Source organism: Aricia agestis, chromosome 5 (genome assembly GCF_905147365.1).
Source record: "Aricia agestis chromosome 5, ilAriAges1.1, whole genome shotgun sequence".
NCBI classification, from domain to species: domain Eukaryota; kingdom Metazoa; phylum Arthropoda; class Insecta; order Lepidoptera; family Lycaenidae; genus Aricia; species Aricia agestis.
The window spans coordinates 638,895-710,983 of NC_056410.1; the positions used below are offsets into that span (position 1 = coordinate 638,895).

General features: G+C 38.3%; 2 protein-coding genes and 1 non-coding gene across 7 annotated transcripts; all 3 read right to left on the reverse strand.

The window, feature by feature from the left end:
* Nucleotides 1-450: 450 nt before the first annotated feature.
* Nucleotides 451-27,404, reverse strand: LOC121727428 (protein bric-a-brac 2-like). Of its 4 annotated transcripts, XM_042115281.1 has the most exons (11): nt 27,283-27,404; nt 22,223-22,483; nt 15,268-15,440; nt 14,828-14,937; nt 13,969-14,073; nt 13,542-13,729; nt 13,304-13,349; nt 2,782-2,945; nt 1,927-2,156; nt 1,562-1,619; nt 451-1,021 (listed from the first exon to the last, which is right to left on the reverse strand). In XM_042115281.1, exons 2-11 carry the CDS (start codon nt 22,280-22,282, stop codon nt 920-922), a joined length of 1,236 nt encoding a protein of 411 aa, XP_041971215.1. In that variant the 5' UTR covers nt 22,283-22,483; nt 27,283-27,404; the 3' UTR covers nt 451-919. The 4 variants fall into 4 exon arrangements, with proteins under 4 accessions (XP_041971215.1, XP_041971212.1, XP_041971213.1 ...); XM_042115278.1 differs by lacking the exons at nt 451-1,021; nt 1,562-1,619; nt 1,927-2,156; nt 2,782-2,945 and adding exons at nt 10,853-11,686; nt 11,794-12,379; XM_042115279.1 differs by lacking the exons at nt 451-1,021; nt 1,562-1,619; nt 1,927-2,156; nt 2,782-2,945; nt 27,283-27,404 and adding exons at nt 10,853-11,686; nt 11,794-12,379; nt 26,951-27,164.
* Trnat-agu lies at nt 3,471-3,544 on the reverse strand. Its single transcript has one exon. It is a non-coding gene; the product is annotated as a tRNA-Thr (tRNA).
* A 6,114-nt stretch (nt 27,405-33,518) lies between the features above and the next one.
* LOC121727434 (26S proteasome non-ATPase regulatory subunit 13) lies at nt 33,519-42,820 on the reverse strand. Of its 2 annotated transcripts, none has more exons than XM_042115291.1 (10): nt 42,662-42,820; nt 42,473-42,586; nt 42,182-42,317; nt 41,702-41,850; nt 39,532-39,691; nt 39,057-39,163; nt 37,781-37,859; nt 37,170-37,310; nt 33,834-34,014; nt 33,519-33,592 (listed from the first exon to the last, which is right to left on the reverse strand). In XM_042115291.1, exons 1-9 carry the CDS (start codon nt 42,775-42,777, stop codon nt 33,859-33,861), a joined length of 1,158 nt encoding a protein of 385 aa, XP_041971225.1. In that variant the 5' UTR covers nt 42,778-42,820; the 3' UTR covers nt 33,519-33,592; nt 33,834-33,858. The 2 variants fall into 2 exon arrangements, with proteins under 2 accessions (XP_041971225.1, XP_041971223.1); XM_042115289.1 differs by having other exon boundaries at nt 33,858-34,014; nt 42,662-42,819.
* Nucleotides 42,821-72,089: the final 29,269 nt, after the last annotated feature.

Here is a 72,089-nt window from a genome sequence, read left to right on the forward strand (position 1 = left end):
CTTAGGGTGGGTTGCACCAGAGGCGTGGTTATAGTTACAGTTATGGTCAAAGTTATGGTTATGGTTTAGTCTAAATTTAACTTTAACCTTAACTTTGACCACAGAATTTGACAGATGACAGCTGGTCCGACAAGGCTTTAAATTAACGTGGGCGGGGGCACTGCTGGTAAAGGAGAACTGTCAAAATTGGCGTTTTTGTATGATGAAAGCGTTAGTTCCTTTTTTCGTCACGTTCATTTAAAGCCTTGTCGAGTTCAATGTTATCGTCAAAATATATGGCGTCCATTACCTATTGACTTTAACCAAAAAAAGTAAGTTGGTGCAACCCACCTTTAATCTATGTCTGTGGTTACATTCCTTGTTAAAAAGCTATTTTAATTAATTAAAAATAAAACTTTATTGCACTAAGGAACTTATTAAATGGCAAACAAATGATTTTAAGAGGCTCTGCTGTCCAATTTAATTAAAATAATACTGAATTAAATTCATAGCATAGCTGCTAACCGCAATACAGTCTACAATATATTGTATACATAGTACAAAGTTGTATAATAGATGATACAATTATTTTATATAGCTGCCACGAGTTAAAAAAAAACTCAAAATGATTTATAGATGGCGTTGCCTCAAAAGTAAAAAACTTAACTAAAAAAGTCATCAACAGATGGCGTTACATTTAGACTTAGCTTAGTTGTACACGCGCATTGCGCCATTTTGTTTAGAACATTAGAGGAGCTTCATACACAATACCTAATTCGACTCGGATTAGAGTTCACCGCACGGCAGCCAATAAGCGCTAGCTACTTGTAGCTTCAACCAATAACGTCGCAGTAATTTTTCGAATCCGAGACAAACGGGAGTTGTACTCAATCACCCTACTGAACTGTGCAGGATCAGACGTTCAGGATACAAGGTAGGCCTAGGTGTTGGAGGCCTCGTCGTCGGAGCGCAGCGCCAGCATCTCGGGCAGCTTGAAGTGCTGCATCTGGAACGGCGGCTCGGGGCTGCTGCACGCCCGCACCTGGACAGGAAGGACGTTACCTGACTACGGCGAAAAAAATGCGAAAAACCCAGAAGTGAGAAGAGGTTGTCATTTTGGCAGTCTTCGTAGCTTGTCAGAGTACCTATTCAAAATTCCAAGTTCGAAATGAGGTAAATACTTATATAATAAAATATACCTACAGTACTATCAGAGATTTGATTGATTCCTAGGCAGATGGGGCCTGGGGGACCTACGTAGTTTGGTCGTGTTATGTCAAACCCAACCGACAGATCACAATTATTAACATTGAATTGACATGATCCGATTAAATGACGTTGGTCTGTCAACTGCCTAGGAATCAATTTCCTCGATGTACCTAACGGCTACAATGTCGGTCTTTACGCGGTCTGATGAAATTTGGAAACGATATTTTATTAGAACCAAATTCGTAAGCAATCAAAGTGACAATAGTGTTAAACCGTTTTCAGAGTGTATACAGAGTGTTCGTTGACTTAAGTGTACTTGAAATTATAATTAAAGCGGAAGGGAACGTGATAGACTTACGTATTACAAACCGACCTGTGTGCTCCGGCCGCGACGCCGCCGAGGCAATATCCCTTTTCTCGCCATGAAGAAACTGAAACAGGGATCGCTTATAGGATTTATCTAAAAAACACAATATCTTCCTAATATCTAGGCAGGAAAATATGATCTGTAACGATATATAACAGGGTCAGGGACAGGTCCAGGTTTAGTCACACCAAAAAGAGACGAGGTGCGACGTCGCAATTTCAAACGGTGCCATATTATTAGATACTATAATTTTGTATTGCTTTTATACATACATCGCTTAGTAGCGCATAATCTCCTAAACCTATTCTTGTTTGGTACCGTGCGGTGGTTACCCGTTTAAGTAGCAAATACACTGACACTGAGTAACATACCGTATAGTGGAGATGGGTATGTTGAACTGCTCGGAGACGGTCTGGAAGGTGGACCCTCGCGACACGGCGTCGGCGGCCTGGCGCAGCACCACCTCGCTGCGCCGCACGCGCTTGCCTCCCTCCGGCTCGCCCACGTGGATCACGTTCACCGCCCCCGCCCCCGCCCCGCCCACCGCACCGCCGCCCAGCGCGCCCGGACGGACCTCCACGAACGGACCGGACGTCGCCATCTGACATCGCAGCTTATTAGAACAATGTAGTACAAACAATACCTAATATAATACAATTTTTGCGAGTTTCTTAGGCGCCGGTTCTTCTCGCTGGGTTAGTTTCCAAACCGGTGGTAGGCACCATTGTTTCGACGTTCAGAAAAGAAATTTGTAACAAAATACTGCCCCCATACACTTTGTATGGGGCAAGTGGGAACCATCCTCTATCTATATTCTATAGGCATTAAGTACGTATAAGGCAAATGAGCGAATCTTTCGAATCGAGATTTCTGAGGCTCAAAATCAGACAGGCTATCCTGTCTCGTCATATATGAAAAAAAAAGTGTGGCACGCGGAGAGTACCGCGAGTGTTTTTATCAACTTATGCAATTATAAAATTGCATACGTCTAGTCGCACGCACACGAACACCGTGCCGAAGTCTACGCCGCACCGCTGTCCAACGGGACAGGCCCCACTCTAACCGCGGAGTGGGGCGTGTTAGGTTTTTTCGTTACTTGATTCGTTCGTCGCGCTCAAAGCCCACTATGAAAGCTATGCAATCTTAAGATTTTCGAAACAAGTACCTAGGTGCCAACAGTATCAGACCTCCTCCCTTCCTTTAGGAGTCACTAGCGGTATACTCACGGGCGGCAGCTGGTGTATGATGAAGGCGGGCGGCTCATCGCGCAGGTCGTAGGTGTGGTCCCCCGCCAGCGCCCCCGCCAGCGCCCCCGCCCCCGCCGCCGCCCTCGCGTCCGCCTCCGAGTCGCTGCCCTCGTACTGACACTGCACGTTGGCGATCGCGAACTCTGCAATACACGGGCACGGGCAAGGTCATCAAGGCCATTTTAGGTCAGATTCCTGTTGTTTGAATTCAACCGTAAGGGCCAGGACACAAAAACACGATACGACGTCGTGTCGTGTTTTTGTGTCCCGGCCCTAAGTCGTAACAAATAGCTTATCTGAGGTTTATTTGCTGCTAATTTTATGTTTAATCCCGTATCAGTATATCCTGGCATTCAGTAAGCGACTGCGAAAGTAGTTAACTTAAATCAGTTAAAATAAACGATTTGGACGTTTAATATCAAAGTTCGTCTCTGTTTCTCTTAACTTCAAAGAGGAGGTCACTTTCAGCAGTAGGTATAAGACAACAGTAAAAATTCTTATTTTGAAGGTGGTATTTCAGTAACAACTTACTAAATTATTAAATTTGAATACGGTACCTATACAAATCAGGCACTAGGTAAGAATAATTTATCAAAATTGACATTGGTAGATTGATCCCTTTATGAAACAGAATCTTAGTGAAAAATAAAACAAAAAGTTTAAATCGCAGGCCCCGGCGAGATTCGAACTCGCGATCTCCTGTTTACTAGACAGGCGCTTTAACCAACTAAGCCACGGCGCCTCTCGACCACGCGGGCGAAATTACTGATCCTATAAATCAGAAATTGGTTACACATATTTCTATTTTTAACTGGCTTAGCAAGAGTTCGAAAAAACACCATTTCTATTTTATAAAGCAAAAACGTTCAGTAACGATTTATTTCAATAAATTTATATTTTTTTAAGTTATTTATTTCGAAGTACGTGGCAACTGGTCACCCACACTTTATCAATTTGTTATCTTTCAAGATTTTATATACAATATAGCTTATCCATGATCACTTTTACACGTGGGAGAGCCATGCTTCGGCACGAATGGGCCGGCTCGACCGGATAAATACCACGTTCTCACAGAAAACCGGCGTGAAACAGCGCTTGCGCTGTGTTTCGCCGAGTGAGTGAGTTTACCGGAGGCCCAATCCCCTAACCCCTACCCTATTCCTTTCCCTACCCTCAACTATTCCCTTCCCTTCCCTACCCTCCCCTATTACCCTATTCCCTCTTAAAAGGCCGGCAACGCACCTGCAGGCTGCAGCTCTTCTGATGCTGCTAGTGTCCATGGGCGACGGAAGTTGCTTTCCATCATTTACGGTGCTCGCTTGATAAACGAACTAGCGAGCAACATGAAAAATAATTATTTTAATTTTGTTACTACATTGTGTTGTGTACATTGTACTATCGGTGCGGCGACCAGAGATAAACATCATATTTTGTGAAATGGCCATTCCAACAGGTTTTTTTTTTTTATGAAATAAGGGGGCAAACGAGCAAACGGGTCACCTGATGGAAAGCAACTTCCGTCGCCCATGGACACTCGCAGCATCAGAAGAGCTGCAAGTGCGTTGCCGACCTTTTAAGAGGGAATAGGGTAATAGGGGAGGATAGGGAAGGGAATAGTTGAGGGTAGGGAAAGGAATAGGGTAGGGGTTAGGGGATTCGGCCTCCGGTAAACTCACTCACTCGGCGAAACACAGCGCAAGTGCTGTTACACGCCGATTTTCTGTGAGAACGTGGTATTTATCCGGGCAGGCCGGCCCATTCGTGCCGAAGCATGGCTCTCCCACGTTTTGAATGATTTATGAATAGGTAACTCATACTTAAAAGGGTTAATTTTCAACCCTTGTTAAGTACTTTATTAGTACCGTAGGTATAGGTATTAGACATATTTAAACTGCGCAAGTTTAAATATATCTAATATTTGTGTGTTGGAGACAAAATATATTTTCAGCCAGATTTGAGTAATAAAAGTCAATTTTCATGATTTTTTGTTTTAATATACCTACCAGACCGTCCATTTTCTCGAAATAGGTACCTATCCCTAGCTGAAATCCTGGGTTCGCCCTTGATGATTTGCCTGAATTAAAATAGATGCCCCGGCTTTATCAATATGTTATTTGTCTATATTTTGAAGAAAGAACGGTGGTAGCTGGTCATAGGAAGTACTTCTTCTACCTGTTGGTAACAGTCAGACTCGGTTTCATTGCTAAAGTGTTCAGGCCTCATAAAGGTGAATAAAGTAGCAGAGAAATGTTACAAACATTTATTTTCCCATAAGAAACGTTACAATACACAAACCACTATCATAATATAATGTGTTATAAATAATTATAATTAAGTAACAAAATAAATACGTGGCATCTGTCTGCTTTGGTTCGATAGGAACTAAAAATAATACAGGATCTTTACAGTGGTCTTATAGCTAGTAAGAAGTGATTAAAATATTTGTTACCGATAAAAATGTTTAAATCCAGCTATAGTGTAGACGTTTGCCTATTCAACAAGATGTAAATTAAATTAAAACTTAAAAATAAAATCTATTGCACTCATTTTACTTGTATAAAAATATATAAGTTTACTATAACTAAAACATATGAGACAATAAGTTATAACACGCAAGTAATACGTCTGAGTTCTGACTCATGAAGTCATGACTCTCTAGTCACGTTTTCGGTTTTCAAAGTATTTCAAAATGTTTTGGTTAGATACAGATTTTTTCTTTGTGAGATAAATTTTTCATTAAAGTTAATGCCACTTTTTGGGGTTCCGTACCCATAGGGTAAAAACAGGACCCTATTACTGAGACTTCGATGTCTGTCCGTCTGTCTGTCTCCAGGCTGTAACTCAGAAGGGTAATAGGTAGAGAGTTGAAATTTTCACAGATTGTGTATACCTGTTGCCGCTATAACAGTAAATACTAAAAACAAAATAAAATTAATATTGAAGGGGAGCTCCCATACAACAAACGTTATTTTTTTGGCCTTTTTTGCTCTATATCAATAATGGCAACAGGCAAGTACCTACCGTACTTGAATTTTACTCAAAGTCCTTAATTATATGTGTACTTTAATACTTAATAATAATATTTAAATAAAATAAAAAATAAAGGTGGAGAGCCCACCTTAATTTTAAAAAAAAACACAATTTTTGGCCTAATTTTGCTCTATAATAATACGGAACCCTTCGTGCGCGAGTCCGACTCGCACTTGGCCGATTATTGTAGTTAAATGCACACAAACATAATTTAGTTTAAAGTTTAGATTGAAAATTGCAATTGGATATTCCTGTTTTTGGACGACCGACTCTTACAAACAGCGCCATCTAGTGATTATGAACTTTAACTTTATAAAAATTTAATCGTCGTTTTCATTAGTCACTAGATGCACTGGTACCACCGCCCATTTTACACGCAAGTTTTTATTAGGGGTATTTCATAGACTTGTGACAATTCAACTCGCTTAATATTGAAAAAATATTCTCTATTCTATATTTGACACCCGTTCTCTTATATCTATTGTCGTTAGGACTAGACATCACTTAATATAACTTAATTAACACATATAATATAAATCACTATAGATTGTTATATTTGGCAAATATCGTGTGTAGATAATATTTTAAGTCACGTTACACCTACGCGTTGTAAAAATAAATAAAATTTAAAACCTAAGCATTAAGTACAAGATGGTACAAGTTTCAAAGCACAGGTTAAAATCAGACAAAATATAAAAATAATTACTTATTTAGGTTAAGACACGTCCTAAACGAACGTACTTTATACAATTAGATGCTATCATATCACACTGATTTTCGTTACATTGCGTTGCACAAATAAAATTAAATTCTAGCCTGCGACCTGCGTCGTGTTCCTACTTCCTAGCCGTCTATGAAGGTAAATAAAATGTAGGAAATACTAAAAAGGGCCGTACTTTCTTGAAATAGTAGTAAAAATATTTTCCTAAGCATATTTGTGCTTCTTAAATACTGTTAGATAAGATTCACAAAAAAAGTAGCTCACTACGATTGATCCTTACAAAAACGCTGCAGACTCGTGTAAAGATAAGAACGAAGTCGCCCCGGGGCAGTCGCCAGTCGCCCGTTACATGGGCTCGATCTTGCCGCCGAAGGTGTCCCCCCCGGTCTCGGCGAGCAGGTTGAGGGGGTCGTGGATCTGGGGTGTCCGGGCGCCGCGTCGTCCCTTCGAGAACTGGCTCTTGATGTCGTACTTCTCCATCCAGTTGCGCAGCGTCTTGCGCGGCACGCCGTACTTGTTGGAGGCGGCGTACACGCTGTAGCCCTTCTTGACGGCGATGAGCGCGTCGCGGAGGTGCTGCGACGAGTACTGCTTGTAGGACTTCTCCTGGAAGACGTCCGTCTCGATGTTCACGATGGCGCTGGGCCGGCGGCCGACGAGGCGCGGTCGCGCGTGGATGTTGTAGGGGATGCCGTGGTCCATGTCTATGAAGTGGCGGGTCACGATCTCCGTGGAGGTCCGCACGCCTGCAACAAGCGAGGAGAAGAACCGCCCTCAGTGTGTGTGCTACATGGTGGCGACGTCGCGCGGTCAGGGCGTTTCTTTTCCTGGCTTCCTACAGGAGGGGACGGGGCGCGTCTGTAAAAAGCGAGGAAAAGCCGCATTCCGTCTACCGCGCGATCGACGACGACGGTCCGACGACCGACTTTGTCTACTTTACGGGAATATCTCGTAGCGACGTATTCGATAACGTGTTCAGCCGCTTTAGAATGTTTATTGAAAAAATTGCTTTCCTTATTAACTACAGATAAATACTGCTTAGATACTTGGAGCGAGAAGTGTCAAGCAAACGGGAGGGTGAAAAGCAGAGTGAATGCAATAAAAGGCAAATATTGGTTGTAATTTATTTATTTGACCTTCAAAGTAGAGAATTGATACAGAACATCGGGCGGAAGTGAAGAAATATATTTCAAATATACCGCAGTACTCAGTAGGTACCGCGTGTATTGAGCGAGATACCACTTTATCGACCGACAGTGAGAACCACTGACCTCCATTAAATATGTACGCTGGACGATACCCTTTGAAATAACAGCTATTTTTTGTGCCTACTTGAAGCGGAATCAGCGCCTCCAATGCGGGGGAAGAAAACTAAATCTGACGTAAAAATGACGTTTGAAAGTCACCATATTGGCGCTGATAGCAGTAGCGAGAGTACTTGGAACTAATACTAGTGATGACAACCAATAACGATTAAGCAGCAATTTGCAATTTACGTCAGATTTAGTTCTCTTTCCCCGCATTGGGGGCGCTGATTCCGCTTCGAATAGGCACAAAAAGCAGGTGGGTATCATAAGTCCAGCGTACTTGTATAACTGAGGTCAGTGGTGAGAACTGATTAAACGCCACCTAGCGATTTGTAATAACAGTTAGATTTCATTTGATACAGTACAATTTTTTTCCTGTTTGAAATATGTATTAAGTATGTTAAATAGGAGGTAAATTTAAAAAAATACTTGAAATTCAATCTGATAAAAATACGTCAGTATTGATGTGATTTCGGTGTTTAGTTAACATAGTAGCGCTATCTAGCGGAAAATCAGTCATAATTAATTAATATCGGTCGGTAAAGCAGTCTCACAGTTTTGTAATCGACGCAGATATAAAAGCTAAGACGTTCAAGCAATCAAAGGTTCATTACCATGTGGAAAAGCTTATAAGGAATATCTTTGGGTATTTATAGTATTAGAATGAGTTTATTTTGTATCGTGTTAGGACATCACATCGACAGAAAAATAACCGTTCTGGCGCTTTCGGATAGTAAAAGTACCATAATGTTCCACATATGACATATATATTTAACGTAGCGGGTCTCAGAACATTAATTACATACCTAATACAAAACGTAGACGATCACATCATCATTAAGTACATATAGATTTAAACGCAAATATGTATATAATACTGAATACACTAGTTATGTATATATATCTACAGACAGACTTACACGCTATGTATATAGTTATACACTAGTAGGCACTTTATGGATTGGAGGCGCGTAAGATATTTCACATGTTTAGCGCTCGTACTTTCAGCATCTCGGACAATATAATTTTTGAACACGATACCTTCATGTCGTAATATTTCTTGTCGTAATAGCTGAAAGTACCGAGTCTTTAGCCGAGTTTCCATCGCTTAAATAACAATAAGTTTCGAAATTTGAAAAGAGATTCGACATTGGACATCAAAGTAGCATATCACTCAAACGATACAATGTCAAAATTTTATCAATACAGATTTTGAAAATCCATTGCAATTATCTGCTATGGTAGCTCGGCTAAGGGCTCCGTTCAACTACAACGGCTCGACTAATATCACAAGTCCGGCAGCATCAGTAATGTAGAAATGTCTTACTCTTACACAAGATCCCAAGTTAGAGAAACGAAACGAGAACCTAAACTATAAATAAAACATAGGAACATACTGTATAGTGCCGCCGCCTGCGGCTGACGACCGACCTACGTCATAACACGGACGAAATTTGACGAATATTATTATTTCATCATCCAAATAGAATATATTATATTAAAATTAGAACTAAACAAATATTGTAATAATAACTAACATATTGTCTATACTCTATCGTATAATTGATTTGTCAGTCAGCAACAGCTTATGTTGTCTATGGGCGATGTGGGTAGTGAAGAAGATCGGTCGCCACCTGGCGGCGAAACTGCGCTACATTACGAACAGATTCGATGAACAGAACACCTCTAATTAAGTACAATATTAACGTTATTTAAATATAAATAATTTATGTCTATTATAATAATAATTATAACTAGAGTACAGCTGCCATTTTGTAAAATTATAAAGAATCATGGCCAAATTTGTATAGGAGCTGGACTCGACTTTTATTTTTGATGTCCCAAAATAAACTATAGTTAGATTTGGTAGTTATTATGCTCTAAACATAATTCCGTTTAAGAATTATGTCTAAATAGCCACGATTTTTTTATAATAATTAATAACGTTTACAATTATTTTGGGGTTAGACTTAAGAACTACCTTTTTCCCGACTGCGGTGTAGCCTACAAGTGTATATTCGGCGATCTCGTTTCTAATTATTTCAATTTTTCCTAGAGTATTACCCAAATAATAGAACGAATGCGAATGATCGCCGGCTGTCTGAACATAACGAAACTAAAATATATTCTTTTTTTTGTGGCTATTTATAGACACATTTCTAATGATTTTCGATGCCTTAAAATATTAGGGAATTTTTGCTACTAATGGCATGTCGGGACGCCACCGCCTACCTGGTACGATTTGGCCATTGTTCTTTATCCTTAACGACAATAATGGCGTTACTTTTATAGCAAAAGAATTCTAGTATAAAATATCTACATATTATAATAACTATAACTTTTTGGCAAATCTTAGTTTAGACGAGGCTTTAGAAAGAACTGCGTTTGCAAGCAAATAATTCATATGTAATTCCAAATTTTACTAGCAAAGACTAACTTTGGGACGGCAACTGTAAAGATGCGCAATTCAAGCAATTTGCTGTGCGCATGACACTGCACAAGAATATACATTTAAATTGTATTATATATGTGCATGCATCATTTATTATAATTAACATATCTTACAAAGTCATTAAAAACTTAAAAGGCAGCTGTACCGATTTGACGAATATTCTTAGCTTAGAAATTTCATTTTAAGTCTTTTATTTATCAAAGGACGAAGTCCATACAAGCACACGAATTTTCATAAAGGCCAATTTCGCTCCTACAGTAACTTACTAGTAGTATACATTAACTTATACAACAAATAAATATAGCCGACCTAACCGATAACAAATTAACGTAGAACGATCTCGTACATAAAATCAAATCTTTGGAAAATATTGCGAGAAAGATAAAATAAATTTTTCATGTAAATAAAACCGAAATTTATCTTTGATTATCTTTGGCAGTAATTGCGTATTTGGCGTGTAGCCGCATGATTAAGAAACTTAAACGAGTCACACTCTGATTTTTATTGCACTTTGTAAAAAAAGGAAACGCGATATAAACAAATAATAACTTCTCAGGGGGACCGTACATGTCGAGGCGAATTTCCCGAAACGTTAAACATAGTAGTAAAAAATACGTTTCGTAAGTCGTAAGTCGATTTGTGTAACCGTAATATTTATAATTCTTAATTATAAATTAAAATATACTTTTTGCGTATCATTAAATTTTGTCTTAAGTTTAAAAATGAATACTTTAGTCGTAGAAAGCACTTACTTGCAAAACTGCACGTTACCTAATATTAAATATATAATAATTTATAAGCTTAAATTTTTGGACGATTCATACTCTAACCTAGCACTCCAGTCGTCGGCGGCCTGCGGTTGGCCGCCGACGACTCCGATAGTCGCGTCGGCACTTTCGTGTTTTGTTCCCTCGTACACCAGCAACGATTCAAGACGAAGAAATATTTAACTATAATAGGACAACGTCATAGCCGGAACGACCGATCGAGCCAGTCGAAGACGTTTACATCTAGGGCTGATCGATGAGTCAGAGTCGCCAGCTCGCTCACTGATGCAGAGACATATCTAGCGCGGCGGGCGGGCCGGCGGGGGGCGCGGCCGGGGGCTCCCCGTCGCCCTGGCAGTCGGCGACGCCCTCGCCCCCCGCCTCGTCCTCGCTGGAGCCGTGCGCGGCGAACAGGAAGTGTTTGCCGAAGTCCTCGCCGTAGTCCGTCCGGTCCGGCGCGGGGTCCGGCTCCGGCACCTCCCGCTGCCGCTTGCTGTTCTCCACGAACTGCTTGAGCTGCTGCGGCATGGGGAACGATGACTTGATGTGGCACCTCTTCATCCAGTTGCGGAGAGACTTGCGCGGCACCTTGTGCGTCTGCGCCGCCCTGAAAACAATCGTAACATTTTTAAATTGGCCATTAGACAAACTTTTCTGAAATTTTCCAAATAAGTAATATGAGCTAAAGAGCTCAATCGCATTAAAAACCTATACCTGTAGATGCTGCCGCCCTTCTTGACGTCCATGAGCGCGGCCCACATGGCCTCGTTGGAGTAGCGGCGGTTAGGGTTGAACTTGCCCATCATGACGCGCTCCAAGTCCTTGCGCGACAGCCCCGAAGAGCTCACCTCCTTCCCCTCCAGGAACTGGTCCAGGTCTGCCTTTAGGACCGTCTCACCGATGTCTACGTTCTTGTCCTTGAATATGGGGGGTCGGCCGCGTCGGCGCGTTTTTTCCCCGATTTTGGGGAAAATGTCTTTGGTAGGGTCTTTGGGGCGGGGGATGAGCTCGACTTCCGATCTTTGGCTCTTGATGTCTTTTGCTTTTTTGGCTTGGCCGCCCTTGAGGAGGGAGACCTCCAGCTCGCCGTTCTGCTCGAGCCAGGACTTGTAGTAGTCGTTCTCGTTCTTGATGTCGTCGGCCATGTCGGTGAGGCCGTACTTGGAGAACTCGTGCTGGATCTCGGCGGCGTTCATGCCGGCCAGCCGGCTCATGTACTCCGAGTTCGCGAGGCTCTGCAGCTTGTTCTGGAAGAAGAGCTCGCTCTCGGGTTTCACGCGGAGAAATGCCGCTCTCCGACCTAAAATATTAGAAAGAGGTTTACTCCAAATGGCCCAGCTAGGAACATTCATGATACAGCATAGAATAAACTAGCAATTTATTTCGAAGCGTCGCTACTCTCAAATAAAACTACTTTTACTTTTATAGAATTAAGAAACACTTTTGGGGTAATTTACATCAGCTACGGCAACACTCAAACTTCCACAGCTTACAAGCAGTACGTTCGATGTGCATGCTCGGTGAAAAGCAGTGAACCATGAATGTGTTAGCTGGCCACGAGAAAACAAAAACAAAAAAAACGACAAATGACATGTCTGTAAGATAAACCTTGCAAATAAATAAAAAAATAAAAAACTACATTCATGGTTCAATTTTCTACCAAAAATTGTAAATTTCTACCAATTATCCGAAAATGGCCTACCTTACAGACATTCATTTGTATCCCACTCTTCTTCAAGCACTTTTAACCGACTTTCGAACAAGGAGGAGGTTATACATTCAACGTGTGGATATTTTTTTACTAAACAACAAAGAAGATATCGTCATTTTAAGACGTTATGAAGCTAGTTTCTTAAACCTATTTTTGTATAAGAATCCATGTCATAATACACCAAATATGAATATTAAATAATTTTTGGAAGGCACGGTTTAAGAAATGGAATGTTACATCAACAAATTAATTATTTTATGAGCGCCAAGGAACTAAATAAAAATATCAAACAATTTAATGACTACCGTACGAAGCTAATTGATATTTTAATATTAATCACTTTATTAGCCAGAACATGGTCTTCAATATATTTTTATATAACCGCCGAGAAAATATGACAACGATTGTTTAGAGAACGTTATCTGAATCATCAAAAAGATAAATGTCAGTTTGAAGGGCGGCTACCTAAAGTCGCGTACGCGGTATGAACATAATAACGTCAAATCGACTTACCCGAAGTCTGTCCTAAACTGCTGCCGGGTTTGCCGTTCTCCTCGTCCTGTAACGTTAAAAATAGTATGTTAATTAACTTTATTCGATTTAATACATTAAAAGGAGCCATTATGAGACCACCCAAACCACATCGCAGTATAGGCTACAGCCTGCACACACTTCTGTCTTCTCCTTCACCTCGTGCGCTCGCTCCATCTCCCTCCCTCTCTCCCCGTCCCACTCGCACCCCCACACTCACCTCGTGGTACTCCAGCTGGTCGTGGTCGAGCTCGCCGTAGTACAGCCCGTCCTCCTCCACCGTCTCCTCCTTCACCTCGTGCGCTCGCTCCCTCTCTCTCTCCCTGTCCCGCTCCTCCGACTTGCGCTTCTTGGGTCCGTTCGTCACTGTGCTTGTCGTTATCGGTTTCGGCTGGCTTTGGTTTTGTACTGAAATTACAAGGACATTTTATAAATAAAATAAAATAGATTATGCGCATGCGTAAATGCGTCAAAATTACGTAAGCGGATCCACAGGAGCGTGCGCTAGGTAGTATGCTTGTGGGTGAATACGTTGCGTATGGTGTGAGTGTACGCGTGTGCGTGCATTTGTTATTCTTGTACGTAAGTATACGCGTTGCGTATGCCAGTGTCCGTGTTACGCATGTGTATTATAGCACGCTACTCACCGTCGTTGTGTGCGTGCGCGACGAGCGCGTCGCTGGCGAGGGCAAAGTCCTTCTGCTCCGTCTTCACCTCGGACGGCAGACCGCCGGGCTCGCTCGAGCATAGACCTGCAATAATTGTGTTGGATGCTTTATAATATTATTATTGTTACTCTAACTCGAGTTAAACTAAGAAATAAACTTGTTATGTATCTATATATTAATACGTGAGAGAAAAACTTTGTAACCCTTTTTACGAAAAATGGGGAAACGTAAGTGCATGAAATTTTGCACAGTTATAGTTTATATGGTGAAGGAATGCATCGAGCTAATATTATTTTAAAATAATGCTTTTATCATATATATTTTTAACAAATAAAACGTTACACACACTACGACACTACTACTAGGAAAAATGACAGATTTTTTGAGTGACAAGCCTATACGTCATATTACATACGAATTATACTCTTTTATTTATGGTTGAAGTCTGTTGACAACAAGTTGACAAATTGAAAATGGATTATTGTTTTTTATTTATTTAATTTAAGATACTATTAGACAATGCTTAAACGGCCAGTCTGAGATCAGCTGAGTCCCAGAGACAAGAATTGAAAAAAACTATGATAAAGTCAATATTTTTCACAAAATATAGGTAGTAGTCCTAATTTCGTTGCAAGTAAGGTCGAATTTCGACCATTGGGCGATCTCTAGTAGTTATAGTTCTACAATAATAATTACAGTGTGAACGAAAAACGCTATGAAATATAGAATCAACATCCAACATACTGTAATGTCAAAACTAATTATAATTTTATGGCTGACAGAGGTCGTCTGGGTTATGTAATATATTTAAGGCACTAGTTTAAATAAGGGTCCATACCTCTGATCTGCAGCGCCTCGGCGGACTTGAGCAGGCTGGGTAGCTCCTCCTGCGTCACGTTCACCTCGCCCTTGTACATGAAGTCCACCAGCGCCTGCATCTCGCTAAACCTGGAACACCGGTAAACTTACATTGTAGCTAGATATACTTGAATGTAGAACGTGATATGTACCAGAATAATCTATTTTTTTTTATTAACAATGGAGTTAAAAATCCTACACGAGATACAAGATACGACTACACGATCTGTCGTCTACCAACTGCTGTTATACAACTGTCATACAACTACATAGTCCCATGCTTAGGACATTGGACTGCCTTCGTCATTCAATGGAATTGGCCATCTGTCAATGTATAATGAAAACGGAACAGTGCGCACTCTAAGCAGGACGGCCGCGCCGGCTGTACCTACAGTGTACATCGGAGCACTAGTCACTGACCTCATGTCCCGCATGAGTACGATGGGGTGGTCGCAGGGGTTGTTCAGCAACAGGCGCTCGAGGTAGGCGGAGCAGGCGGACAGCACCAGCTTGTGGCACCGCAGCTGCCGCGCCTCGCACGCCAGCGTCACGTCCGCGAACTGCTCCGTCAGCAGCAGGCGCGGGAACACCGCCTACGCACACACACATACACACACACCTTGATTATTAGTTATTACACACACATACAGACAACGACAAACCACTGACTCAACTTTCTAACACATTCACATTTTCTATGTTCTATGTCTATAGTCTAATATAACATACTAGACGTTCCGCGCGGCTTCACCCGCGTAAATTAGATATTTCACAGAAAAATTAGTCCACAAAAAAGCCTATGATCCTTCACGTGGCCTACTTCTTATCTGATCCAAATAACAGAAAAAATGTAATTTTACCCGTTTTTTACACATTTACCTCTATTTCTTCGCTCTTATTAGTCTTAGCGTGATAAAATATAGCTTACTAGCTGTTGCCCGCTACTTCGTCCGCGTGGACAGTTTATAGCGCGCGATGTCAACAAAATTGGTGTCAAAAGCTTTTATAAAAAAACCCTGGTACCCCTTAAATCAATACAGCTGTGCAGTGTGCACACAATAAGTACTTCATTTTTTTTATATTAAACTTTATATTTTATGCCAAATTTTAAAGCTTATTTAGCCCTCCAATTACACAACTTTACCCATAAACTATTTATCATTGATAGGTTTAGCCCCAATTTCACCAACGTCTGTTAGTGTTAACAGCTTGTTAAAATGTCCTCTCTTTCATTCATATGAAAAACGAAACAGCTAACGTGATACTAATTCGAGCATTAAATTTAACAGTCGTTGGTGAAATTTGGTCTTAAGGTTACGTCACTGCCTGCACAGTTAAAGTACTGAGTTATTTAATACCGTAGAATAGATATAACAATCGAAAAAAATCGAGACTTATATGTAAGATGATACCACCTCTTATAGAAAGTCTTTTGAGCAAGCGTCAGCGCGATGTAGCAGACGCACGGCGCCATCTATTATGAATTTTTTGAACAAATTTACGACCCTTACAACCCTTTTTTCCAGTAAAAAAGTAGCCTATGTCCTTTCTCAGACTCTAGAATAACTGTGTACAAAATTTCATTGCAATCGGTTCAGTAGTTTTGGCGTGAAAGCGAGACAGACAGACAGACAGACAAACAGACAGAGATACTTTCGCATTTATAATATTAGTATAGATAGTATAGTAGTTCCCGAACCGGTGGTAGGCATCATGTAGACATTCTGAAAAAATTTGATTCAAATTTACTCAGAAATAAAACATTTTTTATTTATTTTTATTTTATTTTTATAGATATTAGTATAGATAGTATTTCTCGATAACTGTCTATCTAACACTGAAAGATTTTTTTAAATCGGACCAGTAGTTCCTGAGATTAGCGTGTTCAAATAAGCCCTTTCAAATAATTTCCGTTTTTTTCACATTTTCCTCTATTTCTTCGCTCTTATTAGTCTAACTGCCGCACTCAGAGTGGAACATTAATTACTTAAATGTAATTAATTAAAAAATTTGACAAGCCCCATACATTATCTGTCAAACTCTTCATTTAATTGAAGGTTAATCATAACTTAATGTCTCTGAGTACGGCGATTAGTGTGATAAAATATAGCCTATAGCCTTTCTCGATAACTGGGCTATCTAACACTGAAAGAATTTTTCAAATAAGCCCTTTCAAATAATTTCCCCCGTTTTTTTTCACATTTTTCTCTATTTCTTCGCTCCTATTAGTCTAACTGCCGCACTCAGAGTGGAACATTAATTACTTAAATGTAATTAATTAAAAATTTTGACAAGCCCCATACATTATCTGTCAAACTCTTCATTTAATTGAAGGTTAATCATAACTTAATGTCTCTGAGTACGGCGATTAGCGTGATAAAATATAGCCTATAGGCTTCCTGAATAACTGGGCTATTTAACACTGAAATAATTTTTCTAATTGGACCAGTAGTTCCTGAGATTAGCGCATTCAAATAAGTTTTTTCAAATAATTTCCCCCCGTTTTTTTCACATTTTCCTCTATTTCTTCGCTATTATTAGTCTCAGCGTGATAAATGAACTATCTAACACTGAAAGAATTTTTCAAATCGGACCAGTAGTTAATGAGATGAGCGCGTTCAAACAAACAAACAAACTCTTCCGTTTAATAATATTATATAGTACTTATAGAAGTATAGATATCGATTGTTATTGTAATCTTCTTATTGGTTAGAGGGTTTTACAGTCACGTAGGTAAAGTCTCGTCGATTAGATCGTACAATTTCGTACAGTGCAGTGCTTTAGTGCTGTTTTTCTGTTACACTGCGTCCCAGAAATGTTTCTATTGAATATCACGTGCATTAAGAACCGCAATATTTGTGTTGTATTTTGTAGATATATTCACTAGCGAGAGACTAAAGAGACACAGGTAGTGATGAGCCTCCTCAGACTGCCGGGGATGCGTAAACGCATTTCCCCAACGCAAAAAAAGGTGATGAGCTTACGAAATTCTACGTATCGTGCTTTGGTAAAAAAAAATTACACTAAGTAATATAGAGGTAAAGTACCTAGCTTTTTGGTTGTAGGATTTAATCTTTGAAACTACTGTGTCACATATAAAAAAAAAATAGTAAAAAAAAAAATGTTTAAATTAAATAAATAGGAGTGTGACATACTAGAGGAGGGTTTGCTCCTAATAGAGAGAGATAAATGAAATGTTAAAAAAAATCAGTAACAAATTTATTGTTATAAAAAATATTAACTACATAGTTAATTTAAAAGTAATTTAAAAGAGAGCAGACACTCATTAAGGATTTAAGTAATTAATCACCAGGGGGGTAGTTCTAGTGGGTTTGTGCTACGCTAGTTACAGCCGTCTGTGTACTCAAGAGGGTATGGGGGACGTCTAGGACCACATGGCACTATAAACACATATAATCCAGCCTTGGGTTGCGGATGGCCACCGCCCCGGGCTGCCCTACCACCTAAACACCCTGCGAACACCGGCTGCTGTACACATTTGGGACGTCCGAGCACCAGTGACCACCTCCGGACGACGCGAAGGGGCTGGAGCTCTTCACACTGGCTAGCTATCCTCCAGTCTCCAAGCTAAGTGCCATGTGGTCCTAGACGTCCCCCATACCCTCTTGAGTACACAGACGGCTGTAACTAGCGTAGCACAAACCCACTAGAACTACCCCCCTGGTGATTAATTACTTAAATCCTTAATGAGTGTCTGCTCTCTTTTAAATTACTTTTAAATTAACTATGTAGTTAATATTTTTTATAACAATAAATTTGTTACTGATTTTTTTTAACATTTCATTTATCTCTCTCTATTAGGAGCAAACCCTCCTCTAGTATGTCACACTCCTATTTATTTAATTTAAACATTTTTTTTTTACTATTTTTTTTTTATATGTGACATTGGCGCCCATACACGTGGTTTTACCTAGTTTTGGCTGTTCTGTGTATCTCTCTCCTCGGGTTTGTGTGTTCAGTGTTTGTGTTTGTTGTGATGTTCCTTATTTAGTGTCTGACCGTTCAATCTTTTTGTCTTTTAACTTAACTTTAAAAATTAACTTAACTTATGCATTTAATTGTCACTTTTAATGTTTATTAAATCTCATTTTACTAGAATGGTCAGATACTAACTGCAGTATCTTAACTTAACTTTAACTCGTTTTTGTGTAAAGTGTTTAATGTTATAGTCACTTTATACAATTTTTATTTTTGTAGTTGTGCAACTTGTAATTGTATACAACTATTTTATGCCTTTGTATTTTCAACACATATTTTCACCAATATTGGGCAAAACTTAAATTATAGTTAACTTAAACTTAATTCTTTGAACTAGTTTAACTTATTGACTTGTTACTTTTTTAATTTGGCGCTAGATTTTTTTCTTTTCTTTTTTAATTTTCATATATATATATATATATTATATATATACATATATATATATATATATATATATATATATATATATATATATATATATATATATATATATATATATATATATATATATATATATATATATATATATATATATATATATATATATATATATATATATATATATATATTTCTTACTATTCCTCTTTAAAATACTTTAATTTTTTGCCTGGAAAAATAAAATTTTCTTTTTAAATTTTGAATGGGACTCTGTTATAGTCCTGTTGTCTTTTAAATGGGGCTCTCTTTTATAGTCCTGTTCTTTTAAATGGGGCTCTCTGTTTTAGTCCTGTTGCTCTTTTACCTTGCTCTCACTGAATGAGTAATGGTAGGCATGATGCCCGAAGACGGTCAAGCTTGGCTTCCGTTTCTTGTCGGGCAGTGTGCTATTTTGTTTTGGAAGGCTGGTAGTTTCTGCGTTGTAGGTTTTTACTGTACATTATTTTATAATAATGATGTATAGTTTGACTTGCGTTGCTGTACCTCTATTACGGACGGCAATGCTTGATGTGTGTTAGGTTAGCGTCTTTGGGTCAATCTATATTGTGACCAGATGCAAAATTAGTTAGGTGAAGTATGTATGTGATATATTAAGATGATGTATGTATGTGAAGTATGGTGTGAACGGAGTATGCAAGGGTAGTCAATTTTATCTTCGGCGCGTGTTAACTTAATGCTGGCATCTGTATCTTCCACCCTTTTTTTGGCAATTTTTAAGTTTTATTTTCCCAGGCCTTCCCTCTCTTTTTAATATTCGTAATTGTCCATATACTTGCATACTCAGGATTTTTCGTGTAAGCACTCAAAATCCTTGGGTAGCAGCGGGGGAAATGTAACATAGTAAATTTCTTATAAATAATAAACTGTTCTATTAGCGCCATCTATTGACATAATTTTGAATTAAAGTTTTCTCATTGATCGATTTTTAGGAAATCACTATATGTTTTTTAATATTAAAACAATTTAAATTATATATTTAAATATTTTAAATAACAATACATTCATATTTTAATAATTCTTTTAATCAAATTTAATTTTTGAAATTCGCGCTCTTTACTAATTCTTAGTTTTGACTTTTGACTTTTTTTAAAAAAACTTTTTGGGTATAAAATACGAGTCTGAAATGTCATCGGCCTTTTTCTAGATTTCAAAAACTAGAATGTAGTTTCTGAACACCTACTTATTTCCCAATATTGGTGAGTTTAATTTGTGTGTCTATTTAGTTTTCTTAAAGCTTCTTAATTGTGTTGAAAATTACAAGGTTTCTTTGATATATTTATGTCCTTCTGTTATTCTAAAATACTTAGCTGACTATGTGTCCGGCAAACCTTTGTTTTATAATTTAAGCCCTTTTTGGCAAGATTTATTTAATTATAATCTCTTATTTCTTTTGTAATTTAACAAAATCTAGCATATAACATGTTCCAAATTATTAATTTGCCCTGTTTTACGTAAATTTAGATATTCTTAATGTACCCACATTTTGAAATTATTAATTGTTCTTTTTACTTTCTTTTATTGTAATGGACATGCAACCCGTGGCTTCTTTTCCTAAATATTTGGACTACGTGGTTGTCTGTCCATTCCACGTGTCTGAAACTCCGGAATGGTTTTTCAGGGAACCCACACTCGGGTTAAACCCATACTCGGGTTGAAGATGTACCCCTTAGCTTAATAACCCGCTCAACCCCATGATCATGGAGCTATAGAAGATAATCCAGCCTTGGGTTGCGGATGGCCACCGCCCCGGGCTGCCCTACCACCTAAACACCCTGCGAACACCGGCTGCTGTACACATTTGGGACGTCCGAGCACCAGCGACCACCTCCGGACGACGCGAAGGGGCTGGAGCTCTTCACACTGGCTAGCTATCCTCCAGTCTCCAAGCTAAGTGCCATGTGGTCCTAGACGTCCCCCATACCCTCTTGAGTACACAGACGGCTGTAACTAGCGTAGCACAAACCCACTAGAACTACCCCCCTGGTGATTAATTACTTAAATCGTTAATGAGTGTCTGCTCTCTTTTAAATTACTTTTAAATTAACTATGTAGTTAATATTTTTTATAACAATAAATTTGTTACTGATTTTTTTTAACATTTCATTTATCTCTCTCTATTAGGAGCAAACCCTCCTCTAGTTTGTCACACTCCTATTTATTTAATTTAAACATTTTTTTTTACTATTTTTTTTTTATATGTGACATTGGCTGGTGCCTGCTGGTGTGTTCCTGAGTGACATAAGCTATATTTTTTTCTGAAACTATGTCGTTCTCAGAATTCGACGCGGGAGAAGCCACGGCCAAATGCTAGTACCTACTATGTTTTAAAAATATTAAAACTAGCATTGAATGGAAGTATTTTAGTAGTCGATAGTCATAATAGACCTCCACGTAACCGCAGCTCGTCAGACAATGCTCCACATGACCTCTAATGTACAAAGCAATGAAATACGATCTTTACTTGGCATGACAACATGCATTACTTATTGCATATAACTATAACAGAAAATATTCTGTCATATAGGAGGAATATTATATTATCTTTAAGGGCATCAGTAATGCGTTATTACTTGTTACATTTGGCGTATTATATCGATGTATACTGTATAGTAGTGGTGAGAAAATAGTGGGGGATACTGAAACTTTCATTTCAATAGCGAGTCTCAGACGGCAACCAGAGACATTTAATAACTACTTTTTACTAAACCTTATTTTAAGAAGAGTTTGACAGAAAATGTAAGCAAATGTATCAACATTTTCTACAAATTAAAGTTAAGTAATCACTAAATCTCTTTGAGTGCGGCTGTTAACCATTGTCAATGGCAATTTGCAACACTACGACTCGACCTACTGTAATGTTTGCCTGTAAAAAGAGGTATCTGTAAAATTAATATAATATTATGTTCTGTGGTGTGGTGAGATGACGTGGCAAACTGACCTGCAAGTTTGTGTGGTAGGAGTTCCATCTCACGCAGAACTGTTGCGGTGGTATCGCCATCTTCAGTGGGTGCTTATAACATATCTTTGGCCAAACTAACTCAGTTCCTCTAGTATAAAATTGCACAGTCCAAAAGTTTATCACAGTTCAAATACAATAGGTATATTTAAGTACAACAATATTCTATATCGAGTAGAAACTTTAAGACTAGATAAAAATACAATAGTAGGGGCTTGCTTCTCTTGCTTCGCTTCTAAATACCTGCAACAGAAAAAAACAACCGTAAAAAATCGGCCCAAGTGCGAGTCGGAATCGCGCTCGAAGGGTTCCGTACTGTTATAGAGCAAACATAGACCAAACATTGTGTTTTTGTATGGGATTAATTATTTTATTTTATTTTAATATTATTCTTAAATATAAGTAGACATATTATAATTATTAAGGTCTTTATGAAAATATCAAGTGCCTACCTGTTCCATTATTGATATTGCCAACAATATTAAGGCTCAATGTGGAGACTAGGAATTAGAATAACAAAATTAAGAAGACAAAAAATAGCAAAAAAAGTATTCTAAAACAATCCGTTTCAGGAAAGAAAATTCTAAAAGGCTTCTTTAGGGGTTACGAACTTGCGACCTTAAATATAACAATGGACTCCACCGTCTGGAAAAATTATCAGCTAAAAGCTTTACGAGCGAGCGAGACGACACTACAATGTCATTATAACAAACAAAAAAGGACAGCTTATAAAAAATCGATAGCAGACGAGCGGCGGACCCTAATGGGGAGACCTTGCACTCGCTGCACCGCAGTATAGGGCTGGGTAATGGTATATGCTGAAGCCATGCCCTAAACCAATAATGCTTATCATCTTCAACAAGCAGTAGCCAAATGCAAGACTGGGATGAGGATGGCAATACAAAACGACCCGGCTGTTTCACTTTAAATAAACTTCAGTTGATGATTTTTTCAAAGAAACTTCTTTCGGGAAATAATAGAGATGAATTTCCGTTGAAAATGTAAAAGCTGGAGAATTAACAAAGGGTTGATCAATATTAATATTAAGCCTTTCCTTTGCCAGTTTTCCAGTAGATGTAATTAGAATGAGAAAAATAATTAATAACGACGATTCGAAAATTAAGGAAGATTAACCAAATATAAAAAATAATAAAGACTAAGGCTCTATTTCACCAACGACTGTTAAAGTTAACGCTCGGATTAGTATCACGTTACTTCTTTCGTTTTTTATACGAATGAAAGAGAAGACATGACATTTTAGCAAGCTGTTAACACTAACAGACGTTGGTGAAATTGGGCCTAAGCTATAAAAAAATGTTTATTCAGAAGAAATTATCACAAAAATCTTATTTTGCGATCCTCAAAAATATGAATTTAGATAATATTATTATGTACAAAATAATCTACACTCCCTTGCTCTACATTTGTGATTTACGATCGCTCGTACAATGTTTCCGACATGAAGAGCACGGTAGAGTGTGGTAAATGTAGTAAGGAGTATAAGGAAGGAACTTATCACCTCATCTCCACAATCAGAATTTAAAGTTAAACGAGATATTTTGGGTCCAACAAATCCCAAGAAAAACCAGAACTTTTTGGTTTGAAACACTGTGATTTCCAGAGATTTCATCTAGTCTTTGTGGTTGCAATTCGCGGAATCCAATTCAAATTGCAATTGATCCCTAATCGAATCGGTAGGCGGTAAATTTTGTTCCAAAGCTTCAGCAATTTGAATTGCGAAGCTAAAAATGTGCATGGTTGTCCAACGTCCGTAATACCTTGTGCAGCCCTACAGCATACAAGATCGCATCCGCTTTTAAATTGCTGAAGCTAATAAAATAGTGTCTGTACGTCTGTATGGTGTGTGAGATGTGAGTTGTGACGCACGTCGCGTGGCCTCACGAGTCCCTAATATAGCCGGGCGCGGACCCTCGCGGCGTCTATTTCGGGCGAGCCCCTAGGGTCGACGCCCGGACCCCCTCCGCTCTGGGGTGTTTTTTACTCTTCACGGCTACTGTTTTAAATGTCTGCGCTTTATTGGGTCCGTTTGAGAGGGCCGCGTCTGTGTTTTGAGTGAGGTCGACGACAGCCAGGGTTCATTTGTAGGACTCTTAAATAACTGGGAGATTAGACCGACGTTAACATTCAAGGTCGGTTTATATGTATTTATGGGTGTTCTGATATCCTTAAGAAATAGATTCTTTTAAGGTCATATCCTGAAACATCATTAGCAAAAAAAATCTCTGAACTTGGAAAATTCTGGAGGACTGCTGTATGTTACAACTATCTTGAAAATGGTTGCGAAATCGGTTGTTATTAGTTTATTGCATGTTATTATCAGCAGACTTGAAGCACATATTATTATCATAGTTTTCATCCATTATTTTGATGACGAAATTAATGAGGTGTAAAGTTTGAGTAGCTCCTTTGTAGATATAACATCATCTTCAACTCAATGTTTTCAACACCAGTTTTTCTTTTTGCGACAAACCAAGTATTTTGTAAAATATATCTAAGTATTAACACTCATCGTCGGTGTAACATTATGAAAAAGCTTGAAGAAGATTTTACAACGATTGGGTCTTTGTTTATGTTTCTATTTGCGAATATCCGGGGTTACGCGGCTCGGAGCAGGATAATCCTAGAGTTACTTTGGCGGAAGCAGTCATGCGTCAGGGATCGGCGAATTGCTCAACCCTTCTCAGTGGCGATATGTCTGATAGCGATAACGACGGTCGGTCGCGGTATCGTGTTCATCGCCAGATAACGAGGTGGTCTGGGAACGTCGCTTTGTTATGAGAATGCCAATGACGTTGATCGCTGTGGTGGTCCAGGCGCATTAAGAAGGAACGGGGCAAAACGATGTTAAGTGGCTGTAGCTAGTGTGACTGTGGTTCAGGGTTCTACTTTAGAGAACCTTGACAACTTGACATAGGGATTAGGGGTAGGGATCTAGATGAAGATTTTAAAACTGTGAAAGGTAAGGGAAGGGAAATCAGAAATGACACAGAAGGAAGCCTTAAACTGTTGACACAGTGAGTAGTGACCAATATAAGTTGTTGTTGTTTAAGTATATCCAATTTACTCCAGATTGTATATAGTTACTTATATACAATTACTGTTAAGACTTAAGTACCATTCTACAAAAGTTAATACATAATATATATCTTATATCTTTAAACGAGCAATTCTTGTATATATATATGTTACGCTCAAAGACCGAAATCGCTCAATGAGCGAAAAAATGGCTCACAACGCGTTGTGGTCACAGTGAAACAGCCACGACGCGTTCTGGCAATCACAAAAAGACCATAACGCGAAATTCGTGTCGTGATATGCTATTCGTTTTTCTTGATTTGTTATTGATTGATTAATCGTCCTTAGGTATGGAAGATTATATTTAAATTACCACGCGTACTACAAAATATTTTTTCTTTTACTAAACCACTGCATAACGTGTTTTTAATTATTATTATCTAAGTATTTGAAAATATCCATAGTTCCATAATATCCGTACTAATATTATTACTGTCTGTATGTCTGGCGCTGGTGATGGATCATACATCTATTGGCGAATAATAAAACTATTTCGTGAGCAACTAATTGCTTTAACGACACAACAACAGCTAAATCTATTCCAGCAGATGGCGTTGTTAAGTAACACGAAGTCAATGAGTGTTTGCTATACCGAGCAAAGCTCGGTCATCCAGGTACTATAACATTATATTAGAATTAAGGCAGTCTATTTAGAGATTAACCCTAAATTAGCTGCATTTAATATGAATCTTGGACTTGTTTGCTTCTTGGAACTGTCATTTCGGATCCGATACGCATATGGAGTTGGATCATGTGTACCTAATTGTCTCCATTCTGTGACTTTCTTCTCTATACTTATTAACATTCATGCTAAACCAAAATGAGTTGGCAGCTCAGCGTGGTAGGTGGTAATATGATTATTTAATATACACGTCTGGATATCTGAAATTACATTTCTATCTTATCGGAATAATATTATGCCCCATCCTTTAGGAGTGACGCAAGGACCCTTTCTAGAGCTCAAGACTTTTATAGTTTATATTGTGCAATAAAATAGTACCTATTTCTGTTTGTAAACATATACTTATATATTCCAAAAGTCGATTTATTTTTCCATAAACTGCAGCGAAATAATACACTAATAAAACTCATGCATAAAAAGTGACCTCCGTGTTTATCGCTAATTTTACATACTTACCTCACAATGCTGAGTGCTCACTACCCACTGATAATAGCCACGATAACTTGACCACTAGCTAATACAGGTTTTATTTATCATCAAAACAAATTATATTCCGAGGAAAACCCTCTGGAAATCACTAGAAATCTTCCGTGCACTCGTCTGCTACGCGAGGGGATACCTAATGGTTAAGTCATGAGCACAAAAACATTTAGTCCGATCCCAAAATAGTATACAGGCCCCAAGTAATGTTATAAACATCGCGCCGAGCTCGAGCGCCTGACTCACTCATGGAAGTACCCCATAAAATCAATATTTAAACAATTACTCGAGTCTATGTTTAGATAGGCCGAGGTCCGAGAGTCTTCGCCTCGTGCTGTGGAAATGTAACGTAAAATGGTCGAGCCTCGTAAATAATATCGCGCACTGAAAAATGTCACTTCAAGACCGCAACCTCCAGCGATTACACGAATATAACAAACGTTTGTACTCACTCCAAATAGCAGCCGGACGATCCCACATCACGTATGCAATTAATACATTTTTAACTATGAAAAATCAATAAATTTTTAAGAGCACAATTGTTCATATTTTTCCATTGGGCCCCCGATTTCCTCCCGCGGTCTCGGTCGCGCTGAACGAAAAAATGAAAAACCTATTGCAAGAAAACTGTGCGAGAGCGGGACGCATATAGGTCGCGAAATGTAAATAATGACAGGCAGCGGATCAACAAAAAGAGCGAGAAAGAAAACGACCCGAGGTCTCAACAAAAACATAGAGCATTACGTAATTGTCGCAAATGAGCAATTGAATTTAGGTTACTCACCGTATATTGCAAAAAACGCATAAATATTCTGGGTTTTAGATAAATTCTTAAACTAAATGTTATCATCACGAATGCATTTTGACGGCAAGCAGTCACCCGTCACACGACCGCCATTTGCAATAGCGAGGCGAAACTAGTTTGAACTTTGGGGTTGTCAGCAGTATGTGTCATTTCGCCACCGCCACGTTAATAAAATTTTTGATCAGTAGTAGTTTTTTAAATTCTTTTCTTAATATAAGTAGATTGTATTTATGTTTATGTACTCTGTGTATCTTTAAAGGCTAAGAAACAATATTTTGCTGTACTTATTTGCTTGTTCTGGTTTTTTCTGTTTCATTATTTTATCTTGTATTTGCATGGTCGCATGAAGTCATCACCCGTGCCCGCTGCATGGCAATCAGTTTACGTTATAAGTTATAACTGTTCACATTTTTCGCCTCAACTCTGACGCTGGCAACTCCTAAATGGGGAGGCTTACGCCAAAAGAAGAAGAAGAAGAAGAAATTCTTTCCAGGAAATTAAGAAACACAATATTTCTTTAAATAATAATATCATGAATCTTGATTCGTGATTCCAATTAAATTATCTTTTCCTTTTGAAACTCATGCCAGGCAGCGGTAACACTCTTAACTTGCCTAAGAAAATATGAATTAATAGTGTTGCCAATAATTCGAAACTCGTAGACCGTACCCTTTCATTCTCTGTACGTGTGTGGCCACTTTTAGTTCCTGCACATTCCCTAACAGCCGTAGACTTAATATATACTGTCGTAGGTTTATGCTAACAGCAGTAACAGCAAATATATACTAGTAATCTGTGAGTAACAGCGTGCCCGATTTTTTAAGACTGAATATAGCAGCTGTGGTACTCAACCTTTTTTTTATACGGGTCACATTTACACGTTTTGGTGTTGCAGGCTAGGAGTAGGCGGCAAGCTAGAAGAAAAAAATTTTAGGGTTAAAAAATAGCGTTCTTCAAAATACTTTAACGATTTCAAAGTGAATAATTTTGACGACTTCCACGACTACTACACTATTTTTCGATAGGCGTGAATATCAAAGTGATTTAAGGCCACTGACAAAGTCCCGGCGCGCGGCGGGTCGCAAGCATGAGTTGTGACTGTGTCTAAACACACTAAGCCGAAGTTACGCGGCGTAAATTACGCATGATTACGTCAACGCATAAAAAATACGGACGGAACGCGACGGAATAGTGTGTCATCGGTAATTTAAAATACATTGCGGGTGTAATCATACCGAATTTACGCCGCGTAACTTCGGCCTAGTGTGTTTAGACACAGAGCCAGTCCACACGCCGCTTGCGTTGACGCAGTGCTGCCGTTGACGCATAGCCGCGCATACACGGGCGCTGCGTCATCGCAGCGTTATTACGAAGCAATCTTAAAATCCCTTATGTACGGAGCGGCCGATTAAGACGGTCAAAATAGTCGCAGTCCTGCCTGACCGGACGGAAAATAAAAGATAATTAATAGCAAATACATAATATCTATCTTCAAATCGTAAGCAGTTAACTGGCTACACGTCTCGTTTATTGTTAATCTTATATCTTTTTTTTTATGAAATAAGGGGGCAAACGAGCAAACGGGTCACCTGATGGAAAGCAACATCCGTCGCCCATGGACACCCGCAGTCCCGCAGCATCAGAAGAGCTGCAGGTGCGTTGCCGGCCTTTTAAGAGGGAATAGGGTAATAGGGGAGGGTAGGGATGGGAAGGAAAGGGAAGGGAATAGGGTAGGGGATTGGGCCTCCGGTAAACTCACTCACTCGGTGAAACACAGCGCAAGCGCTGTTTCACGCCGGTTTTCTGTGAGAACGTGGTATTTCTCCGGCCGAGCCGGCTCATTCGTGCCGAAGCATGGCTCTCCCACATAATAAGAGGGTTTTTTATTTTAGCTGTAGGTTCAGAAACTGCAGCCATTTTAAAGTTTTGAAAAAGAAAATATATCCAGAAAATTGCTTATTTAGGTTAGTTATAAATGACATAGCGTGTTCGAAGAGGATACTAACGTCTGCGAGTTTTCGTTTGCCTAGACAACTTATACGGAACAATCACATTGCACTGAGTAGGGTGGTGAGTGAACTGTACACAGTAGGGTGTTGTCTACTGAAGATTTTGATAAATGTGATCGTATAACGTTCCATCAAGCGTTGCGAACATACGAGTTATGTAGAGTGAGCCACGACCGCAAATTTAATAATTTGTGTACCCACCAACGTCGTGATGAGCCTCGGATACCCACTAGTGATGGGACTCTTAACTCTGTGTCAGACATTGAACGTGTGGTGATCAATTTGTCAGATGAAGTGCTGGATGACCCTACAAAAAGTATATTGGCCAAAGGAATGAATTACGCATTAACACCTCAGCGAATTCGCCTTACGAGGAAATAGTGTGTAGCGTGGAGCAGGCTATTTCACGTAATAAAGTTCCAACCGCGGATGCAGAAGTTATAAGGCAGGATATAACGGTGATATTACGAAAGTCGAAGCTGCCAAAGAGTAACATAACTACAGAAGAGCGGCTAGCACTTAAACAGTTAAGAAACAACAATGACATCTTAGTGCTAAGGGCTAATAAAGGAAACGCTACTGTAGTTATGAGTACCGAAGAATATGTGGAGAAAATAAGGAGTTTGCTGTCTGACACAAATGTATACAAGCCAGTGTCATACAATCCAACGGCCAGAGTTACTCGGCGCATTCGAGCTTTGATCCACGAAAACAAAGATGTCTTCACGGAGGACGAGTACAATTTTCTACACAAACCCAAACCTGCGCAACCCCCTAAGCTATATATTACTCTTGTGTGGTAATTACGATCCGTAGAGAGGATTTTAGGGTCGTATAGCTCCATCCAGTGATTAGTCCCCATATCGAGCAGATGTTCTGCTACCGCGGATTTAGTTGTCTGGCGATTTTTCACTGCGGCTATGTGCTCTTTCACTCTTTCGCCAATAGTCCATTTCGTTTGGCCAATGTACGAACTACCACAGCTACAATCTATTTTATAAACCCCAGGAGTTTGGAAAGGTAAGGAATCCTTTGGTGACCGAAGTACTTGTGATATTTTACGTAACGGAGTATACACAGTCTTAATGGAGTATTTCCTTAGCTCTGTTCCAGTTTTGTCCGTTACGCCTTTGACGTATGGTAAAAATGCTGCTTGACGGTTCACCTCTGGATACCTCGTTTTCTCCTTCTGTCTTCTCAATCCCCTCGACACCTTATACCCGTTACGTCTAAGTACCTCCTGAACATGTGTTAGCTCCTTGGGCAAATGTTCAGGGTCACAAAGGTTATGAGCTCTGTTTGTTAATGATGATATAACAGATTGAAGATGCCGAGGATGATGGTGAGAAGATGCGTGTAGATATCTGTCAGTGTGTGTAGGTTTTCTGTACACAGTGTGGGATAATGTACCATCCTCCTTCACTTAATTGATCTCCACATCCAAAAATGCGAGACATCTGTTTTTCTCCATCTCGTAGGTGAACTTTATTTTTGGATGGATTGAGTTAAGGTAATTAACATACTGTTCTATTTCCTGTTGACCTCCATTAATAATGCAAAAAACATCATCAACGTACCTCTTCCAAAGCTTCACAGTACATGGTCCAGTAGCTAAAGCTAGGTCTTCAAAGTGCTCCATCCAGATATTTGCAATTATCGGTGCCAGAGGGCTACCCATTGCAACGCCATCGATCTGGAGGTAGTATTGATCTCTGAAGAGAAGGTAATTACCGTCCAAACAGTGTTCAATGAGAACAATATATTCCTTAGGCAACTCATGGTCACACAGATTGTTTTTAATCACCTCGATGCAATACTTGAGTGGAACGTTAGTAAAAAGTGACTCAACGTCGAAACTCACCATGTTATCTCCGGGTTCCAACCTCATACTCTTCACTATGTCCCTGAAATGAACCGAATCCTTCACGAAAGACGGTGTTTTCCCAACTAATGGTCGCAGCACTCCAGCAACATATGGTCTGCCTAAAATTCACAAAAGGAACATTCCTCTGAGGCCCATTGTGAGTCAAATTGACTCTCCGACATACAACTTGGCTAAACATGTTGCTGGAGTGCTGCGACCATTAGTTGGGAAAACACCGTCTTTCGTGAAGGATTCGGTTCATTTCAGGGACATAGTGAAGAGTATGAGGTTGGAACCCGGAGATAACATGGTGAGTTTCGACGTTGAGTCACTTTTTACTAACGTTCCACTCAAGTATTGCATCGAGGTGATTAAAAACAAGCTGTGTGACCATGAGTTGCCTAAGGAATATATTGTTCTCATTGAACACTGTTTGGACGGTAATTACCTTCTCTTCAGAGATCAGTACTACCTCCAGATCGATGGCGTTGCAATGGGTAGCCCTCTGGCACCGATAATTGCAAATATCTGGATGGAGCACTTTGAAGACCTAGCTTTAGCTACTGGACCATGTACTGTAAAGCTTTGGAAGAGGTACGTTGATGATGTTTTTTGCATTATTAATGGAGGTCAACAGGAAATAGAACAGTATGTTAATTACCTTAACTCAATCCATCCAAAAATAAAGTTCACCTACGAGATGGAGAAAAACAGATGTCTCGCATTTTTGGATGTGGAGATCAATTAAGTGAAGGAGGATGGTACATTATCCCACACTGTGTACAGAAAACCTACACACACTGACAGATATCTACACGCATCTTCTCACCATCATCCTCGGCATCTTCAATCTGTTATATCATCATTAACAAACAGAGCTCATAACCTTTGTGACCCTGAACATTTGCCCAAGGAGCTAACACATGTTCAGTAGGTACTTAGACGTAACGGGTATAAGGTGTCGAGGGGATTGAGAAGACAGAAGGAAAAAACGAGGTATCCAGAGGTGAACCGTCAAGCAGCATTTTTACCATACGTCAAAGGCGTAACGGACAAAACTGGAACAGAGCTAAGGAAATACTCCATTAAGACTGTGTATACTCCGTTACGTAAAATATCACAAGTACTTCGGTCACCAAAGGATTCCTTACCTTTCCAAACTCCTGGGGTTTATAAAATAGATTGTAGCTGTGGTAGTTCGTACATTGGCCAAACGAAATGGACTATTGGCGAAAGAGTGAAAGAGCACATAGCCGCAGTGAAAAATCGCCAGACAACTAAATCCGCGGTAGCAGAACATCTGCTCGATATGGGGACTAATCACTGGATGGAGCTATACGACCCTAAAATCCTCTCTACGGATCGTAATTACCACACGAGAGTAATACGTGAAGCCATTGAACTTAAAAAGTACAAAAATTTCAATCGTGAGGACGGATTTAAATTGTCGCCCGCCTGGAATCCAGTGATTAATAAGTGCAAACCGCGTGTGTCACCCGTGTCTATAAGTGTAAACCCGGATACAGTTAGTGCTGTGTGTCGCAGTGAACCTACTGACTTTCAGTGTATTGGAACACAAATATTGGACGTATTGGACAACTCGAGGGTAGTCGTAGAACCGACCGCCCGGTGCAAACGAAGACGTCGCGCTCCTGCAGTCCCCTCGTGACCACGGCCGAAACGTCGAGAAAAAGTATGTACTCGTAGTAGCATTACTACTTAAATAAGTCGCGTTAAGTCCCGATTAAAAAAAAATTAATTATAATGCAACGCGAAAGTTTAAAATGTTATGTGTCTAATACACATGTCGGAAGCGTAGTCAAGCCTATACAAGCTTAATCTGACACGCTCGAGCTTATCCCGAAATCCCCTCTTCCCCTCCCCAACGAATGTTTGTGACATTCCAGTCTATGTAACTTAGGTACGGTACTATCAAAGTTGATTCCTAGGCAGATGGGGGACCTACATAGGTCGGTCGCGTTACGTCAAACCCATCCGACCGATCACAGCTAACATTGAATTGACATAAGCCGACCACAAGACGTAGGTCCGTCAACTGCCTAGGAATCAATTTCCTCGATGGTACATTCACCTGAAAAGTAGAAACTTTTACTGGCCGCTATATATTTAAAACAATTTCTGAATATGCAATTTATTTTGTAATAACTCTTAAATAGCAATAACTTCGGTCCTCTATTTATACATTGTGTTATCATATTTTATCATCACTTGATAAGTGGATAACCGCAGCCGGCAAACCGCAACGAATCTGGACCACCCGCAGGCCGCAACTTTATGAAACAGTTATTCAGGGAGTAAAGGGAGGCAGAAATAACATTTTTATAATAATAAGTATTTATTTCTATAAAATATTGTAAGTGCTGGGAGTGAAGTTAGTAGTTCTTCAAACTGAAACCTGAAAACAAAATAAACGTTAAGTAGGCACTTGGATTAAAGCCTACACTAAAATGTTTAAATTTTATAAACATTTCGTGTTGATTTTCTAATTATTATTCTCGTTATAGATACAATTTGCATGATGGTAATCATATTATAATAAGAAAAAATAGTGACATTATTAGAAAGAAAGATATTTTTTTATTAAATAAAACGACAAGCGGCAAGCAACTTTTTATCAGTTATAAGGTGGCTAGTACCTAAAATATGAATGATTAGTTTACTTCAAAGCGTGAGTAGATCAGGCGCGCGCGACTGCAGCAGGTTGGCGGCGGCGTGCGCGGCGGCGCACCAGTCCGTAAGGCGGCGCGCGAGCTGCCCCGCCCCCGCGCGCCCCAGCGCACGCGCGCGCACCCAGCTCACCGTCACCGTCTCGTTCACCTGACACAACCAACATTATTATTGCACACGGCCATTATTGTTCCCGTTCAATCCAGAGCAAAGAGCTATCGAGAACATTCAGATGTGTGGTGTGCGGGCGGAATCGATGTCGCCTTACCGCATTCATCTCGCAGATAGTAATGAGGTGATAACTATACCCATACATGTGCTATATGATACTGACTCTAGGGGAACAGCATTAATTTAAAAAACATTGGTTTCCTCTTTGGAATTATTATTAAACTTTACACATACATGATCTGCAGTACTCATTTTCGGTTTGCAATCAAATAATAATAATTGACCTGAGTTGAAGAACATGATAAGTAACATTTTGTAACATACGTGGGTCACACTGAAAGTGTTTAGAACTAGCTAGTTAGAAGCATTACTAATGAAAACTTTTATTAAATTACAATTTTAGAACTCTTTGGTAACATAATCTGGTATATTACATTTATTTGTCATTTGTTTTGGTGAATTGGCGGCAAATCTAAAACTCTTGTTACACGTGAAAATGAACTTAACGCGAGAAAATTTTCAGTTAATGATTTTGTATGATTTTCGTTGTGGGCTTACTCAATAACAAAGCTTTGATAGGCTGCTATTACCATTTCATGATGAAGCCCCATCTCGTGTCACTATTTACAATTGGTTTAACGAGTTTAAACGTGGACGTAGCAATCTCACTGATGATCCGTGTGAGGGACGTCCTTTAACAGCGACTACTGAAGTTAACATTAGTGTTGTGCGACGCATGATAGAGGGAGATAAAAGAGTAACCTACCAGCAGATACTGGCAAGCCTAGGCATTGCTATGAGTCAAGTTCAACAAATATTACATGAACATTTAGGCGTCAGGAAGCTTTGTACCAGATGCATTCCCCATACTTTAATCGACGACCAGAAACGCCTTCACATGGACGGGTGTCGCCAAATGTTAGATAAGTTCAACGGCGGTGACTCAAATACTGTATTTGACAACCTCACAGGTGATGAAAGCTGGATTTATTGCTTCGAACCCGAAACCAAAAGACAATCAGCTCAAGGGGTGTTTCCTTTCGAGGTTTGGCCAACTAAGGTAAAGAAAGGAAGAAGTCAAGGCAAAAAGATGATTGCCTCATTATTTGGTCGGAAATGTAATTTTGCGACAGTTGTGCTGCTGAGATGAAAGGACAGTTACTGCAGAATGGTATGTCAATCGCTGTGTGCCTGTCGTCTTGGAAATATTTCGACAGCAGCGCCCTCGAAGCAGGACACTCCTTCACCACAACAATGCTTCAGCGCACTCCGCGAGACGGACTGTTGAATATTTGACTATGGCACGTGTTGAGATATTGAGCCATACGCCATGTAGTCCTGGCCTGGCGCCCTGCGGCTTTAATTTATTCCCAAGAAATAAAGATAAAATTCGAGGTACTCGCTTTACGAGCCCTGAAGATGCGATGAAAGCGTACGAAAATGCCACAGAAGAGGAATGCTAAGGAAGTCTGGGCCCACTGCTTTTTTCGGTGATTCCATCGAATGTGACGATGTGTAGAGCGGAACGGAGATTACTTCTAAAAACAATAAAAGCATTGGCAACTTTCTACATTAAGCCGTTTTTCATTTTCTAAACATTTTCAGTGTTACCTAGGTATCTAATCACCTGGCTAATATATCTAGCTACACATAAAATGTAGTTTTTTTCATTACAAATCATTTTTCCGGCCCTAAGGGCCAACGTGTACGGAGGAGACGAAAAATCGGAAATTTTATATTTTCTTCAATTTTGAATAGGCATTAATATTATGAATGCAGGAGTAGAACACCCGCGTGTCAATTCGCAATAGTTTTGATGCTACGAGCTACTAAAGTTTAGCATTTTTTTGCGGCCCGAAAGGGAAAATCCATGTTTCTCCAAAACTTTTACGTAATAAATAAAATTTTGTATACCACCTGAAAGCCTTATAAAAAAGGCATATTTCAAGTTTTTTTTCTGATTCGCTGTATCAATATTTTACAAACAATAAAATAAATTTTCATTTTTAGCTTTTTATTTTTTTTATCCAAAACTAAACAAAAGATGCAATCGAAAATATCGACAAATTAAATCGAAAAAAAATCGGTGTTCTACTCTCGCATTCATAATACTAATGCCCATTCAAAATTGAAGAGAAAAGAAAATTTCCGATTTTTCGTCTCCTCCGTACCTACACTGTGCAACGGTAAGTGTCTAAACACACTAGGCCGAAATTACGCGGCGTAAATTACGCATGATTACACCCGCAATGTATTTTAAATTACAGATGCCGAAATTCCGTCGCGAGCCGAACTTTCGTCGAGCATAAAAGTTTACATAACTTGGGCATAGTGTGTTTAGACACTAAAACTCGCGCGGGCGCACGCGCGCGTATGTATGTAAATGAAAAATAGTATGAGCAGCGTTGTCGCCCGCGTCCGCGCTCCGTCGCACGCGCCTGCGTTGCCCATACTATTTTTCATTTAAAACACGCGAGCGTGCGCCCGCGCGAGTTTTAGCGTTGGTCCTAATAGTCCGGGTTCCGTATAACTACTTTTTTTTATTACTATCAAGCTGATTTTTTGTGATAGATTCAAGATAATTTAGGGTTCTGTAATCAACGAAACTTGGTTGACTACGGAACCCTAACCAGCTGATTTTTTTGGTAGGTTAATAGTTATATAATTTAAGGGAGATCGCAGACGACTGACTTTTTGTGAGATCGAGTCTGTCGTCTGCGATCTCCCTCAGAGTTACATTGTCCTACAAATAGAGCAATCCATATTTTAGGACCATCAAATCAAAGTATTAAATCTTTTCTATCTCTGTCAGCTACCACTTTCAAGATTTTTCGCAAGCAAAATTATTGTTCGTTCATAAAAATGAAGCTACTCACAAAAAATTTGCTTGATTGAAAAAAACGACATTTTTTTTACTGTTAGTTATTGTGTTCTTTCACTTACGTCTTCAATAATTAGGGTCTGAAACATCTGGTACCCCAGATGATCCCCAGACCTACTAGGAATGTAATTTGGAGAGTCAATTTTTACTTTATTTCCTTCACTCAGTGTAGAGAGTCCATTAGACATTATTCATTAAGAACACACTTAGCTCATCCTCTGAGGATAAGAAGCCTAACTCGTGTATTGTATACCTGGTCGATGTGTCCCCTCAGCAGTTTCTCGGCCAGCGCCTTCATGACGAGCAGCTCCACCTCATCGTGAGGGACGCGCGCCTCCGCCGCGATCTCCGCGAACGTCAGCCGCCGCTGACCCGACGACCGGTTGAACGCCATCTGTGTGACACGAGCTCGGTGTAGTGAAATTGAACATTCTGGCTGAACTGTCGTCAGTGGTTGGTAATGAACTAATGACAAAGCGATTTACAAAACCTAATTTTAATTTATGTTAAAGTTTGTATGATATTTGTAAATGGACTCATAGATTTTTATATTCTGATGACTCAAGCAAGGATGTGTAAAGTCGTCTCCCATGTGACGACACTTTACAGTGGTGTCGGTTCTGAGTTTAGTTGCGCGAATTAAAAACAGCGCTTGCACTGTGTTTCGCCGAGTGAGTGAGTTTACCGGAGGCCCAATCCCCTACACTATTTCTTTCTCTACCCTCCCCTGTTCCCTCTGAAAAGGCCGGTAACGCACCTGCAGCTCTTCTGATGCTGCGAGTGTCCATGGGCGACGGAAGTTGCTTTCCATCAGGTGACCCGTTTGCTTGTTTGCCGTTTGCTTATTAAAAAAAAAAAGGTTACCTCCATCAGACACAGAATAGCTATCTTCTTTCTGAGCTCATTGTCAGCTCTCTGAAGGTCTGGGTTTTGTACTTGGCTCCTGTAAGTAAACAAAATGTGATTATTAACCCATCAAGCCCCAAGCGGACCCCGGCGGCCGCATAACAATTGAATATACATTATCTGTGATTCTCACGAACAAAGCATTAAAACATGCCACAGGTTTCTAAACTGTGAAAAAGTTTTAATTAAAACCAACTTTGGGAATGTGCTTTATTCCATATTCTCAAAATCCGTTGCTTGTGTGCCGAGTGTGAGTTTTTTGTTTCACATTCGATCGTGAACGCGTTTGGCGTTTACTAAGATTTTGTATGGGATTTGTACAGCGCCACCTAGCGATTCTACGCTGACAAACCGAAATGTGGTTTGGCGGGCTATTAGATTAAGTTTTTGAATACTTTCAATAAAGGATTTTATTATTATTATTACTAACGACCCGCCCCGGCGTCGCACGGGTATAAAATACCTATATAGACACTGAAAAAATGATTAATATCGATAGCCTTACCCTTCACGACGTGGTCTACTTCTTATCTGTGCCAAATAACATTTTTTTTTTTGCTGAATGCAGGTCAAGTAGCCCTGATGTCACTGCGACCCTTGAGGATCTATTGTGACTCCTTCGCATTAGAGTACCGCCAAATAACATAAAAATTGCTCCAGTAGTTCGCGAGATAAGCCCTTTCAAATAATTTCCCTCGTTTTTTTTTTCACATTCTACTATTAGTCTTAGCGTGATAAAATATAGCATTTATCCTTCCTCAATAAATGGGCTATCTAACACTAAAAGAATTTTTCAAATCGGACCAGTAGTTCCTGAGATTAGCGCGTTCAAGTTAGCCCTTTCAAATAATTTCCCCCGTTTTTTTCCACATTTTCCTCTATTTCTTCGCTCCTATTAATCTTAGCGTGATAAAATATATATTTATAGGCCTATAGCCTTCCTCGATAAAAGGGCTATCTAACACTGAAAGAATCATCAAAATCAGTTGCATATTTTTAAAGATTAAAGGGAACAAAGGGACATGAGGGAAAAAAGTGACTTTGTTTTATAATAATATGTATAGATTATCACGGGAGTGAGCCCAGCTCAGTGAGTAATCCCATAAAACATCTTAGTAAACGCCAAACGCGTTCACGATCGAATGTAAAACAAAAAACTCACACTCGGCACACTGGCAGCAGTTGCTAAAGTAAAAGCAAATGATTACAATTTTTAGGTTTATTTAAAAATTACCTGATCTTCTCAAAGGCCACAATATCACCAGATGCAACAGCTTTGACCAGCTCGCACGCCCAGGCATCTGGAGTTCCTTGCAGAGACTCCAAAATAGGATGAGCTAGCTACAGTAATAAGACAATAAAAAAATTTTAAAGGCCTGACCTAGAAAACAAACTGTATTTCATTTTTATTTACTCACTATAATATTTGTAATAAAAGACTTTGATATTGAAATTACTTTCGGGTGTCTCAGACTAGACATACTCACAATAATTAGTAATTTTATTAATTTTACGATGATAATTAAAAAATCTGCGTAACAGAGGCCGACCCAAGAATAGGTGGCGAACTAGATGCGTTTGATAAAGAGTGGCCAACAACATCACAGGATCGTGAACTTTGGAAAGAAAGAGGGGAGGTCTTTGCACAGCAGTGGGTGTTCCACTGCTGGGCTGATAATAATAATAATTAAAAAATAAACAACATTTACCAGCTCTCCAAGATCATACACAGAGGGAGCCAGCACAGCAGCTAAGGCCAGTCTCAACGCACAAGCTCTCCTCTCAGGCAAGTCCAGAGCCTGGCCACCGTCTGCACAACCCACGTAGCGAAGTGCAGCACGGTAGTAGCGGGCTAGAGGACCTCGAACTCTGTAAGAAAAAGGTTGAGTATCAATTTTTACCCAACAATGATGCATATATAAAAAGATGATTTTGGCAGTTTTTATATTGCATGTTTACACCACATACAAGTTTAATTTTAATTATTTCTTTTATAAAATCTGTGATTGTTAACATATTAATCCTTCGATTGTAGATTCTTGGAAATACTATTGTATTCTATTGTTGTTGCTGGTGTCCTTATGGAGCTGGAAGGATTAATATCAAAGTGCTATTGACTATAGCTAAACACAGATAATACCAAATTCATCCCAAAAACTAGGTGATACACACCTAATTTAGTCCTCAGTTTGAAATTAATATAAAATCAATATAATACACTTGCATGCAAAAAAATAGACCCACCTCTCTCCTTATGATTCAAACGGTAATAACTCAAGAAATATAATAAGTATAAATTATTGTTGGTATCGTTTTAAAGGTAGTACAATAAGGATTTAATTAATGCTATAGTTATTGTAACTGTAAATCGTTTACTAATTCTACAGCCTTAAAACAAAAACCAGTCAGTTTGGCATAACATTTCAGTAGGCGATTAATGACATCTTCTTCTTCTTTTTTATTAATGGCTCCTTTGTGAGTTGCCAGTATCAGTGTTTTTCTTGTAAAAAACACTAACAAATTGATTTCAATAGCTCGTAGTGCCACCCATTACCCTAATTTAGGTTTCTATCCGGGTTTTCCTTGACCTTATCAAAGTTTCATACTCCTGGGCGATACTATGCCGATCTTCTTGTACAGCCACCCGGAGGTCCTAAAGGGTATCTGCGGCAAGAGTCCGGGCCCTGACCCTCCTTTTGAGTTCTCCCCATGGGTGCTCAATAGGATTAAGGTTAGGACTCTTTGCTGGCCAGTCCAAACCCGAAATTTCGACGTCGGAGAGAATATATTGACGAACTTTCGCAGCAACGTGCGGTCAAGCATTGTTCTACATCAATATGAAACCTTCATCAACAAACCAGCACATGGCACCGCATGTTGTCCCAGTACGCTCTGAATGTAGCGATAGGTACTCAAAGTGCCAAGGCGCGGCCCGGTTACGAACTCAAGATTGGTTTATGCATCAAAAGAAATCTCGCCCCATACAGTCCCCGAACACCTACCAAATGGAAGCCTTTCGTCAATGCACGCCTGCGCAAATCATTCTCCTTATCTACAGTATGCTTTTCTGCAGCCATCGTTACCATAAAGACTGATTTAGCTTTCATCAGAAAAGAACACAACCCGCCGTTGCTCCAATGACAAATCAACATGAGAACGTGCGAAACTAAGCTGCGCTTGACTGTGTGCTGGGGCTAATTTTGGACCGTTAGCGAGTTTTTGTGAAGTCAAACAGCTGCCTGCAAGTCTTCGTCGTACAGTCTACTCAATTACTGTAACTCATCGGACTTCTCTTGGCCGTCGTTGCACTTGAACTGAAATGAGATGTCGATTCCGCAAGGACGCTCAAATGTAGCCCAATGTCTTCCTGAACATGGTCGCATGGTAAAGTTTAGAGTCTCTAGAATACTTCGGTATACTCTTGTAAACGAAGTTCGACTTAAATTAAGACTTCTAGCTACAACTCGTTGTCTAAATTCAGCTCTTAGCAAAGCCTCTGTTTGAAAGGCTTTATTTGGAGTAATATCCATTTTGCCACAAAGAAATTACGTTTAAAATGAAGTTAAATGAACAATAAATCAATAAAAATCGAAACAAAACAAAAACAATAAGATTTGACCGATTTTTTATACAGAACAAAACCGTTCAATTAACGATTAAAAAACTGAGTGATGGGGGTGCTTAGTGATTTGTGTCGTTTGTAGTCAAGCATGTTGGTTTTAGAAAATGTATAGTACACGTACACATTCCCTATCATATTAACTCGCATTATTAATAAAAAGAAATAATAAATAACTATAACTTTTTAAGATATAGCGACTTGAACAGAAATGCGCGGGGTGGGTCGATTTTTTTGCACGCAAGTGTATATAATGTTACCTGTAGTACTCAGAGGCTAATTTGTAGAATCGACCATGAACCGGAGTAACTCCGTCAGCATCTTCTAGAGTATTCTCCAGCTCCTCGATTATCTTCTCTGTGGCGTCATAATCATTTAAATCCTCAAGATATATCTGTCCTTGTAACACCTGCAATGCATGTATTTTTGTTATATTTCAGTTAATTTGTGTTATTTAGTAACTTTCACAGTAATATGTATTTGTAGATTTGTGTTAATCATACAGGTAACAAGATTATTACAAAAATGAATTATAATTTACACCACAATCACAAACCATTTCTGCAGGAAAATTTTAACACTCAGACCTAATAAAAAGTTTTATTTGGTCTGAGTTTTAACAATTCTTTACAGATTCATATTTTAACAATAACAATGGATAGAGAATACTGGAGGAGTCAATTTTCCATAATTATTATTATCTACACAATAACAATTTAATTATAACACAGGGAACTTACTTTACACAGGGCAAGAGCCTCATCGTTCATCTTCACCTTGGTCTCCACCTTCTCCAGGAAAGCAATGGCCTCCTTCTTGTTGCTGTACTGTTTTACAACATGAGCGATTATTTCAACCAGAGACAAAGGATTTATTCTGTAAAAAGATTTTAACTTTGTAGACAGTTTAACGATATTAATTGTATTACATGCTTATCATCTTCAATAATTAAAAACTATTGTTTTGAGACCATTTCTAGATATCGGCTAACTTCAATTTGCGAATGAAAAGAAGATTGTAACAATACTTACTTATTCTCAAATGTGGTTAGGAAGTTGTTGTACAGTTGAATTAGGTTATCATCTTTCTGTAGGGAAGGTTTGACGACAAGTTCTTGTAGTTTTAATGTGAGTTGGTGCCATAATCTGAAATCAGAGTCAACAATAATGTTTGTTACTTAGAACAACGAATATCATACCGATTGTAGCTGGTTTTATTACTTTTTATTGTAAAGTTCTTCAAGTTTTTCCCATTCTGCAGCTAATTCAGGGTCGCTCGTTTGTTTTTTGTACAGAAAATCGTGAACATCAATAACTGCATACTTTACAGAAGCCATGTTTCAAAAATTCTGAGCGTTCGGCACAGATTACTTATATTTGGTAATGAATTGAAGTTTTTACTTTCTGCAGACTGCAAGTCATCTGTCAAATATATTTTTTTAATCTCTTCTAGGCTGCAAGCAAAACATATAGTCCGTCAAGAAAGTTAAGAAATGAAAAAGTGGCAACATTGTAGTGTCATCCCTTTTTTGTAGATTGATTTGAAAGGGATGACACTACGATGTTGCCACTTTTTAATTTCTTTACTTTCTTGACAGACTATAGACCCTGTATTCGTACCATAGACTTAATATATAGGTTTATGATTCGTACAAAGGTTGAGCGCCATCTATCAGCGAAAAGCCGCAACATGTGTTTCCATTAACTTAGAACTAGGTGGCGCTAAATGTTCAATAACGAAAGTTAAAGCATTCTGCCGATAACAAGTCGCATTCACATCCGCACTAGATGGCGTTGTAGTTACAGAATAATCTTTTAAAATTAATATATTCTTTTTTTACGGCATATTCATGTCTACAATTGAAAAAAGCCTTATATAAAATGAAATTGTGCTCAAATAACTATTTATCCGAAATGTAAATTGAATGATAGTAATTGACTAGTACATAATATTATGCTCAATACTATCAATTAATTATTAAAGCTTCTGCTCTTTTTATAAGAATTGTTAATTTTGTATAATATATTAATTGATAACATCATCTGATATTTCAAACATTTTGCATTATTTTCATTTCTTAAGCTCTACATTCTACAAACTTAGACCTCGGTTTGTTAGACTGAGTGAATAATAACATGGTAATGGATACTGTAAGCTTAAAATCATTATTCAGATAATTGTTAAGTTTGTTACAAATTTAATAATAGGTATCAATCCTTAAAAAATAAATATTTAAGCTGTTAAGTGGTTACTGGTTCTTAACCTAGTAGGGACCGTTCCTCTTTTATGTATTGCCGTGGACCTCCAACTTAATAAATAAGAATGATACTTAAGATAATAATAGATATACTTAAATGGAAAGTACTTACATAGATGCTTCTTAGGACCAAAAGTAGTCTCCTATTCAGGGTGTGTCCCTTATATTATAGTTTACTGTGAAAGTAGCAACGCTGTAGGAGCAAAATCACACTAAAGTATTACACCCTGTATATTGTTTATATCGGCTTCAAGTTGCAACTTTTGGAGAATAATAAAAACTTAGTAAGTATGTGACAAAGTAACAAGTATGTTACAAATAAAAGTGAATTAGAGCTTGTAAAAAATAAAGTAGTTTGCCGTCACAGTTAAAATTCTATAACTCAAAAAGTAAATTGTAGGCCATTCATTTTGGAAGTCTAATTTGTCTAGAAGCAGACTACACAATAATTCATCTTGTAATTATTACCTAAGTAGGACAATAAGGACATACCTAATCACATAGGCAACAAATAAAATATCATTATTTGTCGTATAGAGGTATATTTATTAATTATAATATTACAATTTATGAAAACAAACACGTTTATGTACAGCAATATAGCTCTCATTAAATTCGTTCTCAGTAAATTTATTATTTTAAATTACAAATAAATATTTTCGATTAGGCAATATCCGATACCAGCAGTATAATAATTGCAAAAATTACCGCGGCTCTTGAGTAAAAAAACTTGCGACAAGGTCACATAATAACGAGATTGTAGGTACTAGTTGTGGTCTCAATAATTATTATTAAAAACATATTAAAGCCTAAATTATTGCTGTGAAGGTAATTTATAAATTATATATTATTATGTATCTAATTACATCTTATAAGAACGAGTCATTTTGTGGTGAATATTTCGACACTTCTAATAGGGAATACTCGTATTACGCAAAGCTCGGTACAAGCGCAGTAAATATTATAATGCAACCAAAATCCGAAGTTTGTACCTCATGTCTGTACTACTATACTAGTACAGGTAGTGTTTATTAGAAGGAGCTTTCTTTAATTTGACATTTTCCTCTTATGAAAGATTTAAATGTAAATAAAATCGACCAAGTGCGAGTCGGACTCGCGCACGAATGGTTCCGTACCGTTATAGAGCAAAAGCAAGCCACAAATTGTGTTTTTTGTATGGGAGCCCCCCTTATTTTTTTATTTTATTTTAATAAGTATTATTATTAATTATAAAAGTACACATATAATAAAGGATTTTATAAAAAATTCAATTACCATTATTGAAATCGAGCAAAAAAGGCCACAAAATCAAGTTTCTTGTATGGAAGCCCCCCTTCATTATTAATTTTATTTTGTTTTTAGTATTTGTTGTTAAAACGGCAACAGAAATACACAATCTGTGAAAATTTCAGAAGTCTAGCTATAGCGGTTTTTGAGATACAGCCTGCTGACAGACAGACGGACAGACAGATAACAAAGTCTTAGTTATTACTAAGACTTTGTTGTCTGTCTGTCCGTCCCGTCCCGTTTTTACCCTTTGCGTACGGAACCCTAAAAAGAGAGAGAGACAAGCCTATCTATATGCAATCTATCTATCGTAAAAAGTTTTCAGATCACATTCAAGCCAAGCCCTACCTATCTTGTAATTTAAAATCCACATTCAGTGACTGTATTAATAGCTTTGTCTATTTTATTATTATTATTATAGTGGCTTGGCAATGAGCACAGTTTGTCAAAATATAATGTAATTTGGACATTATGCTAGTTTTAATGCTTGCTCCTAGTGGCCGAAATTCTAAATCCCTAGCTTTGTTAACATAGAAGATAAAGGGGGTGTTAAATTAGTAACGAAACAGCCGAGCCATACATATTTACTGATATGTTGAATTTGTTTAAATTAGAGTCAGTAGAGTTAGGCCGTGTAGATTCAGAAGCTTGGCTCTAAACCTTATATGGTCATCTCGGCAACATTTTACAAGAAATGATTTTGGTGGGATTTCATTTCTTTTTGTAAGTTGGTTCTTGTAAGTACTTATTTAAAGGTTTTTTAGTTACTTAGACAGTAACAGTCCCGTGTAAACTCTTATGTCCTAATTCATAAAATTGGCGAAAGTCCCCCCCCCCCCCCCCCCCCCTTTAGATATTCATAAAATCTATAGTATTAGATCTATTCAATTGAGACTCTGTATGTTTAATAAGTCTATTGATGACATAATATCCTCTACGAGGATTAAAAATAATCGGCCAAGTGCGAGTGGGACTTGCACACGAAGGGTTCCGTACTGTAATTATATAGCAAAAGTAGGCCAAAAATTGTGTTTTTTGTATGGGAGCCCCCTTAAATTTTTATTTTATTTAAATATTATTATGAATTATTAAAGTGCACATATAATTAAGGCTTTTGTGAAAGTTTCAAGTGCCTACCTGTTGTCACCATTGATACCGAGCAAAAAATGTTTGAAAAGTCACGTTTGTTGTATGAGAGCCCCCCTTAAATATTTAATTTATTTTGTTTTCAGTATTTGTTGTTATAGCAGCAACAGAAATACCGTTCTTGAGTTACAGCCTGGAGACAGACGGACAGACATCGAAGTCTCAGTAATAGGGTCCCGTTTTTACCCTTTGGGTACGGAACCCTAAAAACGACGAAACACTTCGAGAAAAGGTAGGTAGTGCCCTTGCGCTTCGCTTGGCTCGTCTCGGCGGGTGCTCTACCGTGCACCCAGATACATGGCGTAACAAAACTAATGTGATTTTTGTGATTTGTATGGGCAAGCGCCGATGCCGCGTCATGAATGTTTCCATACAAAGGTGAAAAAAAAGTTACTCTTTCACAGTGATCTCTATAATATAGGGAACCCATACACCTCCAAAAGTATTATCACTTAGTTTTGTTACATTCTGTATATTATAATAAGATATAGATAACTCGAGCTTGCTTGACCCCCTGGTAGAGTAACCCCTAAACGTGATATTAGACTGTATAGCTTGTCCTTAATACCTAAAGATTTTTAAGACAAATTTACTTTGCCTTAAAAAGCAAAATCAAAACTATATGGAGATCAACGTGTTTTTCAACATTTTTCATAATAATATAACACGACCCCTCTATGGGGTGTCATGAAAAATGTTGAAAAATTAATACTTATATATTTTTTCGTGTATTTTCTTTAACGACATTTTCTTCTTTTTCTTTGAACTAACACTTGCCCACAGCAATAACTAGAATACGACTAAAATAATTAGGTATACGTACAGCTAAAATGTATATTTTATAATCGACTTCCAAAAAGAAGGAGGTTATAATAATTATGTTCGTCTGTTTGTAATATTATTATTTTTTATGTGTTTATTTCACTTTAAATGTAGTTATGTAGTTTGTTACTAATAATAATATGTGCTGGGTGAATCTCCTGAAGAGGCTTAGTCATGGCTTAGTAAGCCCCATTTTTAAAAATCGGTCAAGTGCGAGTTGGACTCGCGCACGAAGGGTTCCGTGCCACAATATACTATAGAGCAAAAACAGGCTAAAGTTGTGTTTTTCCCCTTCCCCCTTCATTATTTAATTTATTTAAATTTTATTATAAATTATTAAATTAAACTGAGTATTTCGTGAATATTTCAAGTGCCTATGTATTACCGTTATTGATATCGAGCAATAAAATGCAAAAAAAAATACGTTTGTTGTATGGGAGCCCCCCTTAAACATTTAATTTATCTTGTTTTTTGTATTTGTTGTTATCTCTGAAATTTTCAGAAGTCTAGCTGTAGCTGTTCATGAGTTACAGACTGGAGACAGACGGACAGACATGAAAGTCTCAGTAATAGGGTCCCGTTTTTACCCTTTGGGTACAGAACCCTAAAACACGTCTTGTTCAGTCATTCGGTATTTTAATTAGTAAGACAGGTAAGTTCACCGTCACCCATACCTACTAATGTAGTATTTCTAGACTCTAAATACTACATAAGTAGGTATGGGTGAACTACCAAAGTACAACGTACCGTCTAACTTATTTAATAAACTAATAAATATTGTATAGTATATTTTTTAATTTTTATTTGGACATTGCTTAAATATAAAATATACGAAATTAGAGATTTAGATAAAAAAAATCATTAAGTATTTTTGATATTAAGTACCTTGTAATACGTATTGATTTATAAATATAAATTGTGTAAAATAACTCAAAGAGACAATGGCAATGTGCTTAGGGCTTTCTAAACACTCAGTGACTCAACTGTACCAAAATGCAGAGGTCCAGCCTGTGACGTATTTGATTGATATTATATGCAAACACCTACTAGCTTCTACTGAGGAAGGTATTTAATAAATATTATTATTACAAGGTTCTATTTGGTTGTGTCTCTGTCGTCGTCGTTGCGTTGCCTCGCGAGTCGCGACATGAAATGTAGAATTCGCATATCGCATAGTTGGGGGAGAAATAAGAGCATTTTCCAGATTTTTCTCCGACGAACTTAATAAAAATCTAGGTGCGGCGACGACGGGCAAGAGCCGGTCGAGGTGGTGCGGCGGTCGACTGCGGTCGACGGTTGACGGTAGGATGCTTCATTTGGGCTGCGAGGTCGGCTCGGCAAGGTCAGTCGCGCGCTCGCCCGCCATTTGGTCTGCGCCCGCCGTCCGCGCCGCCGCTCCCGGCGAGCCGGCCGGCGTCCCGGGTGCCCGGCGCGACCCCCGGCCCGCCGCCCCGGCCCGGCGCCGGCCGCGCACCTCGCCCGCCGCGCCGCGCCCGCCAGGCCGCGCGCGCGCCGCACCGGTCGCGGTAGGCCTAAATACACGGCGAGCGCACGATTACGCGAAAAATTTGCAAAAATCTCCCGCTTAAATGTCCGATAAGATTCTTATAGGCCTATTTAGACAGCGACTTTTCCGCGTTCCTCGGACGTCGTTCTCCGGGATTGTGGTGACTTTTTGCGGAAAATTGACGAAAATTATCGATTTATCGAGGATTTAGTGAAGTGACAGTGCGCCGGCGCGAGCGCCTCGGCCGCGTCTCCCTCTCGTGTGTGTTATTTGGATATTTTTCGTCGCGATTCCTGTACTCGGTGAGTCCACAATTTACTTCATCTATATAAATATTATTCACATTATAATAATTTACCTGGTTTCCGCTAAACCCAAACCGAAAGAGTCGCGCGTACAGTTTTCGGCGCGCGAACCGATGCTAGTTTTGGCGAAGCTGTCTGAACTTTGAGGCAATTTTAACGTAAATCACTACTAACTAGTAACCTCAATGTGACAAAAGACATAAAATGAGTTCCTATTCAGTCGAAGCGAGTCGTCGCAAATGAGGAACTCTACCAATCCGGCCGCAATTGGTCGCGGATGTGGAGTACGTTCTAGAGATTTCCGTGCTAGAACTTTACTATTATTTTGTATTTGAAAGCGACAAATAGGTTTGAATAGTAAAAATGTACTTCACGGAGGGTCTGTGTATACAATTTTAGACACGAACCCACCACGATTGGCCTCAAAACATTTCTCCGTACGATTTGGTGGGGCTCAAAAGGGTAGCGAGGCTGGTCGACCCGGTGGGCGAGGTCTCCTGCGAGGTTATTTTATTTTGCTCAATGGGTCTACTGGACTGCCTGCTACCATTTGATAGGCAAGGAGGAGTAGGTATGACCAGAGTATTACTGTTACACGTGTAGAGCATCTCGTCCGAGCTTCGACGTCATGAACAAACATCAAACTCGTCGATATACTCAAACAGTAGGTACCTAAATTAAAAAAAAAGAAAATAGCTATAGCTATACGTTTTTTTTTTTTTCAAAATAAAATATGTGTTTGTATTTTTTTCAAATATTATTCATTAATCAACCATAGTACAAATTTTAGCAGGTCCAACAGTGTGGTAGTACGACAGTATATCTGAAAATTTTAAAAGTTGCTCTTTCTGTTGAGACCTTTTTTATTTTTGTATTTCATTATATTTTTCAATCATCATAATATTATAGTAATCATTCATAAAATATAAAATTTGAATGTTATACTAAAGTATATAATATACAAAAAGGTGAACCTGAAATATAAAAACTGCATTAAAATGTGCTGTTCTGCTTGTACGGAGACCATAATTTCATAGGTATTGCTTCTATTCCTGGTGTTTGTAATGTACATCTGATAAAATCTAGAATATTTTTATCTAGTAACAGCTAGTTATAGCAGCTAGTAAATATCCAGCAGAGTGACTCTACCATCCAATGCGGTACCTATAGTTAGCAAGATATTGATTTTTGGACTCCCTTATAGGATAATACATAATATAATATAACAAATATAACCACCTTTCCCAAAATAGTAAATTTAAATTTGGGTGTACTTGTAAAAATATATTTTCTCATACATTTTGTAGGTTTTTTGTGCCTATTCATAATTTTTAGATTTTTTTGAAATAAAAAATATGATGCTACGCTTATTTCATTAACAGTACATTATATACACTTTATTTTTAGAAGTTCACTGCAGTTAGTTTCAGAACTCAAACAAATATGTAGCGGGAGAGATATTAATTTTTATATTACAATGATTGACTATATTACTAGCGTATAAATAAATACATGATATATGAATCAATGATTACAATATTTTTCTATTATTTTCCCGGTATCTTAATACTTGTTTTATGAATATTATTATGAATAATAGAGTTTTTGAGTATGGTTGGATATTTGTGACTATTTTACTCTACTATACATAATACAACTATTATTCAACTTTTAAATGTTTTAAAAATCCAACCGAACTTGGGTGCAGTTGGTACATTGTGTGAGGTTCTTCAATCTTAAGAAGTTTAAAAACCTCAGGTCATTAGCATGCTAATTGCTAAGTAAATGTATATAATACTCTACTAAAATTTTATATTCGGATATAAAAGTAGATTTCTCTATTTTAAGTAATATTTAAAAAGCTGTAAATAATATTTAATTCGTTGTTAATAATGTAGAGTGCAAATTATTGAGAAGCCAGCAAAGATTTTAGAAATTGAGCACATATTGACTCACGAGTCACGAGTCACGAGTCACGACGTATACGTATTTTGACAAAAATATTCTTTAATACAAAAAGTAACTTTAGGCAAAATGGCCCCAAACTATTTTGAAATGGGGCCATCAATTTAATTACTCCTTTTCCATTATTATACATCAACGGATGCATATGCAAATGCATGCATAGGTTATATGCGCAGTCACACCCCTCTCGATATACATAATATAGGCCTAAAGATTAACGATGCTCTCCAGTGGGGGCGGGGGCGGCCCCTTCTGCATTTTACAATATGATATATTTTTAAATCATTCATTCTAATCCTATAAGAACTAGGTCTTATTGTTTTATTCTTATTTTTTAGAATTGTAAGTTCCTTGTACACCGACCACACAACCACGTGGTCGGTGTCCTTGTATCAAGTGAAAGAGACAAGTTCGAGTCTGACTCCTTCGCTAAAAGCACAGAATATATATTAGCTAAAAGCTAAATGTAATGTACTTACTTGCCTAATAAAAATTAATAATATTAAAAAAAATCAACAAGAACAATTACGTATTTTTTTTTTCTTATTTATTTAAGGTCGCTTAGAACAACAAAGTCGCTTACAGCAACCACAAGCACAATTACAATAATTTAGCTATATCACAGAATATATATTAGTAGTCAAGCATTACAACACATAATTTTAGGATCATATTTTAATATAAGATAAATATCACTACACATTTATTGTTTTCACTTTATACAGTGCATTTGTATATTTTATCTAAGTCATTAGTCAACAAGTTGCTATAAATAATTGAATTAGTGAAGTAAAACAGAATTGTAACCAGTAGGATCCAATGCAGAGTTAGCTAGTCAATTAGACCAAATAAAAGTGCTATTGTATTGTTAATCACAATAAAATTACAAAAATTTTAGCTAATTCTAACCTCCATATATGTTGCCTGCAACTTTATTGCTGCAGAAATTCGTTAATTGAGTGGAACCGTATCTTACAAAATAATAAAAATCGGCCAAGTGCGAGTCGGATACGCGCACGATGGGTTCCGTACCGTTATAGAGGAAAAATAAGCCAAAAATTGTGTTTTTGTATGGGTTTTTTTTTATCTTTCCCTTTAATTTTTTTAATATTATTATTACTTAGTTATTAAAATAGACATATAACCAACCAACATATAACTAAGGACTTAATAAAAATGTCAAGCAGCTAGCAGTTGCCATATTGATTACGTGCTAAAAACGCCAAAAAAATAACATTTATTGTATGGGATGCTGACTTAAATATTAAAGTTTTATTTTGTTCTTAGTATTTGTTGTCTAAAAAGTCTAGCTATAGCGGTTATTGAGTTACAGCCTGGAGACAGACAGACATACAGACAGATGGACAGATATTGAAGTCTCAGTAATAGAGTCCTGTTTTTACTCTTTGGGTACGGAACTCTAAAAGTAACCTAGATACGACTTTTCCAAAGTATCTCCGTGACAATCATTAAATTGGTTCAGTGGTTTTTCAGGCGTGAAGAGGTAACACTATTGCATAAATAACGTTTTTAATTTGTATGATATAAAGTTCATAGTGAGTATATTGTATATTTATTTGAAGAATTGTTTTTTAACTGTACAGAGTGAATGCCACATCTCGCAGGTATCTCTTGGCTGCTTTCCTATCTAACACCTAGAACTGGTAATCGTGGCCTTCTATTGCCCTCGGTATAAAGCGTTAGAATAATTTAAGAAAGTACATACTTAATAAAGCACCTGAACCGGCTTCTGACCCCACAGGTTCGGGGTCCTTGAGCATCCCGGCCCAAGGATTCTCCCAAGGAACCTGTCGCGATGGGGTGCATATCAATTTTATCCCACGATAGTCTCATTGGCCTATTCGTAGTAAATAGATCACCTCTAGCATCTATTACCTCTATTAAGTATTTTTCTATTGTTGAACCCCAGCTTATGTATCCATAACTATTTAATATTTTTATTTATGTTGTTCCCATATTATTAACTTGAATAAGGAGCACTAACAAAACACAACTTTTCGTGCACATTATTTTATAGAGAATTATATTAAGATATTATTACAACTTTTAACAAATAACACGACCAGTTTCGAAACAAATCATCATCAGGTATGGGTATGGGTATGGATGAATGAATGAATAAGGTGAATTAACATTAAATAGAAAGTAATTTGTAGAGTCCTTTTTTAATCGACTTGCAAAAAATGTAAAAATGTATTTTTATATTTTTTTTGTTGTTCCGTTGCATTTGCTTATGGCTGTTCTTTGGCACAGTAGCACAAGTGCCAGACGTCAGAATACAAAATACAAGAAAATAACAAAAAATTGAACCCGAATTCCAAGGAAAAAAACTGACCTAAAAAGTATGAAATAATTCTTATTCTTCATTAATGCCTTTTTCAAAATTCGACTAAATCTCAACGAATCTACTCCATTTTCATTCTTTTGAAGTCTGTACCAACCCAGAACTGAGATACTTGACATAGTACTTAGCCAGTATCGTAGCGAACCTGCAATTTCCAAGCTTTTATCTTTAAAGGTTCAGGAGTTCTGTTCAGTGACTTTGGACCAAGAGACACCTTCGGATGAAATTTCTCTTATTCGTAACATATGCTTAAGTTACTAGAAACAACATTTTAACCACTATGAGTGTTTTGATAAATTTCAAGGATTTCCCTCGATTGCTCACAGATGCCATCATCAGCTCACCGATTTCGTAATTGTTATACAAAATTAAGATTATATCCTATACAACAACATAAGAATTTTGAAAATCGGTCCACAAACAGCAAAGTAATCATAAAAACATCTGCTTCGATGCAAAATATCACGAAAAGTACCAATAATTGGGTTATAATATGATGACCCATGGTATAATTATGGTTGTGATGATGATGATCAATCAAATTGATGTGTTGGCTTATGCTTTCAGTTGTTTAAGCAACGCCGAAATCCCCGAACCTGTATCTATAAAGATTCAAAAATTCTGTTCGGTACCTTCGGATCCAGGGTATAACCTGGTGCGAAATCTTACTTTTTGGTAGCATTTACCTCAAATGCTTCTCAAAAAATTGAAATCACCATATGTTTCAATAAAAATTTCAAGGAGTCCCCTCGATTCCTCATGGATCCCATCATCAGATCACCACTTTTATGAACATGGTACCAACCTCGGATTCAACCTTGTACAACAACAAAAGAATCATGAAAACCGGTCCACAAACGGCGAAGTTATGGTTGAACATACAAAATATATATATAGGTAAACGGACGAACATATAACCTCCTCCTTTTTGGAAATCGGTTGGAAATAGACAAAAATAGATTAAAAAATGTCGAATTTGGACCCAATGTCGCAATTTAATTTATAACACAATTTGTAACGAGTAGACCTTAATCATTAACAGCCTTATTATATTATTATTTTAATTTATGTGGTACGATAACATGATTTTTATAAGTAAATTTTGTCATGAATAAATATTAATTGTTATTATACGCAGGTGTTTGTCATAGCAGGGATGGGTTTCATTTATCTCTATGCCCCAATATCAAGAATTTGCTAATAATTATTAAAACATTGTTACTTTCATAGTAAACTCTAGTCTCTGTGTATTATTATGTCACCTACTGTGTCACTTGTAAGTACTTAGTACCGGTATAGAATCTATAAGAAAAATATACGGTCAAATTGAGAAACCACCTCCTTTTTTAAAGTCGGTTAAAAATATTTACAATTTTATTTTCTTAAAGTTATGAGTGAACAGCAACAAGACATCCAGCACCCTACACCCTAGCGTCTCAATGTATAAGGGACTAGTACAAAGGGCCGACCAAAGGGCATAGAGCAGGGTGAATTAATTTGATCTCTACTGGGAATTGCTCTATTGGTCTATTACCAGTAAATAGATACTTGTCTAGTCGTAGGGCACCCTAGTGCAGGGATCATTATAATTATATCCATTATTCAACCTATGTGTTAGGTACGGGAGAACTGGGTGAATATATAAGGGACCGTTCATTAATTACGTAAGACTGAACACTAAGGAAAAGGAGGAAAGCTGGAAAAGTTGCTAAAACATCGCGTGATTCATTGAAAGTCCATTAAGCTTTCCTTTGTATTCCCTTTTATTAGTTGAGGTAGTATTATTATTATTTTGTTTTATTATAATAATATATAATATAACAAAATAATAATAGACAACACTCATAACATTATATAGACAGCATGTATGACAGAATTTATACAGAGTTGAGACACGTTACGTTCCATCATTCATATAATATAGCTGTTACAGGTCTCGGACAGTAGAAGCTCGGAGGCTAAGAGGTAAATATTGGGCCTCTCGAAGGAGGAGTTTCTAAACTCCTACAGTTCGAGAGGCCCAATGTGGGCCAAATGAGCCTCTAGGCTAGGAGGCAATTTTTCCAGCTCTCGAGGCTTAGGAGCTTAGAGGCTAGGGAGCAAATTCTCGGGCTCTCGAGTTGTAGAAGCTCTGAGGCTAGGGAGGCAAATGTTCGAGCCCTCGAGGTATAGGAGCTTTAAAGCTAGGGAGCAAATTTTCGGATTCGTGAGGTGTATGTTCGGAGGCGAAGGGGAAAACTCTTTGAGGCAAATTTTGGACAATATCACAGCACGTGGTCCACATAGTGTGCGGCGATAAGGATTAGCGGTGATAAGGTATCGCGCGATGTAGGGCGCCGCCGCGTCTCCGATTGACACCACTGACACACTTACTCTGTTACTAGCGGATAGTTCTGGCTAGAGTCTGAATTTCCAGGAGACAAGAGGAATATGGCTCTACTCCTAGAGACTCTACATATGAGGTTGCCAATTGATCGCCAACCTGACACGCCTCGAGCACACACGGGAACGCACAAAACGAGCTCTTTGTGCGCGAGTTTAACAGTCTGCAATGTAAAACTCTAAAGCCTCGTTTCCACTAAGCAACAATTCACGCGCAACATGCTGGACAACAAGTTGCCCAACATGTTAAAAGTCAGCGCGGGACTTTTTATGAACAACGTTGTCTGTCTACGCATCTACTTTACGTCAGTCATCGCCAACATGTCGCCAGAGGAACTTGTGTTGATTTTAGTGGCAGTGGTTATAAATTTTTTATAGTATCTGTGACCAGTATCCCATAGACGTTCATAGTTTTGGTACAGTTAGCTTAATTTGAGCACTTGTTCGTTAGACCACACTACGGACATTGTTGCGCGCGTCTCCACTTGACGACAATTTATGCAATTCTCTTTAAACAAACAACAAGCCGCGCGTTATGTTGCGCGTCAGCTGGCAACATCGCGCGCTGTTGTGCAGCGTTGCCGTACATGTTGAGCGTCACGTGTCGCGCGCTAAATGTTGCCTAGTGGAGACGCGGCTTAAGTAAGTGCATCGGTCCCTTGATCCTTACTATCCCTACAAAAAAATCTGGTGCCTACGGCACGGTGTTTGTGTGCGTGCGCCTGTACGTATATGAATCTTATCTTTATATTAATACGTGAGCCAAAAACTTTGTATCCCTTTTGACGAAAAATGGGGAAACGTAGGTAAATGAAATTTTGTACAGTTATAGTTTATATGGTGAAGGAGTGCATCGAGCTAATATTATTTTGAAATTATGCTTTTATCATATATATTTTTAACAAATAAAACATTACACACACTACAACACACATACTAGAAAAAATGACAGATTTTTGAGTGACAAGCCTATACATACGAATTTATACTCTTTTATTTATGCTTGAAGTCTTTTGACAACAAGATGACAAATTGAAAATGGATTATAGTTTTTTTTTATTGAAGTGCATAGACAATGCTTACACGGCCAGTCTGAGATCAGCTGAGTCTCAGAGACAAGAGTTGAAAAAAATATGATAAAGTCAATATTTTTTACAAAATATAGAGTAGTAGTCCTAATGTCGTTGAAGCTAAGGTCGAATTTCGACCATTGGGCGATCTCTAGTATCTTTAAACGAGCAATGGGGATTGTCCATTTTTTTTTAATTTTGCTCATTACAAAAACATTTCGAGGAATAAGGTCAGTCATCGTTTTTCTGTATATAAACGAAATTAATACCCGATTTGACCGAGCAAAGCTCGGTCAAATAGCTAGTTATAATTGCATAAGTTAATAAAAAATGCTATGCAAGAGTTTTACCACGGTAGTCCCCGGGTGTCACACGTATTTTTTAAATATTAATTTGAACTATATTATGTCTTCAAATTTCGCTCCCGTAGACCGGGATCACGAAATCGGCCTATTGTCTTTCAAAGCAGCGGATATGCCACATATCCGAATAACAGAGAGTAAGCTCCGCATATGATATATCGGTAAAACACGCCTGATTTCACAGTCCACAGGTGGTTGTATCAAACAGACAATAGTAGGATTCATTCATTTATTTTAATTCCAATTTATTTCGATCCTTTAGTAAACAAAGGATTTAAATTCGGCCAAATTAAAGTGCTAATTTCTTCATTACATGGTAAATAATTGACTGGGTTACACCTACGAGTATCATTAATATATTCTAACCTACGTTATGGCAAGCCATGGTGAGATTTGAAAAGGTTTAGCTTGACCCTCTCCCCCCTTAGCACACCTCACGTAATTAATGAACGTCCTAAGCTTTGTGAAGGTGATGATAATAAAAAAGAATTGGAACTAGGTCAGGTCTACCCATAGAGGTACATTTAAAATTTAGTATAATCACGTGATCACTGTCCTTCTTTGATTATTTTGTATGTTGTAAAAATAAAAGTAAAAGTAACAATAGTAAAAAAAACCTTCTACGGTAAGCTTAGTTACCTCACCTTACATCTAAATAGAAGTACTTTTGGTAATTAATTTTATGTGACTAGACAATAGCCTGGTAGCAATCTGGCTCCGCCAAATTAGAAGCCGTAATTATACGAAGGCCAATATGTCAAATTGGATAACGTAGAGGCTCATTGCCCTATCGTGCGTCCCTCTCGGCGTCTCACGTAGAAACGAGACAGACAGCGTAGCAATAGTTAAGTTAGTACCAAGTGTATCGATGCAGAGTTAACTGCAGTCGATTCTAGATGGGAGCTCAGTTAGACTGTAACGACTGTCTAGTAAAAGTTTATGAGGTTAGATTTGAGGGCGATGATTTCAAAACGCCCCGGTTCGTATATTAAAATTCTTCATTATAAAAAAAAAAACTTACCTACGTAATTTTCAAAATGTCAAAATTAGTCTATAGGTATTATTATCCCCAAATTTATGAATTTTCGATGAAAACAGTTTCTTCTTTGGTCAGATTTGTACGCTTTTAAAATTAAAGACAGTGACCTGAGGAATTAAATTAAGACTCGAAACTCAGCTCCATCCACCTGATACCATCCTATATCTAAATAGAGACCACATCTGCATTTAATAAAAATAATAATTTTTTATAACACATATTTAATACACATCGAAGACCCAGGAACTTTTGAAAAAGTTTTTGTTCCGTCGGCTGGATTCGAATCCGCGACCCCCGGCTTGAGCTACCAACAGCCCACCAACTGAGCCACAGACTATAGGTCGTCTATATAGACTTTAATACTAAATAGTATAAAACATTTCATCATTTATTTGTTGGCCAGTAGAATAAATTAATGCAATGTTTTTACGCTAGATGCAGCACGTAGACCATATTATGACATTTACTGTATGTCATAATATGAATAAAAATAAAAAAATAAAAAATTGTTTTATTTCTGAGTAAATTTGAATCAAATTTTTTCAGAATGTCTACCTGATGCCTACCACCGGTTCGGGAACTACCCCGGCGAGAAGAACCGGCGTAAGAAACTCGCACGGGTTCCACTTTTTACCAAAAAAGTGAGAGAAAAATTATTCTTTTAAAATAAAGTTTACAATTTTGTAACTTAATATTATATACAATGTCAACATACATAATTGTAAGTCATAATATAATAATGTAGAAGTAGCCTTGCAAGAAGCCATCCTACTCCCAAGATGTGCCATCTTCTATGAAATCATTGACCTTATAATAAGCTTTGGCACACAAACGCTCTTTGACTACTTTTTTAAATTTATTAATGGAAAGATTTTGAACGTTTTCTGGGATTTTATTGTAAAGGCGTATACATTGACCTTTAAAAGATTTACTGACTTTACTAAGTCTGATCACTGGCATGTCCAGCTTGTGCTTATTTCTAGTATTTCTACAGTGAATGTCACTTTTAACTTTAAATTTATTTATATTTTTTCTAACATATATTACATTATCCAAAATGTATTGAGAAGCAACAGTTAGAATACCAATTTCTTTAAATTTATCTCTCAGAGATTCTAAAGCAGACATTTTATAAATAGAACGTATGGCTCGCTTCTGCAGCACAAATATTGTATTAATGTCGGCAGCGTTTCCCCATAAAAGGATTCCATATGACATCCTACTATGAAAATAACTAAAATATACTAATCGTGCCGTGTCTTCGTCAGAAATTTCTCTAATTTTTCTGACTGCATATGCTGCAGAACTGAGCCTACCTGCTAGATTAGCAATGTGAGGACCCCACTGTAATTTACTATCAAGTGTAATACCTAGGAATACAGTGTTATCTACCAAATTCATGGTCTACGTGCTACTGCTCGCGACCTCTGCTTCGACCTTTCCGTTATAATTCCTCTTTCTTCTGAACGCGAGTAAGCTTTAGTAGACCGTAGCAGTGGTAGTAGTGATCATGATGATGGTATCAGACGTGTCGATGACTTGAGTCCAGTCAGGTCGGTCGGCGATTTCTAACGTGTCGGAACTTGTTCTGGCCCGGCTCGAAAGCCTCACGAGATCGCACCGAAGATCGAACTGGATTTGAGAGTTGAGACTAATTACAATTTTTCTCCAGGAAAATTACGAAAATGAACAAGATTGGGATTGTGCTTACGAAAGCTCAGGGGGTAGGGACAAAGAGGATAGCTGCTAGGGGATAATATATAGGAATACTAATAAAACACTATTTTTCGTGCACTTTTCTACTATGTTCAGAAATAATTATTAATTTTAACAAATTACACGACCGGTTTCGAAATAGACCTGAAGATGATTTATTTCGAAACCGGCCGTGTAATTTGTTAAAATTTATAATTATTTTGAATATAGTGGAAAAAGTGCACGAAAAATAGTGTTTTATTAGTATTCAACATGAATTTCCACCAAGAACCAACAGTACAATCAATTACATAATATATAGGAACCTGGAAGCCCAAGAGGTTATCTAATTTTATGTATTTTCTCTGGTATTGCGTGTTTATGTTTATGCCATCAGGCATTATCTAGGGTATACGTTACCAACTTTCAGCCACCTACCAAGCCATTTGCAAACTCCTTGTCTTATACGATAATTAAATGTCGCTTGACACCACGCACAAAACATATAAATAACTAGGCCCGCAACTCCGTTGCGCCAAAATGCGTTTATCGCGCGGCCGCGGGAACCGTACACTTTCCGGGATAAAAACTATGTCCTTTCCCGGGACTCAAAGTATATTTTCTGCAAAATCGGTTCAGCGGTTTGCACGTGAAGAGGTAACAGACAGACAGACAGAGGATAGACCGGCAGACACTCTTTCGCATTTATAATATTATAATATGGATATTATAACGTCTGTACACAATGGGGATCTTTATTCCTAGAAATGAAGTGCAAATTTAATACAATTTCATTTATCAAAATTTTACTTACAATAATTTATTGTGAGTTATTTCACTATTGGACAACTTTTACTCCTTATAAAGTACTTTTAAATACTTTTGCCCCTTGCAGTTTTATTTTCAATTCAGCATTATGCTGCGTCGTGAACTTTTCAAACTTTCTCTTTGTAACTTTCTAAAGCGGTTGTTTATTTTATAACGCAGTACAAGGGCAAAAATATTTTTACAACTTAGGTTGCCAAAAGAAGTTTAAGTTTTAACAATTAGCTTATTATATTTTTAACATTATTTAAATTTACTTTATCGCATAAAGGTGTCTTTATACCTATAGATAATGATATTAGTAATTGAAAAACATTAATAAAATTATGCATTATACTAATGAGGCGAAAGGCACTTATTATTATCAAACTTAAATTCAATTAAAAATCATAAAGAATGATTTTATACTAGTCGAGGCTCTCCTAGTCGCGCCGTAGCCCGTACTACGCCGCTTTCTCCTCGTAGCGCCCTCCTCGTAGTAACCTCTACGACTAGTACGGCTATTGCGGTCTATTGCTCACACTGAGTTACTCATATACCTCGAAGTTTACGTGTTTTATGACGCAATCGCCGAGACGCTTATTCTTAATTTGAATTACAAATTGAACATGCATATTGCATAATATAAAAGAATGAAATTCTTTAGTCTAGCTCGTCTAATCCGCGTGGGTAGTCACAAAACTTAAAATAAGTTTGTGTTACATGACAAAATTTGTATAAAATTTTATTTGTGATTTAAACCTCAGTTTGAACACACTTTACACAGTTCAAAAGTTAACTCCAAAGCTTCAACGCACTTTATTACTTCTGAAAACTTAAAAAGGCGCGCGCATCCGCGCGAATTCGCGTCGATGCGCCCGACCAACGCTGATTGGCCGCAGAAGTAATGTATGCGATACGCTCTGGAGTTAAGGTTGGTATATTCTGGTATAATGAAACAAAAACTCATGAAAATTAACTTTTATTAAGGGGGCGACTAACCCTAAAGTGTCGATTTTATAATTCATTTTTATACTTGAAAATAAGCCCCGAATTGTTTCATTTTCTAAAATTAGATACTACATTATATTTCAGAGAATTCGATCTGAGCAAAAACACGATATCTTAAAATTTTCTCGATAGAAAAAAATCACAAAGATGCATCTAATTTTCACGAATTTTTCATTTATTGCCATAACCGTGCATTGAACTAAGTTAATATTTTAACACATTGTAGAAAATTCTATCATTAAGAGATCGACCTAGCGGATTTTTAAAATGTTGTATATTTATCGAGTTATTGAGAAAAAACTAATTTGGCGATGAATCCGTATTGCCTTTTTCACCTGGCATATGAAAGACGGACGTGAGTGTGAAGAGAGAAGGACGATGTTTGATTTTTTGGGTAAGGCGCCCTCTTAATCTGAGTGAAAAGATAGAAAGATATTTTGTTTCCAGCACTACATTTTGCGCAGAGTAGGTAACACGTTTTTAATTCCTTGCCAGGAAAATTGACATTTATTTTATCTTCTAGAGGAGGGGGGGGGGGCAGCTGCCCCCTCCCTGCCCCTACCTCTATTTAGCTTACTAGTATTTAGCTTTAGTATACTTACACAATTTGTAGTCTATTTCCTCTGTAATTCTCCTTTCAAGTCGTAACTAGCGAGATTCTTGAGAGGTTAGATTATATAAAGCCAGGAACGGCACAACCCAAGATTCATTGCTGGAATTCGCTAGAACACTTGACAGACTAATCAAAAGAATTGACGAGAGATCGGAATGATTAAAGTGTGAGAATCGGACAACGTAGTCCGACGATGCTGATATTCGAGTATCAGTACTCAGTAGGTGTACAACCTCCGTCAGCGCGGCGCGCGGCGGCCGGCGATACGCCGGGGTCGCGGGTTCACTCCTCGTGAAGGGCAGACGGCACTGGGCTATTTGTGAACAATACTTATCGAATGACCGACAATCTAAATAAATACAAATATCTAGACTGTGAAATTGATTGAAAAAAAAAATTATTTTTGTAGATAACCGACAGGATCTACTTACTCCATTTAATTATTTTTTTTATTTATATTTTATTTAATAATTATTTTAATTTGCATCTACGAATAATAAAAACTATTTTATATAGTAATTTTATGAAAAAAGGGGTACCTACTGCCTTTTTTCCGTGAGTATTTTATACCCCAAGATGAGAGAGTTCATGAGGCCGAGTGTTGGAAAGAGACGAGTATCTAATGGCTTGTATCTACTTTGATTAGTGATAAGTGCAGGTGATTAGTAACCATGAGAAAGTAAGTCTTGACAGCTACTAATTAGTTCAAGTTCTTTATTTTTTCCTAATCACTAATCATCTGCACTAAACACCTGCACTCTAACTAATCAAAGTAATTACAGGCCTTCTAACTCGGCTCTTACCGATACTTTTTGTAGAAGATAGTCCAGAAGCCCCGCTTGACAGTCCCGAGACTCCGGTATCCGACGTACTTTGACGTCTTTTCGACACGCGCTTGTCACGGCCTCCCGCTGATTCTGCTTCGAGTTGTATCGAACGCTGTTCGGTGGAGTCTGTTGCCATGCAAGTGCATACAGGCTGCACGTTGTTATCTGTGCCAGTTTCAGCCGGGCCGCTTTCTCCGGCCTTGTACTGTAGCGGCGCGGGCGCACGCGGAGTGGGGACAGGCGGGGCGAGGGGGGACAGATGATCTGTCACACGCTGTTGCTAAGCGACGTGTGGAGGGTAGGAAATGGTAGAGGAAAAGAGTAATCCTAAAGATTGTATTGTATAATTTATATTGTAATTATCAGTTTTGAGAGTAGAGCCGTCATATTATGTGGTGTATTTTACCAAACCTTATATTACCAAGTAATCAGATCGAAAATTGGTGTACCATCAATGTCACTGACAATGATACCTAGCCATTTAAGTAGACTGCCGACTCTATGTAGTTGAAAATTTTAAGATCTGCAGCATCTCATCATCACTTCATCAGCATCCAAATTTTGTTTATCGCGCGGAAACCATATATTTTTCCGGGATAAAAAATATCCCGGTTATTTCCCGGTAATAAAAATGTCTCCATAGCTTAGCAAAAATGGTTCCTCAGTTTGGGCGTGACATACAGAAAAGACAGACACAAGTGTGGGCATTTATAATACTAGTATCGATATGTCAAAATTATGTTCCTATTCTCGTGGCCGGAACAGTGAGGTCTCAGAGCTATTTGAATCACTGGAGTGACGTTAGAGAGCCGGTAATAGAGTGCGACATTAGGCGGACGATTATGACAAATGATGTTGAATTAGCGCGGCCCGGCACTGTGCGAGTTAGCGGGACGATGGATGTACACCACATACACACAGGTGTGATGTTAGTATCATATCACTTCTGGATCTTGTCATCACAATAATAATTTTGATCACAGCAGTAGTTAGTAGGACTATACTTGCCAAACTATGCCTGGTTTACCACATTAAAATCTTATTGTTCGACACTAAGGTACAGGCTGTTGTTGACGTAGGACTGTTCAGAGTACCAATTTTGATGCAATGCATAGTCGCACTTACATCCTTGAAAAGAAATCCTTGAAAAAGATTTACGTTATGCAATGAAAATCATTTATCAAGCGACCTTTTTAACGTATCACACGTGGCCAAAACATTGCTAATACAGAATTTTTATAAGAGGCGTAATTGTTTAATAATTATTATGTAGATAAAATAACAAAGTAGTCTATGTTATTGCCAGTATATATCTATTACTATATTTGATAGGCTACGAATAATAAAAACTAAGGAATCTTAAGTCCCATACTATTAACGTTTCAAATGGTACCTTTCGAACTGTCATGTAACGTCAGCCTAGTACCGCTCAAGGTCACCTAAATATTACAAATGTATTGAAATGTGTACCTAAGGTACAGTTTTTTGACAAGTATTGTGGAGCATGTTTTTGACGGAGTTACTTTTCCTTAGTTTTTATTATTCGTAGTTGCTAGGACTAAGATAAGAGATATTTCGTATTAGTATTGATGGCGTGCATTTCGGTGCGCGGCGCAGACTAAGTACTAACTTGTCTACGAGGTACACTCCGACATTTTTATCCTTTCTATTGTATAGACCATAGTTTTCTGAGGCATCTAGGTTTATATTATATTTTCATATTAACGTTTGGCATCATCAGGATACCTATTAAACTTTATTTATGTATCAGTCCTATAGTAGGTCTTAATATCTTGTACCGTTTTCTACCAGCCAACAACATTATAATTAAAAACGACCAATCAACCAGTCGTCTGACAGTCGCCAGGCATATCCGTGAACGTAGCCGGGTAATTTAGCTACCAGTCTACCTAAAAATTGAACAAAAAAAATTGCCGCAAAAAGTTAACCTGTACTCGTAGTCTCGTTGATTTTCGACACATGAACTATGACTAATCGTTCACATCACTTAAAGTTAGATTAGGTTAACATTATCGGTGGAATTAACTGTCCGACTGTATGTGACTCCAAAATTCAATTCTGGCCAGATTTTGATATTCAGTCTGGTGAAAAGAGACGGCTGCATAATATGTTAACAAACGAAAGAGCGGGATAGACATCGTCTTCCTACGAGCTACCTCGTCTCGGTCTAGGGTTTGTTGCCTTTAATAGCGATTTCATAAGCACAAGCGTTTTTTATCTTGATCTTATTTACTATGATTCTAAAAAAACTTAGGGCGGGTTGCACCAACTTACTTTAACTATAACTGTAACTTTAACCATAACTTTAACTACAATGCAAAATGTCAAAGGTTAAAGTTAAAAATGGAGGCCATCAAGACGCCATATTTAACCATAACCATAAAGCTCGACAAGGCTTTAAATGCACGTGGTGAAAAAAGGAACTAATGGTGTCATCATACAAAAACGCCATTTTTGTACAGTTCTCCTTTACCAGCAGCACCCCCGCCCACGTTCTTATAAAGCCTTGTCGGACCAGCAACGTCTTCTGTCAAATTCTGTGGTCAAAGTTAAGGTTAAAGTTAAATTAGCCTTAACTATAACCATAACTTTGACCGTAACTTTAACTGTAACCACGCCTCTGGTGCAACCCAACCTTACCAATTAACTTTATGCAAATATTTTTAGGGAGACGTATGGCATCTTTATGGCGTCTGACATGACTCCCGCTGCGTTGCGTTTATAAAACGTTTAATGTTAACAAAAATTAAGTTTATCGGCCCGAGAGTTATCATTATGAAAAGAAAGATTGCTCGGTTTCGGCTACTAAATAGGGCAATTGATTAAATTATTAATTTTCATAATTGGTCCTTATTCTAATGCACTATCATTAGTCATCATATAAATGGTCCTAATTGTAATAACCGGGCGCACTCGCGTTCCGCGTCCGCTCCGCTGGCAGTGCGACCGCGCCTCCGACAGCACAGCGCGGCGGTCGTCGACCCCCGAAGGCTGCGCACTTCCGCGTGCAGACCCGAGACTGTCTGCGAACCGAGCTGATCCCGCATCATGCCCCAAATACACACAACACATTTGCCCATCCGGATCGTCATATTGATAATTTTCGAAGGAAAGCAGATTTTTTTTGTTATTTAGACTGTTTCTACTCTTAGTCAGTAGAATTATTTTGCCACAACAATCATCATCAGTACAATATTTATACATTGTCTTGAAGGTAGAGTGTAACGACAGAATACATAAATTGTCTGGTTTGGAAGTTGCACGTCAGTATGTCACCACACACAAGGATTACATTACATACCCTAAATAAGCAAATATTATAGAGTATGACGTATTATATAGTATGCTTAAGTATAACCTCGGTGCTTATATTATCTCCAACTTTACATACCAAAATAAACTTGAGAAAGAGAGAAGAAGAACTCTACTATGCTGAAAGCCACGAGTTAACGTCAGGCCTAGGAGGCCTGAAAAATCCCTCTTCAACATTTTCTTCGAAGAGTTTTTTTTGTCCAGAAGACGCGGCTTATGTAGCTCAGAATTTCGTTTAAAAATTTTCAGTAAAGACTAAAGTTTAAATTTTAAATGCTATCAGTGCACTCCATTTGATGCAGACAGCTTTTTGTAATTGGGTGTAGTCGAGAGTGATGCATACTGTGCAGCTTTAAACAACATAAAGGCATTGCTCTCGTTGTCTGAAGTCTGGTAAAAGACTCGATTACCCCCACTAGTTAAATTTTTTTCAGCACCATACGACATAGGCTTTGTTTAATGAATCCCAAGCCCCTAGACATATTATACACCGTGCAGTCGAGTTATGGCTTACGGGGATGTTTCATAATATGTTACGTGGCTCTTAATCGACCACATATAAGGCAGATGACATATATGTACCGATTACGTAGTGACATCTTAAAATAGCCCGGAGGCCGTGGAGCTAATTACGAGCCCAGTGGGCCAGCGCCGAACCGGGGCCGTTATGCGCGTTTTTGTTCCAGCGCAGTGGTGATGCAATTGTTAGCCGAGCCCGAGGAATGCATATTCAGCGGAGCGATATCCACTTATATGGCTAGCGAAAATGTGTCAAGGCCGGCCCGCCGCCCGCCACCTGCTCCCGCCGCCGCACTGTATGCATCCCGCGTATTTTTAACCCGGCCCCGGCGACGGGAGACGACCCCGGGCCGGAGCCGGCCGGCGCGGAGCTCGGACCTCGCAGAGGTTTTTTAGCGGCGATAAACCGGAGTAATTTCCGATAATTACGTCCTCCGCCCTGCGCGCCCGGCCCGCGAGTGCACCGAGCGCGCCGCTCACATGGCAACAGCACCACCGCGCCCCACGGCCTCGCCGACGCCGCGCGCCGGCGGAGGCGCTGCGCCCCCGACATAAGCGCCATATTCCCGTGCGCGCGCGACCTCGCTCGCGAGCATGAAACCGGCCGGGGAATAATTGATAAGTCTCGATTTTTGTTTGTTTTTTGACTGGAGTCTCGGGCACGACTCGGCCGTATTGTGCGCGCGGCCTTGATCGCGCTGGGGTTGGAGTCGTGCGGGCATCATTAAATCGTCCGTCTATCTGCGACGTGTAACATCTAGCGAGCTCCGGCGCGAGTGACTCGTCGACGGCGAGTGTTGCGGCGGCCGGCGATCGCCGGCGGTTAACATTGATAATGTCAATGTTAACCGCCGGCGTCGTTTCATCCATGGCCTCCGAGCACTAGCTCTCGTTTTACAGATTTTGCCGAAACACTATCTCCAGTCTAAAGTCCTAAGTCCTCTGAAAAGTTCTGAAAATATTATTTATTAGATGACGCCCGCAACTCCGTTGCGCCAAAACTAGTTTATCGCGCGGGAACCGTACATTTTTCCGGGATAAAAAGTATCCTATGTCCTTTCCCGGGACTCAAGGTATCTCCATGCCAAATTTCAGCAAAATCGGTTGAGCGGTTTGGGCGTGAAGAGGTAACAGACAGACAGACAGACAGACACACTTTCGCATTTATAATATTAGTATGGATTTTAAATTTATTCAGAAATAAAACAATTTTGATTTTGATTGATTTCTTCTCCCGAAGTCCAATGTCCAAAACACACATTGCATAGTTGCCGCAGTTCGAGGCACGGAAAAACTCATAAAACGGCGAAGGCTGTACGGTGTACCGACAAAAGCGAGCGAGCCGCTAAGTGCTAACCACGAACGCTACACTAACAAGAGGTAACAAAAATAAAACGAACTTTTGTTCAAACTTCGCGCTATGAATAAAACACTGGGAAACTGAAAATCTTTTCATCTATTTGCTACACCAGATGTTGCTCGCGAATTAGTGAAAGCAAATTATATGTCTAGGTGTAGATTATTTTGTAGTTTTTTAAAATATTAATCTACACATCAATGTACAGTCAAAAAATACAGGTACAAAATATCATCCCACATTAAATTGTCAGGTTTTGTTGTAATGTGCAGTCTTAAAAAAACCTATTAATGTTGTGTAATTTGTGACCATACATATTTCCATTAATATCGACTATATTGTGTTTTTCTTTCTATTTTCAAAAATATGTATGACGTAAGCCTCTAACGTTGTTATAAGTGTTATCATCTCATTTCTCAAAATATGCATATCTCTAAGGGTGGGTTGCACCAACTTACTTTAACTATAACTGTAACTTTAACTACAATGCAAAAATATGTCAAATTTTTGGTTAAAGTTAAAAATAGACGCCATCAAGACGCCATATTTAACCATAGCCATAGAGCTCGACAAGGCTTTAAATGCACGTGGCAAAAAAAGGAACTCACGCTATCATCATACAAAAACGCCAATTTTGACAGCTCTCCTTTACCAGCAGCGCCCCCGCCCACGTTCTTATAAAGCCTTGTCGGACCAGCAACGTCTTCTTTCGAATTCTGTGGTTAAAGTTAAGGTTAAAGTTATATATTAGCATTAACTATAACCATAACTTTGACCTGAACTTTAACCACGCCTCTGGTGCAACCCAACCTTAGATTTTAATATTCGGCCGAGTACGAGTTGGACTCGCGCATGAAGGGTTCCGTATCCTAATATAGCAAAAATAAGCAAAAAATGTGCTTTTTGTATGGGAGCACCCCTTAATTATTTAGTTTATCTTAATTTTATTATTAATTATTAAATTATAAATACAAAGGTTTTTAAAAAAAATGGTAGATAAAAGAACAAAAAATAAATACAAAGATGACTATTGTAAACTATTCCAGGAATGTGAAATTATACCAGTAAGTGAAAAAGTGAATTAATATTTAATTGCGATAGAAACATATTATAGTGATAAATTTAAAATAAAGATAAAGCATAAATATAGTGTTAGAGAGTCGAAAAAAGGAAAATTAGAGCAAATAAAAGTAAATAATTATTTTGGGGAAAAACTAGGAAGTATATAGTGCCTAAGTTATGTAGTCTACACTACTATTATAAAGAGGAAAGATTTGATTGTTTGTTTGTCTTGAATAGGCTCCGAAACTACTGGACCGATTTGAAACATTCTTTTACCATTGGAATCCTACATTAATTCTGCTGAACATAGGCTAAATTTTATTTTGGAAAAAAATAGGGTTCCGTAAGATATTTGGGATTTTCGGACGCAAGGTGTGAAAAATCAACCAGAAATGTTACTTTTTTCGCGTACGCTGCCTAAACTATAAAAGAAAGAACCATAAAAAGTAATTGTAGATCTTTTAAATATCTACAAAAAAGTCCGCGACACACTATACCTATCTATGTTGAGTGAGGCACAATAACCATTTTTTTATTAAAAAATCTTGAAATGTTTTTGGACTACATTTAAATGCCTTTATTTTACTCATGGCATTAATTCTTATCAAAATAAATTATTTCATTTCTAAGTACAGTTAATGTAGATAATATTTGGTCTTTGAATGATTAAAATTGGACGTTTGGTTTTAATGTTATGGCGAAATTAAAATATTACGATTTCTGCTGCACGTTGCGAATTGGGCGTCGTCAAGGCGCGCCGCGCGGGTATTTTTTTTTTTTTTTTTTAAAGAAGGCAGGTCACTGTAGCCCTGACGTCACTGCGACCCATGAGGATCTATTGTGACTCCTTCACACTAGAGTATCATCCCCAACCCTATACTGCTCATAAATTGAACGATATGGTTGGGGTTGGTGCCACGAATTTCCTCTGTGGACGAGTATTCGTGGCGACCAAGGTGCCTGTTCCTGCTCTGTAGTAGAGCAGGGCAGTCGAGGAGAAGGTGAATAGGTGTTTCATCCTCCTCCTCACAGAATCTGCAAGTCATTATGCTACAAATACCCATTCTGTTTAGGTGTTTGTTGAGCTTGCAGTGCCCAGTTAGGCTTCTGGTAAGGATTTTTAATTGGTTCCTACCCAAGGTGAGCACTAATTCTGATTGTTTCTTGTTGAAGTCAGGAATTAGTGCCTTGGAGTGTTCAAGGCCAGGGGTCTCAGCCCATTGCTTCCTGCATAGTCTGTGACCCCATTCCTTGAGCACTTGCTTTGTGGTACTGGGAGTTATACCACAGAATGGTTCTGGACCATATATGAGACTCTCGGCCCCAAGCCTAGCCAGCTCGTCAGCGGTTTCATTGCCGGGGACGTTGCTGTGGCCCGGGACCCATACTAGGCGGATGTTGTTGTTCCTTCCCAGCATGTTTAACGTCTCAATGCATTCCAGAACTAATTTGGACGAGACTTCTGCGGCAGTCAGTGCTTTAAGTGCAGCTTGACTATCGGAGAAGATAAAAACGTTTTTATTAACTAGGGCCATCTCCAGGCTTTCTAGTGAACAACCGAGGATAGCGAAGACTTCAGCCTGAAACACGGTCGCAAGCTCCCCCAAACAGGCGTATTTGCCTTTTGGTGGCCTGCCTCCGTAGATTCCGGCTCCCGCACGGTTGTCTTTCCTTGATCCATCCGTGAACCAAATTATGTCGCTAGGGCGGACATCGATTGGATTTTTCCTTTCCCAGTCCTCCCTGGAAGGTATAAAAACCTGGTACTGCTTCGAAAAGCTATACACCTTGATCATGGCATCTGATGGCATGGCCATGATAGGTGATTCACTGAGAGACTGTTCCAGCTGTCGAAATGGGGTGGAGACTTTTTGGCCTCCATCTGAACAAGCAGAGGAAGCGGAGTTAAGTTGATCAGGGCCTCGAGGGAAGCGGTGGGTGTTGACGAGAGTGCACCCGCGCGGGTATGCTCGCCCGGTGAGTCCACGTAAATATTAATTATTATTCCCTCGATCATGGGAATCGCAGACACAATAGATTTATAATATAATAGTTATGCGACAGCCGGGTGCCGCTTCATTGATGTCCCATTTAAACGGCTTCAATTTCCGGTAAAAATATCTTTCGCATTGACTATTAACAAGTCCCAAGGTCAGACTTTCAAATTAGTAGGTATCGATCTACCAAAAGAATGTTTTACTCCTGGTCAACTATACGTTGCCATATCCCGAGTTGGAGCTGCTGATAATCAATTTATTTTGCTGCCACAAAATAAAACAACATCAAATATCGTTTACAGGGAAGCCTTAACCCAATTTTAATGGAATCTTTTACGCATGTAGGTAAGCATAAATTATACAAAAAAAAAAAAACATAAAATACTTTAAACAAAAAAAATACATTTAGAAATTGCAAAATAGTATAAATAATAGTATCTTCTGTAGGTAAGGATAAAATAATCAAACATAACACTTAAAATATAAAAAAATACAATAAAAATGTGTATAATAATTATAATAATATAGTAGTTACAGGCTAAATAGTGTAAACCATTTTTATGTTCTGCTTAACATAAAGATTGACTAAGAAATAAAGATTGAAAAAAATATATTTAAAAATCAATATTTAAAAATATGTAAAAATCAAAATCAATGTAGTAACTAATAAGTTTATTAAGAGAGGAAAAGAAAATAAAGTGTAAAAAGAAATTAAAACAAAAACTCAAAGAAATGCTTGGATATACTAAGAAAATGTAATAAAAAAATAAAATGTAGTCTCATTCTCACACACAAACACCGATACACACACACACACACACACACACTTTTTAGTTAGTTCGTAATTATTGTTACTTGTTAGTATTATATTTTGTGTAATTATTATCATTGTATTACAATAGCATGTAATTTTTGTGTTTTAG

Excerpts from the sequence above, each read along its gene's own strand:
- LOC121727434 (XM_042115291.1), bottom strand. The coding sequence starts at position 42,777 with ATGGCTTCTGTAAAGTATGCAGTTATTGATGTTCACGATTTTCTGTAC. Across the intron at positions 42,587-42,661 it reads GAAGAACTTTACAATAAAAA|ATTATGGCACCAACTCACAT; the intron begins GTAATAAAACCA and ends CTCTGATTTCAG. Across the intron at positions 34,015-37,169 it reads TGAGGGGACACATCGACCAG|GTGAACGAGACGGTGACGGT; the intron begins GTATACAATACA and ends TGGTTGTGTCAG.
- LOC121727428 (XM_042115278.1), bottom strand. The coding sequence starts at position 22,282 with ATGGCGATACCACCGCAACAGTTCTGCGTGAGATGGAACTCCTACCAC. Across the intron at positions 14,074-14,827 it reads CGAGGCGCTGCAGATCAGAG|GTCTATGCTCGAGCGAGCCC; the intron begins GTATGGACCCTT and ends CAATTATTGCAG. Across the intron at positions 11,687-11,793 it reads AAGGGCGGCAGCATCTACAG|GGCGGCGCAGACGCACAAGG; the intron begins GTATAGGTTTTT and ends GATTGTTTTCAG.